General features: G+C 39.1%; 5 protein-coding genes and 1 long non-coding RNA gene across 8 annotated transcripts in view; 2 read left to right on the top strand and 4 right to left on the bottom strand.

Moving 5' to 3' along the window:
- Positions 1–2,515: 2,515 nt before the first annotated feature.
- Positions 2,516–3,591, bottom strand: LOC140946700 (melatonin receptor type 1A-like). The gene has a single exon (XM_073395805.1). The coding sequence runs from the start codon at positions 3,589–3,591 to the stop codon at positions 2,542–2,544; it is 1,050 nt and encodes a 349-aa protein (XP_073251906.1). The 3' UTR covers positions 2,516–2,541.
- Positions 3,592–5,629: 2,038 nt separating this feature from the next.
- On the bottom strand, positions 5,630–24,414 carry LOC140946958 (uncharacterized). The gene is made up of 19 exons (XM_073396044.1): positions 24,300–24,414; positions 23,050–23,160; positions 21,025–21,303; positions 19,809–20,087; positions 18,137–18,466; positions 17,520–17,629; positions 16,411–16,493; positions 15,809–15,951; positions 13,327–13,638; positions 12,669–12,805; positions 11,775–12,000; positions 10,853–10,963; positions 9,809–9,999; positions 9,457–9,579; positions 8,587–8,657; positions 7,993–8,033; positions 7,436–7,532; positions 6,880–6,979; positions 5,630–6,121 (listed from the first exon to the last, which is right to left on the bottom strand). Exons 2-19 carry the CDS (start codon positions 23,135–23,137, stop codon positions 5,912–5,914), a joined length of 2,931 nt encoding a protein of 976 aa, XP_073252145.1. The 5' UTR covers positions 23,138–23,160; positions 24,300–24,414; the 3' UTR covers positions 5,630–5,911.
- Positions 24,415–24,664: 250 nt separating this feature from the next.
- LOC140946964 (UDP-N-acetylglucosamine transporter TMEM241 homolog) lies at positions 24,665–38,991 on the top strand. Its single transcript, XM_073396052.1, has 15 exons — positions 24,665–24,739; positions 24,937–24,983; positions 25,729–25,812; positions 25,999–26,080; positions 26,910–26,987; positions 27,098–27,123; positions 27,264–27,315; positions 27,616–27,664; positions 28,627–28,672; positions 30,824–30,859; positions 31,794–31,828; positions 34,067–34,136; positions 36,932–37,025; positions 37,291–37,355; positions 38,359–38,991. The coding sequence occupies exons 1-15, from the start codon at positions 24,665–24,667 to the stop codon at positions 38,456–38,458; spliced, it is 939 nt and encodes a 312-aa protein (XP_073252153.1). The 3' UTR covers positions 38,459–38,991.
- A 9,012-nt stretch (positions 38,992–48,003) lies between these two features.
- Positions 48,004–51,726, bottom strand: LOC140946981 (uncharacterized). The gene is made up of 3 exons (XR_012166899.1): positions 51,602–51,726; positions 49,280–49,306; positions 48,004–48,076 (listed from the first exon to the last, which is right to left on the bottom strand). It is a non-coding gene; the product is annotated as an uncharacterized lncRNA (long non-coding RNA).
- A 1,601-nt stretch (positions 51,727–53,327) lies between these two features.
- LOC140946963 (proteasome inhibitor PI31 subunit-like) lies at positions 53,328–62,260 on the top strand. 2 transcript variants are annotated; one of them, XM_073396051.1, is made up of 9 exons: positions 53,328–53,491; positions 53,812–53,970; positions 56,074–56,177; positions 56,657–56,782; positions 58,285–58,365; positions 58,832–58,891; positions 58,992–59,078; positions 59,464–59,556; positions 61,984–62,260. In XM_073396051.1, exons 1-9 carry the CDS (start codon positions 53,363–53,365, stop codon positions 62,033–62,035), a joined length of 891 nt encoding a protein of 296 aa, XP_073252152.1. In that variant the 5' UTR covers positions 53,328–53,362; the 3' UTR covers positions 62,036–62,260. The 2 variants fall into 2 exon arrangements, with proteins under 2 accessions (XP_073252152.1, XP_073252151.1); XM_073396050.1 differs by having other exon boundaries at positions 53,329–53,491; positions 58,986–59,078; positions 61,984–62,259.
- A 1,765-nt stretch (positions 62,261–64,025) lies between these two features.
- The window catches only part of LOC140946971 (protein tyrosine phosphatase type IVA 1-like), a 7,550-nt gene continuing 5,589 nt past the window's right edge, over positions 64,026–65,986 (bottom strand). For both annotated transcript variants that reach the window (XM_073396061.1, XM_073396062.1), the window contains exon 6: positions 64,026–65,986. This exon is cut by the window's right edge and continues 1,023 nt beyond it. The gene's annotated coding sequence lies outside the window, so the exon portion shown is untranslated.

The following is a 65,986-nucleotide window of genomic DNA, read 5'->3' as shown; positions in this document are numbered from 1 at the left end:
TAAATGAAGCCAAGTGTTAAAGAATGAGTTAAATTGCCGATGGAGATCAAATTCGATTTTCGTAAGTCCAAATAATGTCACTTTAGGTCCAATTTAACTACACACGACTCACACGTTTCCCCGACTGTCGCCATATTGGTTTCTCTGGGGGAACTGGTCCTCTGGCGCGTGAGTCTCGCGCGCGAGTTTCCACAGAACTCGTCTCGCGTTTCTCGAGTACTCGTAAAACGCGCTGAAGAACTCAGAAAAATAAACTAGTATACCGGTACCAGGTGAGCCATAATCGGAGTGGAGACCGTCAATAGGAAATCTTTTCCAATAATAAGAAATAAAGCATCAAGAATTCCAACTTCCCGGTTGAAACAACGTATATTCAACTTTTCAAACAATATCTCTTGACTGGTCAGACCAGCCTTCTTCAGGCTTATAGATGCTACCAGTAACATTTATTTCAAAAAAAGAAAAGGAATTGCTCTATAGATTATTGTCATTCCTTTGAAATGAGGTCTTGTAATGACCTCTTAATTTAGTTTTACAGCAAAAGGGATGTTGTAAACGATATAAAAGATCAGGCGGATGATGTTGTTGTTTGACGACCGACTGAAATTTATTATTGAAAGTAAATTTTTAATTCCCCTCTACATCAGGCAGACTGCGAGCAGTCTCTTATTTTTCGTTTTGAATTCAGTAGTAGATCACAGTTCGAGAGCACGTGTGACGGGACGGCCGCGAAGCTGCGAGGAACGAGGGCGGAAGCCCGAGAGAAGAAAAAAGAGTCCTTTTTCCCCAGAATTCTGGTAGTTGAAGTATAATTACGTCATCGTGCACTTGTTTTATTGAGGCCCCATGGAAAACCGGCCTTGGCAAAGGCCCTCGTTACTATTATTAATATATAAATTAAGCCAGGGATAAAAGCGAGGCTCTCTTTAATTTTTATAGATTCCTCAAAGAAAATATAAAATCGAGTAATACTAAAGACAAGGTGAAAGCAACGAGAACTTTAAAAAACAACAACAATAGATCTAATTAACAAAAAAAAAAACTTTGCACGTGCAGCACACTTTTTTTATCTAATTAGTTAAAAAACAACTTTGCACGTGCAGCACACTTTCTTCTACATTATGCCGTTGTTTTGCACGACTAAAACGTATAACGTCTTTTAACTTCCTATTTGCACGTTTTATGGAGGAAATGTTTGTGTTCCTGTTCACTCTGTTTTTTCACTGCCGCTCGTTTTCACTTCGGTAGCCACTAGTATTTCTCATTTTCTAACCGCCGTTATATAATTTTCACGTTTTTATTCCAACAAAATTGGTCTCCGTTGTTATTTATTTCTCGCTCTATCTCTCTCCCTGTTATCTAAGTTAATAAAGATATTAAAATTCAGTGGAAAGAAAGACTCGTTTCTTTTTTCTCTAAAAGTCCCGGCGGCCATGTGATTTACCGCCGAAACGAACGAGGTGCTTGAAATGCAAAATTTCACCTCAGCTATAACATAGTCCTCCCCCGACGGGTTGACTCCCGACTCCCTTTCCCCTCCCCCAGCGTCTGTACGGACGGGAGATCGTACGCTGACGTCATAACCAAATTTTATCGGATGGATAGTCGTGCTTAGCGCGCGCGTGGTACTCCGCTCTTATCATCATCATCATCATCATTATTAATAAATTATTATAGATTTTTAGATGAGATAGAGTATACTGTGTTCACACGTCTACACCAGCTCCAAGGTTGCTGGGTAAGCACTTAAACTCATTCCAGCAAATATTAACCTTAAGGGGGAAGGGGGTGGTTGCCACCCCCGCTTGCTGGGGTGACTTTTTTTCCTAGACGATAAAACATCAGCACCTGACGTTTTCAGTAGCTTCTCGTTTATCCTTCGCGCGCGCGCATTTTGAGACAAGTTTAGTGATGGTAAGTGTCTTTGGTTACTCGAGATGACGTCATAAGTAGCAGGTGGTCAAGCCATTTTTGGGGAAAATACATGGTTTTTTTTCAACTTCTTTCAACAAGTAATGTAAATCTTGTGGCTAAAATGATGCAAAGTGCTTATTTATGTGTTATTTTTTATGTCAAGCACAAAAAATACCATTTTCGCGGTTTATACCTGATTTCTAAGTCTTCGTAAAATCCAAGATGGCGGTCAAGATGGCGACCATTGTTGGTGACCTCACAGGCCTCCAGCAGCGCCACTACCCATAGAAGATCAAAGGATTTTCACTAAATGCAAAATCGTTTCGAAATATTGCAACATAACAAAACCTTTAGGGAGGGGTCCTTTCAACCTCCCCGCCCCCGGAACCACGGTGGGGATATGAATTTGCGTGTACGTCCGAGGGTTAAGTATATTGATCTCGGAGTCGTTTTTACCTACTGAGAATACCCCAGTCCTTCCTAAACTCGTATTCGTTCCTTTTGAATTCAACTGGCCTGTAATAGCTATTTGCAGGGCACACAGTATTTTGTAAAACTTTATCGATTTGTTAACTAATACGGTGTTGCTGTTGTTGTTCCCTCTGAGAGAAAAGAAACAAGATGAGTTTATTTTGCATCTAATTGCGGCCTTAATTCCATCAAGCGCCCATGATGTGGCAACGGTGGAGAAACCTTCCTTGAATTTAAATAGTCACGACATGATAAAATGCGTTGAAATTCGGCTTTAAATGAGCTATTCATTCCTGCGTAAATAAACACATTAGTTGAGCTGCTTAAAAATACCAGTCCCGTGTGAAGTAAGTAATACTCATGGGGTAGTGAAGGTATTAAACAGAATCTCTTGATTATAGCAAGGGTCCAGGCTGGAATCCAACACAGGCCAAACCCAAACACAACAACAAAAAGAGATTTGGAAATTTTGATTTCTTGAGAAGTGATTCTCGCCGCGCGAATGCGACTTTGCAAGCCTGGGGCAACTTCAAGGTTGTGTTTTTGAATGGCTGCAAACACTTTGAAATAACAGAAAATGGCAACACCAAAAGGTAACATAAGAAACAAGAACAGTACTATTGAGTAGTGAGCAATCATGCCTGCCTTGGTGTGATGGATTATGTGGCAGCTGGCATAATGAGGAAGGAATCCAATTTCTTGTAAACCAGCAAATTGAGGTACAATGATATAACCAGCAATGAAAACGCACAAGCAAATGAGTATAGTGCGGGACTTCTTCCGGGAGAAGATGTTACTGTAGTTGGTTGTTTTCACAATTCTGACATATCGGTTGAAAGCCGTGAGACCCATGATAGAAGTAGAAACAAAAAGTCCAAAGTTTGCCAAAAACCCATGTATGAAGCAGTAGACAGTTCCGAATGGCCACTTCCGTGTAATTAGAACTCCGGCCGTAAATGGCATAACCAGGGTAGCAGAGAGTAAGTCGGTACCAGCCAGGCTTATTATGTACAAATTGGTGGTTGTACGCAAGCGAGAATTTTTATACACAGCTAAGCACACCAACAGATTTCCAGTGAGTGCTACCGCGTTCATGAGAAGACAGATGCATGCCTCGAAAATCATCACCCCTTTACCATTATCAGGCATCTCTGAATTCACGCTTTCTGAATAACATAATCTTGTTTTTGTAACGTTGAGAGTCATGGCTGTTACGTTTTAGGTCTGTTTGGAATCACTCCACTAGTTCAAAGGAACAAAATGACTGATGCGAAATCTTCCCGGTGAGAAGAGCGGTTTGAATCAACTTGGCTATGAAAATGAAACCAGTCGTGGGCGATCGAAGTAGTCTGGTTAAGCCGTAAGCAAACAGAGGAGGTACGAGCAGTTTTAAATGGATTCCACACCGTGGCTGAAGATTATTTTTCGTTTGATCCGAGTTTAGAAACCTATTAAAAACGAGAAAATCCGTCAACACTGTATTAACATAAACCGCGCACACTTATCTATTCTGTTGCCGGTACCTTTCCACTTTTTGGCGCAAAAAGAATACAATTATATAACTGCAATAGAAATTAAATATGCATTACAACACTTCCTACGCAGCTGCAACTGAAGATTTTTCCGTTTACCCTGACGTAGTGTCCTCTTATGAAATGAAAACGAGGAAACAAGATTGTCAGAGAAAGATGGGCACATCAGATGAAATGAAATGGCATTCAGACATGAAATGGCACTCAGAAAAAGGAACTGATTTAAAGATGGCTCACTTGACTGTATCCCAAATTACGCGTCGGCATACACTGGCAGTCTGCATAGACATGAAGTACAAACCTTTTAAACTGATCGGCATTATGTCAACAGCTGCTTTGACATCGGTTTCATTATAACCGGTCAATAGCTCCTTACTTCTGGAACTTTCCTAAGAAAGGCGTTCCGATCCTCAAAATTATAACAGTTCTTTACGTAGGTCGGCACCTCCGCCAGGTTTGAGCGTCCACTCTCGTTGTTGTTGTCGTTGTTTTGTTTTAATTGGTATTTTTTAATTTAGTTCTCCTAAGCAAAACTGTGTGATTGGGTGCTTTTAAAACAGATGTACAGTAAAATGAGGCATACACGCGAATTAATTAAGTAACTTCAATTCTGTCTCGTTTTGTTTTAATCACACATTTTCAGCCCAACTATATTCCTTACATTGTGTATATTTGACTAAAGTATTTTAGGTCATGCGCTAAATTTCTAGGGAATCACTTCAGGTGCAATATCTTGTTTTCAAGACTACTGCGTCCTTTATTTTTACAGTAATGGACTTGATAGTTTTTAAATAAACAGTCCTTAGGACTGGAGGTTTAATGTGACACGTAAACCAGCCCATCGAAGCCCAAATGAGGCAACAGATGAAGACTAACTTTAACCTAAAGACTTACGTAATTACAAAAATTAATGCACTTTCTTCAATACGATGTATTTTAAAGTCCTGCAAAGAAGTCAATTTAATCATTGAAAGCACATCATATTGTCTTATAATATTCAACTTGAAAGCAATATTAAAAAAAATGGTCGGCGTTATTTTCAGACAAAAGGACCTTCAAAAGATAAGAAAAAATATTAATGGACACGCAAGAAATATAAAGCTAAATCCAAATGAAAGCAAAACAGCCTCCTATCTATTCGCCGCATTGGACAAATGAACAAAAAAGGGTGTATTAAGAACTGGGTCATGTGACCTCGCTACTCACATTTGGTAGAGAATCCAGTGATACAATGTAACTTATTATTAAATGAAAAATGTGGCCAAAAATAACATCTAGCTAGGTAAGTAAAGTTTTTAGGGCAACTTGATATCGTTATACCAATTGCAAAGAAGCAGTCTCCAATGTCGCCCAGTATTGATATTGATCAGCTTCGAATGTAAATGAAATAATTTCAGTATTGCCTCTCTGTTACTATTATCACCAGTCCATCTCTACCAACTCACAACAACCGACTTTTCTAGAAGGAAGCATGCATGATTCATCTTACTCTCTACCTATACTAGCTGGTACTTTCACCAAAAATGTTTTGCTAGTAATAAAGTCAATTGAATACTGGAACGAAGGCCAAGTATCGGGGGCGGATCCAGGATTTTTTTTGGGAGGGGGTGTACTCGTCTCTTGCTCTACTTCAACACCAATAAACCACATAGTTTTTCTTTTTTTTTGCAGAATACCAGTTGTATTAGAAAACCGCAGGTCATCTCGGGGGGGGGGGGGGGGGGTGCGCACCCCCTGCACCCTTCCCCTAGATCCGCCCCTGACTATGACTTCACGGTGCGAATTAAATTAACTTAATTAACAGTCACTTTATAGTGCTGCAGGTGTACGAAGGGACATTTGTCACCATTAGAATGCACACTGCTAAATTAGAAAACCATTCAGAGTACACTACGCGAAGTTCAAAGTTTGTTATAACTACCTAATTAATAATAAAGAATAACCCAAACCTCAGCATAATTAATAAAAACTACTTGTTAAATGACTGATGTAAATTAGAACCCAGTATCCTCTCCTCCTCTCGGAACGTCCTTTTCAAGACTTCGCTGTGCAACCTGGCCTTTGGCTGGTAATGCCTCTGGATCGTGGATGCGCAGTTCTGACGGCCAAAAATAGTCTTCAGGAATTCTATCAAACTGAACTTCATCATAGTGTTGGTCCTCTTCGGTCTCGGTCGGATCTTCGCTTAGTATCTCGAGGTAATCCTAAAAAAGGATAAAAATCAATTGGATGACTAACTGATTGCCAAGACTGTTCAGCTGACTTATCGACTGCTAATTTGATTAGTTGAGCGTCAGAGTGAAGGGCAAGCGTTAGAAACTTTAGCTTCTCCTTTTTCCTACGGCAGCCAATGTACCTTATAAACTCAGTTGATACAACCAAATCTTTTAACTGGCTAAATGCATGACTGACTGACTGATTGGCTTACTGACTAACTGTCTGACTGACTGACTGTGTGACTGGCTGGCTGAACGACTGACTGACTGACTGACTAACTAACTAACTGACTTACTGACTAAATGAATGGCTGACCGACTGGCTTACTGACTAGCTGACTGACTGACTAACTAACTGGCTGACCGCCGACTGACTGACTGACTGACGGATTGACTAAATGAATGACTGACTCAATGACTGACTGACTGACTGACTGACTGACCGACTAAATGAATGAATGACCTACTGACTGGCTTAACGACAGCCTAACTGACTGACTGACTCACTGAGTGGCTGACTCACTCAGTGACTAACTTACTGGCTGACTGACTGATTGACTGACTAGCTGACTTACTGTCTCACTGACTCTCTGACTAACTGACTAGCTTAACGCTTGACAGACTGACTGACTTGCTGGCTGAATGACTGGCTATAGCTGACTAATCGATCGCATGTTCGAGTAGCGGAAGTGCTGAACGGCTAACTGACTTCCTGACTATGAATTCAAGTTATTAAATGCCCTTACGGCCTCGGCAGACAGCAAACTGTCCATTGCACGAGCAAGCTCTTGAAACGTCGGTCTTTCTTTTGGGTTCGGATGCCAGCACTTGACCATCATATCATAGCTGAAACAATTTAAGACAAATTTAATACTGATTAGAGTGCACTAAAAACAACTACAATCCTAAATAAACAACGGCCGTAACCCGAGATGAAGGCTTAGACTTAAGGTACGTATCATCATCGTCAAAGTCGAACTAGATCGGCCTTCCAGATAAGTTTAATTCTGTCTTGTCTTTCAGGTGGTATTATTGTTCTTTGACTTTCTACAACAAACATGCCAGTTCACGTAAATTATCGCTTGTCTGCACATTCCTGGTTTCCCTCTCCCATACGAAAGATACCAAAACAACATCCCGGATGTCAGCCTCTCTTTCTATATATCCTCCTAACCACCACTTCAAAGCTTTCTGCAGGGCAAACGGGTACAGTTAGTACTCCATGATAGAATACAGATTCCACTTTTTGCCGTGGGCTGGAAGAGATAAATCCTCTTTGGATTGTATTCAATGTTTACTTACATTTCGTCACTGCATCCTTCAGGTTTTGGAAGTCGCTCTCCTGTTTTCAATAACTTTACAATCTCCTGCCCTCCAAGGGCAGCGTAAGGAACTTTGCCTGGCAATAAAAAAAGAAAAAGAAGTAGAAATTTCCATGTTATACATGTATCGTTTAGTAATTAGTGTAAATCTTTTCACTATCGCCATTGTTCGTAATACAAATGGTTATGAGGTGGAAAATTGAACATAGGAAGCAAAAACAAAAACACTCAAGATTATGTGTTCAATGTAGCAAGTAGGCTAGGTGGTAATATATGAGCGATTACCGAAAAACAACTCAAGTAAGTCATCATTGAAATCCGGGGATAACTAATCTGACGGCAGGTCCCTTATAAGGTGGGGGAGGACAGGGGGTGGGAGCACGGGAGAATAGGAGACGGGAGGAGTACAGGAGGCGGGAGGTTTGAGCCCCCTGTGCCCACCCCACCGCCACCCCCCACTCCACAGCCTTTTACTCATGGGATTAATCCATGTGATTTTTACCGTTATAGTAAGCAAAGAGAGAAGGCATTTCCTACCTCCAGTTTCTATTTCCCAAAGAACGACGCCAAAGGACCATCTGCAGTGAAATGATAACTAATTAGCGACAGGATTGTTGTAACAATGTGTACAGATGAATAATGGACGTTTCTTATCCCGTTTACAACAGGTGCAGTTCCTACTTTATCACGCTTCAAAGATCTGGTTGCACCTCGGTTTTAGAAACCTCATAAAACACTCCCACTCGTTGGTAAAGAGTTACGAGTAATTAACTATACCGAAACCACCATGACCTCGTAATTGCATCTACTTCCTTTCTGACTAACAAAAGTTGAATGACTTTCTCATTCGACAATCTCGTTATTACGAGCAAATTTCCGTGTCCCAAAGATGGTCGATTGACTCCTTAAGTCCCAATATCCAGATGAAAATTCTCCACAGTGGTCTCCATACATTTCTTTGAAGAATTAGACGAGAGAGAGTTTGATGAGAGATCAAAGCATTTTCTCTTCAATGATCATTTCATTAATTCTCATAAACTTTTCTCTTGATGAAGTGTTTATATTATTAAGAGAATATTGACATTGGCCACTCTTGAGACTTAATGGGGTTTAACCGTAGCTGTCACTTACACGTCACTTTCTGAAGTATAGGAATAATCCTGCAACGACTCCAGCGCCATCCATCTGACGGGCAGTTTTCCCTACAAGGAGGTTATATTTCGATGAATTCAAGAGAGGAGTGTACGAATTTTAGCGGGAGATATAGTTAACAATTATTCCTCGAGCTCGAATAGGCTCTGAGTCAATAGCCCGTGAGGCCGAAGGCCGAATGGGCTATTGACTCAGAGGCCATGAGGACGAGAGGAATAATTGTTTTAGTAAAATCCAACTAGTTGGTCAAAAATATCCAGACAAAACAACTTTAGCTAGCAAAACTCGATTCAGCCGCCATTTTTTCGGTTTTCAAAGCCGGCGCTTTTCGCTACTAGTGGGCTAACATGATAGCCTAGTAGAAGTTGAACCAATTAGAACGCAGCATTGATAATAGACCACTAGTTGGATTTTACTGATTCTATTTATTCTGTCGCTTGTGCGAAAATAGGCTGCGAAACATTCGCTGGATAGAGAATGCCTACAAAGCAAGCGTTATTTTCCCCTCCTTCCCCTCTCCTCCTCCATTTTAAACTCGTGGTCCTCTCCCCTGGAATAATTTTTTTATTCACGCGAACTCTCTGTCAGTTTCAACGTCCAAGATTGCGGGAGAAGATTAGTTCTATTCCTAAGAATAGCATTGTCACTCGTGCTGCAAAATACGCCTTCTTTACAGGCTAGATGGAGAACAACAAGGGACATTTGGGCCCGCGAGAATAAGCCCCTTAAGATTCTGCACCTCCTACTTTGAGCCTGTCACTTGGGGAAAAGCCGCTGTAATTTATCCCCAGGTTTTGCATTTACTTGTAAAAGAAGTAGAAGTTAAAAAAAAATGAAACACAGTCATACCCCAGATGTAGTCTCGTATGCTCCACTTTCGTAAATATCACGAGCAAGTCCAAAGTCCGACACCATAGGAATATAGTTCTTTCCTAATAGGACATTCCGGCAGGCCAAATCACGATGCACACACTGCAAAGAAAAAACAGTAAGTGTATTACAGTAGGAATGCTAGCCTCTCACGCAGACGTTCTTAGGGGTTCGTCGTGTGGCAGGAACGCGTGACGAACCCCTAAGAACGTCTGCGTGGGAGGCTATAGGAATGCAAGCTTCAGCGGACTTCCCCCCTGGCTCCCCGATTCCGACCCTTGGTCACTAAGCAATCATCGGCAAAATGTGCCATACTGTATTACAAACATACCTTGACTTTAGCCAGGTGGGTCATCCCTTTGGCGATGCCATCCGCTAATCGTATTATTTCCAAGTTGGATAGTGCCTTTGACTCAACGGACTCCTCCCCTGTGTTGATATAGTCTGGCTGACTTTGGCGCTTCCGGACGTAGTCTAACAGACAACCGTTTTCAGCGAACTTCACGATGACCCAAAGAGGACCTGTAGTAAGGAAAGAGGACAGAGAATCTGCCCTGGGTACCAGAAGTTTTTTCTCGCGCGCGGCGGGAATTTTCGGTGTTGGCCGAAGGCCGACACATGTTCGGCCGTAGGCCGAAGTTACGAGCGGCGAAGCCGAGAGAAAAAACGCGTGGGACACTATAAAGACTTGACAGAAACCGGAAACCGTGCAAGAAAAGTCTCTGGCACCCAGGGTGCAGAGAATCATAAACGGTCGGAGATTAAGCAACCACAGAAGTGATCGCAACAATGTCAGAAAAATCTATTGGCCTTGTTTTACAAAGATAAATTTTCGTTCCTGTTTCTTACTTGGATCTGGTGTCTAAAATTTATCTCCTGGGCCCAGTTGTTCGAAGGCCATTTAGCGCTAATTTTAATCAGGGTTTCTTTTTCTTTTGTTAAAAAACGTTTTTTTTCGGACAGTTTTCCCTATTCTTTTTGGAGCGCCTATCATCAAATTATAGAAGAAAAGAATTAAACTGACTTTGCTTCAAAATCCGCCCTAACCCTGGGTTGTCTTAACCTGGCCTTAAACAACCCGGCCCAGGTTAAATTGCCTAAACCTAAGCAAGTTGGAAAAGTCGTGATGAATTGTGAAAGAACGCAAATTCACTTTCTCTTTGCTGTTGAGGCCGTGATGGTTGTTGAAATTTTCTGTCTTATTTATTCAGATTTTTGATTTCCACTTCTAAGGTCACAAGTGCTCTTCGACGCCAGTTATGAGTCTGACTTTGATTTTGTCTGTAGCATCAAAAAACGCCTTTGAAGAGTTTAAAACTGAGGTAAGGCGGAAGAAAGTAAAAATCCTTTAATTTACCAAACAATTCGAACTTACCGTCTTCTGAGCATGCTCCAATCAAACTGACAACATTTGGATGGTTGCCGACAGATGCCATTATGTTGAGTTCGTTGTACAAGTCTCTTAACTCAGTAACCGTACCGTGCTCTAGAAAAGGATTAAATGAAGCCAAAAATGTTTCCAGCGAACTCGCACTTCCTAGTATAAGCTATATAGCTATGTGGAGCGCAAATAGGCTCCTTTTTGCTCTGAAATTAGAAAAACGTTTAACAGCTATCGCAGACCAACATCAGAACAAAAATGATATACACAAAATTCACAAAAAAAACTAATTTCACTTTTTGGTGTGAGTTTTTATTCGCCCGATGTAAAGGACTCCGGAACCGGGACATTCTTGTTTGTGGAAACTGGAATCCGGGAAGTTTTAAGTGGATTCCGGAAACCTACAATCGGCGACAAAATGAGTTGAGACACTTCGCCCTAAATGGACTTTTTGATGTTTTCCGGACTTCAAAAGGGGAAAAGATAGCGTTTCCTCCCCCATCCCCTCCATGTAATGTTATGCCACTGTTCGAGCTACCTTTAGAAAACAAGAAACATCCCAACTTTGAATGGAGGGGACAGGGGAGGGGTGTGGATTCTTATGCTTCAGAAGTTACCCTATTTGAGTACAATGTCTCAACAATTTTGTCGCCGATTGTAGGCTTTGGAATCCGGAACACACTTGAGCTCAAGGAATCCGGAATCCCACTAACGATTAAAGTTCCACGGACAAAGAAACTGGATTCCAGTAGCTGGAATCCAAAATTCACGGCGTGGAATCCAGAATCCGAAACTGTCTTGGCTTCCTTTCCATGGAGCGATTTTATCTTACGGAAAGGAAACTCCAGACAAACATGATAATTTGTCTAAGGGTGGTACTAAATATTATAGTCCTAATGATGTATTTTTTACTTACTCTTCAACATCTTGACTGCGCATTCAATGACTTTATTATTGCGCATCAGATATCCTTTCCTCACAACACCAAAGGCACCCGACCCCAACTCGTCCGCGATTTTAAGATACGCACGTGGCACTTCCGGCCATTGCCGCTTAAAATCCGTTTCAGGTAGGGCGACAGCAAGTCGATTTCCGGTGTAATCGTATTGATCATGATTTCTTCTTCTATCCCTTGTTTCTAACTAAAAAAAGGCCGAAAATAGTTCTTTATGATGTTATATTAACATTTCGCTTCAATTAAGCGAACTTGATATTTTTATATTAGCTTATATCGCGGCACTGATATAGTTGACGAGAGAGAGGAGAAATTCCCGAATAAACTATCAGAGCTGGTAGAAATCTTATAGACTTTTGCCATTTTATGTCACAAATATAGTATATGTGTTGCTTCTGATGACATTTATCAAGACGTACTGATACAAGATGAAGGAGGTCGCGCCCTATGCGTCACTGGGCGTTGAGAGGACCAATAATGATGACGATGACTGTAACGAGACCCGAACCTTCCGTCTTCTCATTAGATATCAGCTAATAGCCAGCTAGTAAGTAAAATTAGGGAGCGTGTAGTTCTACGCTTAAGTTCTCCTAAACACAAGTTATACGGCGGGCCCTTAATCCACTCAGAAAAGACCAAGACTCAAGGTTCATAGAGGTCACGTGCCCAGCATGCCTGTAGGATCAGTGATGCCTAAAGCGTACCGTATGATTTTCTCCACTTACGACATGATGTGCGAATCAAATTGAAGTCACTTTAATAATAATAATAATAATAATAATAATAATAATAATAATAATAAAGGTCTTTATTAAACACTCTAAACAATAGACGTGTTTAGTTACAATGATATACCTCGTCCATAGTCAGCCTTCTTTCAGGCGGTTCATGCCTGGGTCTTTTTCTGTACTTGATGAATACAAACACACCAACAATTACTCCAATCACAATCACTGGGACTACAATTCCAAGGACAATGGCGAGAGTGGGATCTGCAGAAACAAAAGGTTAAACGGAGGAAAATAAACGTAAAAAAGGAAACATAAAAAATGGAAAAAGTAGAGAAAAATAAAAATGTAGATAAATACAGTATGGTGTATCATCAGTAGCCCGTCAACCCCGAATGGCCCTAGGAAGTAGCAGAGTTACTACTGGTGATTACCACAGCGCGTTAGACTGAACATCTATTTATAGATTTTTGGAATCGCTGTGTTCACATGCGTCCGCACAACAGCGGGTCTTCTTCATACGGTTTCCTCGAGCAAATTCAGATGTTCCTAAACTCCAAAGCAAAATTTAACAACTTTACATTTGATGAACTTTTTAACTGAGTTTGCCATATACTTCGCTGAGCTCATTCAACATTGCATTCGTTCTGATTGGCTGAGAGTTTCTTTGGCATGATAATCTATAAATAGCCTAAACACACGGCAGGCCCTACATGAGAAATGGACGTCTCGTGATGATGGGCTCTTTGTTGTGGTACTTATATTGTATTTTTCATATCACGCACCTTTTTCCGTTTTAAATTCCTGCGGAGCTGATGCAGCTTCCTTAAGAGCGTTCTTTCGATGAGAAACAACTCGAACCAGGTAAGCTGTATCTGGCTCCAGTCCGGTAAGCTTCCATTCATTAACATCTACTTTAACTGCCTTTTCAGTCACAAAATCCCCACTGTTGTCAAGTACAAGTTTCCTCTGCACGGTGTATTCACTGATCTCATATACGTCTGCGTAAGGCGGTGTTTCCCACTTAACAACAGCACTTGTTGCTCCTATAAGGCTCTCGTCCACTTTGAAGTTCTTAGGGGGTGGAGGTGGAACATCTAGAAAAGTCACCAACAGAAAATGAGGGGCAGCAGTTTGACTGCGGTATTGTTAGGCGTGAACACGCGTGCGCATATAGTGTTCAATTGTTATAGCCCGTGCGTTGTAGACTTGTTCGCGTCCTTCATTTATTTACTGGAGATAAAAACCCATACTTTTTTTCGATTCTCTTAAGTTAAAAGCGAGACCAACAACAGTTTTCTTCTAAAATATCCATATCCGTTTTAAGAGGGTCTCAATGGGGTTAACCGATAGGCGTAAAACGGCCAAAAATTTAGTCGATAGCCGTAAAAATTGAAAAATTTTAACCGTTAGCCGTAAATAGGGTAAGAAAGAGTTAACCGTAAAAGAAATTGTTCCCTAGATTTGTTAGTTTTAAGGAAGGTGCTAAACTCACTTATGGTTGCGTTTTTTATTTCCCGGCTACTTTGACTGCGTACGCACGTTAGGCCAAGCGCCTAGCTTTTAGGTGTTGACCTAGACCTGAGCTCCATTTCCGCCGCCGCTCTCTCGGGACACTAATTTTTTGCATAGCGAAAATCTGGCTTCTTGCTGGGGATTGATATTTGAGATTTTCAGGAGGTCGTGCCCTCCCTCGAAATACTAGCAACACGCAGAGATGTCACTGTTTGTAAAACACGTCGCCGATAATAACTGTGAATTCTATGTCACAATTCCCTGTTTTTCTCTGACGCTACGGCGTCTTCCCACGCAATCTCGGTCAAGGCATTTCGGTGACGTATCTGATAAAAAAAACTCGCTGGGACCACGTGACCCGAAACGCATCAGCCGCACGGAATAATGAGGCCTCCGGACAAGGCAACGGGACAGTCGTTCTTTACAGTCCTTCGCTATCACTGAAAACACTGGACACGGGAATTGTTTTACATTGGCCGTTTTCACACTAGAGCTAGAAATGGATTATCCAACTGAGACTAGCCTGTGTACAGTAACCCCCTCCCCCACAGACACTCCTTCTCCCTTCCTCCTTCTGAAGGGAGGTGGCAGCTGTACACAGGCTATCTGAAATGGTTAATCCATCTTCAATTAAATTGTCCGTCAAAATTGACGGAGAAAGCCAGGAGGATTGTTCTGATTCAAAATTAAAACCATTCCATTTCCAAATAAAGACGTATTACCTATCTGACGCGAATTATCAAACGGATAACCAGTCTCACCCGAATAATCTGCCTCTAGTGTGAAAACGGCCATTTCTGTTTTAAATGAATGTCGTGCCCCGGCCTTGAGTTGAGCGTTTAGGTGTCTGCTTTTTTTTGCTTTTTCACAAAGATTATTTTTAAATTGACTATTGACATTTGTACGTGCGTAAAATAATATTACAAGTGGAATACTTTATAAAGAGTATGACCTATCAAATGTTAAAATTTTTCAAAAGAATGGCTTATTTCATCCCGAGATGATCTTAAGACCTACCTTTATTTTGCTTCAAAGATACAAAAAATACAGGTTAATTAATATTTAACTCCTTGAAACAAAAGAAATTAATTTTTAACTTTGTTGTTAACCGTAATTGGAAAAAATTTAACCGATAGCCGTAAAAGAGCCAAGATTTTAGCCGATAACCGTAAAAGCTACCACCCCATTGAGACCCTCTTTTAATATATATAGCTTTAGCCAAGCCTAAAAGCGAAGCTTCCCTGTATACATGTATGTTACAGGCCAAAATTTAATTCAGGTTAAAAATTTTTAACCTAGGCTGATTCTTACTCTTCTTTTGCTCCTAGCCCTAATTCATGAATAATTAGGGCTAGGAGACAAAGGAAATTGAGAATCAACCTAGGTTAAAAAATTTTAACCTGAATTTGATTTTGCCCTGTAACAGGAGCCCATTACGGGCTCCTGCCTTTAACATATATACTGATAATAAAAGCTATAAACCTTAAGCCAACGAAATACTGACTCAACTTTAGGAGCTCAATATGTACTATAACATATAAAAAAACTTTGAAAATGACTTTGCTTAAGGACGAATGAGAAGCACTGAGTTGGAAATAACTGTAGCCGGTGTAAAGACACCCCCTACCCCGCCCCCCAGGATTTTCCGTGAGGGGAGGGGGATCTGTACACAGGCTAAAATAACTGAAGACTATCACTCCTTGGTAGAAATTAGCAGCTACAGTGTATAAAACATAATGATGCACAACTTACCTTTGATAATTACACTTAATACACTCAGATTACCGATTGTTTTTAAATCTAGCATCTTCAAGATCGCCTCTTGTGTTTTATCAGCAGCGTTCCCCTCTTTTACAGCGGCAGTGAGAGAGAGGTGCAAAAATAAAGTTTTTGCACTAAAAACCAAAAGGAACCAAGTTAACAACAATTAGGCACTATCATAGTCTTGACAAGCCATCTGCTGTCTTTTGCCTCAAAAGGACACGCTTCATAGTGAACGTTCTGGCTAATTTCGCCTAATTTTGTATTACTGACCTTCAAAACGGTACCACGTCTCAGAGATGACATTTTCCCTGATCATTTTGAAAATAGCAAGATGCCTACTCATAGTTTTTGTTCCCAGGCTTTTTTACCCTTTCATCCTTAAAAGGCAGATTTCCGTTAACGTTGTCAGACGTTTTCGCTTTCGAGAGCACTTTCCAAAGCCTCCGCACTTGGTCTCCTCAGTGCGTTTAAAAACCTTAACCCGCAAGGAAAGACGACGCGTGGAGGACCTTTTCTCGCATTTTCCGGTTTCCCGCGCGCTCGCGTATTTTTTCACAAGGAGTTATTTGAAGTCAAATATCGGTTCATACCTCGTATCAACTTTTGCGGTGCCAAGCTCTCCCTCCTGGTTACCAATTTGTTCATCGAGAAGATCACCAAATATTTCTTCATACTTTAAAGACAACATGTATAAAATTAAAAACAGTTATATGTCCAAGATAACATGCAGTAATTATCGTTGTCGTTGTTGTTATATAAAATTAATATATAGATTTGGCCAGGGCTAAAAGCGAAGCTCTGGTTAATTATACTTATAAACAAAAAAAATTAAATCGTGTAATGCTAAACGCAGACGACAATGAAAATGGCTTCAAGACTAATAGATCTAATTAGCAAAAAAACAAATTGCACGTAAAGCACACTTTTTCTTCTAATTAGCAAAAAGCAAATTTGCACGTGCAGCACCCTTTGTTGTCTTTCCCTTGCCGTTGTTTTGCACGACTACAACGCTGTTTTGTACGACTAAAACGTCAAACTTCCTAGTTACACATTATTTTTATGAAGGAATTGTCGTATGACTGTGTTTACCCAATATTTTGTTTCCTGTGTTCATGTTCGCTTTTATTTTTCACTGCCGCTCATTTTCACCTTGCTGGCCGCTCCTTGCTGGGCGCTAGCATTTCTCATTTTCTCACCGCCGCTTTGAATTTCCATGTTTTTCTTCCTACGAAATTCGTCTCCTTTGTTTTCAATAACTCACTCTAGCTCTTCCTCTGTTATCCACGTTAGTGTAAACATAAAAAATAACGCAGAAAAAGACACGACTTTGTTGTTTTTTGTTTCTAAAAGCCCGGGCGGCCATGTGATTTCCTTCCAAATAACACCTTGAGTTGCATTTGGGTTGCCATACCCGTTGATTGAGATATTTTACATTGGTATGCCTGTGGTGCGGACGGACGGTCCCTCGCTCGCTCGGTGTGGGTTGATTACCACATTTCCTTAGCTATGGGGCTCCATGATCCGAGTCCGACTCCGAGTCCTTAGGCCCTTAAATGGTTTGGCACCCTTTTTTGAATCAGCCTAGTTCCTAGTTTTCCCGTGCATCGTTGTCTGCACGACGTTTGGGAAGATTTTGGCGAAAGCACCGTTCTCGGGAAGTGTTATTTTGTCTAAAAAAATGATTTTTTTGTACCCTTACCTTTGAGTTAAGTTGTTGCCCAATAAATAAATCAATTTTTTTTTTGTTTAAGTTTTCTTCGACAACATCCGTATATAGTATTGTCAGGTCGAAATTAACAGTGGCATAATCTACAAGCGAAACATACAAATGAAATATTATAAAACAACAACGTGAACAAGGATACTTACTGACTGCCTGACGAAAAATAAACCTTTGAGCCCACTTTAGTCAGATTTTAAACAGTATAAAAAACATATTTGACATGAAACTCTAATCTGAAAAAACGACTGACTGGCCTAGCTGGTTGACGGTCGTGACGGTCCAACTGACAGACTGTCTGACTGACTACTGACCGAACGACTGACTGACTGGCTGACGGACAGACTGACTCACTGACTGAGACACTGACCGACCAACAGAATAATTGACCAGGTCTTACTGGTTACTGTAGGAGAATGGCTAACTGACAGTTTATTCTCATTGGATGGCTTGCCTAACCAACATCTGATCTCCCTGGTCTAACTGAATGGATGGATGGATAGATGTACGGACGGACGGACGGATGCACCCGTTTCAATTATCCCTAACTAACAAATACCACTAAAAGTACTGAAAAAATTGTTTCACACTCCTACCTCCCACTAACACCAAACTGACGTTCCCGTAAGCCGATCCCAAATGATTTATCGCTGTACACTGAAATCGTCCTGAGCTATCAGCAGCAATTACTTCGGAAATATGAAGAGTCCCATTGTCATAAACTGTGAGCTGCTGTGGAAATGGTTTTCCATCAGCTGGAGTAGCGATTATAAATTTCGAAGTTGTAACATTTTCAGTTAATGTTGCATGAGTTACTGTCCAGTAAAAAGTCGGTGTAGGAAATCCTGAGATGGCGCAGGGTAGAAAGGCGGCTTTTCGAGCCATGACGTAGATCGTCTTCGTCTGAGGCATGATAAATGGTGGAGCTGCGTAAAAAAATGAAAACTCAGTGCAAATTCAATAGAACAAAACAACGACCAAAACATAAAAAGGGAGCTTTAGTAACGACGACGGCGACGGAAACGAGAACATCAAAAAAACAATAGGTTTGATCAGCAAAACAATAACTCTGCACGTGCATCACGCTTTTTTGTACATTTCTTTGCCGTTACTGCACCACTATGACGTGAAATTCCCTAAAGCGACTTTTTGTGAAGGACATGACACAAGACTACAAATTTCTTTTTCTCTCTCTAAACATGGGCGGTGGGGTCACCAAGAAATCAGTTCCAGGAAATTTCACCTACATTTGAGGATTTGATTTAACGCGCGTCGGAATAATCGAAACAAAGTTTGAAAAAAAAAAACGGCAAAGTCCTTTAAATGGTGACGTTAGGGACTCAAAGATCCAACGACACGACAGCAACGAGAATGTCGCTTAAAAAGTGAATTTGCGTTCTTTCAGTCTTTATAGCGGTTATTCCTACCCACGTACTTTGTCAAATGTAGCTGGACCCTCCTGAAGCTGAATTTCAAGCGACCATATCCAAGCTCAAAAAGAGGAATAGGATTTCGTCGTTGCTTCTTAACGTCCTTTATAAAACGAGAAATAAGGCATTTTCACGTCGCAGTCGTGCATAAGCGGGAAAGAAATGTACAAAAAAGGTGTGATGCACGTGCAAAGTTGTTGTTTTGCTTATTAAACCTATTGTTCTTTTGACGTTCTTGTTGCCGTCCGCGTCGTTGGATCTTAAAGTCCCTAATATTTTCACCGCTGCGGTTGACGTCGTCGTTGCTAAAGCTCCCTAACAACAGAAAAGGACGCACTTTAACTGATTGTAACTGACACGGATTCAAAAAACCAGTCAATATAACCGCACCAGCTAATTATCCCACACGTCTTTACCATAATTTTTCAAATAAATAATACACCCTGTAACTCAGCAAGGTGATCTCTCCTTGATAAAGACTTTTGAAATTAACATCAACCATTTAATTATTTTTCCGTCAGTAGAGATCAGCACTTTCATTTTAAGTATTAAGGTATACTTCGCAAGATCTGTAAGTACACTGACACTGTGTACTCAGTGTGAAACATCTGTTACTGTATATCTTCTATTCGTCGTCGCTGTTACTCTCCCATGATCACAAGACATCGATCCCGGATCTAAGAGAAGGTTTCTTCCCGCAACGCTCCCTTTTTCGTCGCCCGTTAAAATTTCTTTCTAAATCTCCGCGTCGTCTCCCGTTAAATTTCACGCCAGCACGCGGAACACGCTAGTACCACAGTAATTTCTTTACTTTCCTTTCCTCTTTCTTAGTACTTACCACAGCGTGTCAAAACCTCAATAGAGCTATAGTTGCCAGGCCCAGCTGTGAAATTAACAGCCACTTTGACGGTGTAGTTAAAACATTGGTTTAGGGAAGGAACTTTCACGGATGGTCTGAGATCATCGGCAAGATAATCCACTCCAACGCGCCTCACTTCCATGTTATCTTTCAGGATCATGACGTCATATCCATGAATGTTATTTTGAGGCGGAAGCGGATCCCAACTTATCCCAAGAGTGCTAGCGTTATCGAATTTGGCTGATAATCCAAAGATGTCTAAAGAAGAGGAAAGAGCATACACTCAGTCAGCCTAGAGAGACCTCTGGATTAGGGCAACTTCATTTAAAGACCGTGGCAAATAATTTTATTTCAGTGTTATTTCATTGCTTTTCATTAGCCCGTCACCAATTCCTCCTTTATTTATAATTTACATTAAACGGTCGTGTGACAGATCACATGACTTACGGAAACGTTTATTATGCTTAATAACAAATAAATAAATAAATAAATAAATAACACTTACACTCCAGAAGTACACTTTCAATATAGTGAACAGCACTATTCACCCCATGTTACCCTGCGAGCAGAGGCCCTTCGACTTATCTATGAAGATCAAAAGGCCTCTGATCGCAGGGTTTATTAATACCCCATGTAAGTAGATCCGGGAAAATTTTGCTTGTGGAATCCGGAATGAAACTCAAGGAATTCGAAATCTCAATAACGAATGGAAGCCAGAATCCAAGTTCCACTGACAAAGACTGGATTCCACTACCTTAAATCCGGAATCCACGGTAAGGAATCCAGATTCCAGGACTGTCTTGAATTCCCTTACATCGGGCGACGATTTGTGGGCTTAATGAAATTAACATCAACCATTTAATTATTTTTCCGTCAGTAGAGATCAGCACTTTCATTTTAAGTATTAAGGTATACTTCGCAAGATCTGTAAGTACACTGACACTGTGTACTCAGTGTGAAACATCTGTTACTGTATATCTTCTATTCGTCGTCGCTGTTACTCTCCCATGATCACAAGACATCGATCCCGGATCTAAGAGAAGGTTTCTTCCCGCAAACGCTCCCTTTTTCGTCGCCCGTTAAAATTTCTTTCTAAATCTCCGCGTCGTCTCCCGTTAAATTTCACGCCAGCACGCGGAGCACGCTAGTACCACAGTAATTTCTTTACTTTCCTTTCCTCTTTCTTAGTACTTACCACAGCGTGTCAAAACCTCAATAGAGCTATAGTTGCCAGGCCCAGCTGTGAAATTAACAGCCACTTTGACGGTGTAGTTAAAACATTGGTTTAGGGAAGGAACTTTCACGGATGGTCTGAGATCATCGGCAAGATAATCCACTCCAACGCGCCTCACTTCCATGTTATCTTTCAGGATCATGACGTCATATCCATGAATGTTATTTTGAGGCGGAAGCGGATCCCAACTTATCCCAAGAGTGCTAGCGTTATCGAATTTGGCTGATAATCCAAAGATGTCTAAAGAAGAGGAAAGAGCATACACTCAGTCAGCCTAGAGAGACCTCTGGATTAGGGCAACTTCATTTAAAGACCGTGGCAAATAATTCTATTTCAGTGTTATTTCACTGTTTTTCATTAGCCCGTCACCAATTCCTCCTTTATTTACAATTTACATTAAACGGTCGTGTGACAGATCACATGACTTACGGAAACGTTTATTAGCTTAATAATAAATAAATAAATAAATAAATAAATAAATAAATAACACTTATACTCCAGAAGTACACTTTCAATATAGTGAACAGCACTATTTACCCCATGTTACCCTGCGAGCAGAGGCCCTTCGACTTATCTATGAAGATCAAAAGGCCTCTGATCGCAGGGTTTCTTAATACCCCACGTAAGCAGATCCGGGAAAAGTTTGCTTGCGGAATCCGGAATGCAACTCAAGGAATTCGAAATCTCAATCACGAATGGAAGCCAGAATCCAAGTTCCACTGACAAAGACCAGAATCCAGTACCTGGAATCCGGAATCCACGGTATGGAATCCAGAATCCAGTACTGTGATGGATTCCCTTAGAAGAAGAAAGAAGAACCTTTATTAATTTATACCGCTCAGGGTAGCTCCTTCAGACGCAAAAAGCTGTCTGTTATGAATGGGAGCCCTGAGCAACAACGCAAAAAAAACACTAGACATATAAACATTACACTAATACAGGTAATAATATAAATAGAAAACTATTTTCAATTAAAAGATTAAAAGATGTAAAACACGAAATATCATTAAGATAATTCGTTAAAAAGAGTGCAACCATAATAATAGAAGGATCTTTTTGCAATTTCAGTTCTCACAGCGGGCGGATGTAAGAGGTTGCTTTGTCTAGTAGCGCGTGCATGGATTGTATTTTACGTTTAAAATATTGTTTAAAATACTGGGGACAATGACCTTGCAGGCATTTCTTAACGAGTTTAAAAACAGATTGACGTCGGCGCTCCTCCAAGGTGGGCCATTTCAGAACGTCCAATGCCTGCTTGCTGCGCACAGTACAAGCCACTATCCTAGCAGCCCGGTTTTGGAGGGCTTCAAGGTCTTGTTTACGACATTCCCCGCAACAGCCCCACACACTTACACAGTATTCTAAAATTGGCCTAATTAGACTACAGTACACTACATTTGCACTCTCTCTAGTGAGGCTTCTGCGAAGCCTGCCGAGCATTCCTACGCGTTTTCCCGCCTTCGAAATTAGGTACTTTATTTGCTCGTTCCAGCTAAGGCGGTCATCAAAAACTATACCTAGATAAGTGAAGTGAAAAACCCGCTTAATTACATTGTTATTTAAAGTAATAGAAAAAGAGTTACATCGGGCGATACATTGAAACACTGAAACAAAAACATCTTTGTTCCAGAAATGATGGAAGATTTGTGGGTTGAAATGGAGTGTAAATCGCGTACATATTTTTCACACAGTTACAAACCTGACGTTTACACAAATATTCCATTTTTCAGATGCGATATCTGACGTTATTTAAAAATTTAGTGAAAAAATAACGTGTTAGCAGATTCTGTCGACTTTTGGAAAATCTAGGTAACAACCAGAGCTACGATCAACCTGGTCTTCTAGTGGTGGCCGTCTTTAGAGTCGTCCGCAACGTTGCGTGACGACACTAAAAGCGGAAACCTACGGGATCACGATTAACCAGCCCCAAATATAAGTTTGAGACGGTACCGGGCGTTGACTCTAGCACTCGGCGTTAAAACTCACCTTGCGCATTTATCATTAGAGAATCAAAACTCAGGGAACATAGGCCGATTACAAGCCAGCAGAGCCCCACAGGATGATGAGCCCTCATGTTTTATCACTTCGTCCTGAAAACTGCAATTGATCAGAAAATTTCCTCGATTATGACGGTTACACGTACCCTGCTGGGTACCAAAGGTTCTCTAGCGTGCGACGGAAATTTTCGGTGTTGACCGAAGGCCGACACATCTTCGGCCGTAGGCCGAAGCCACGAGCGGCGAAGCCGCGAGAAAAACTTTAGCGCGGGTCACTATAAAGACTTGACAGAAACCGGAAACCGCGCTAGAAAAGTCTCTGGCACCCAGGGTAGGTTACACGCGTTCTACGGTTTGCAACAATTGACATGGGTATTGTCCCTCAACCCACTCAGGCAGACATCAGAGGGCCGTGGGAACACAAAACGAATAGAGGAACGGGGACGAGGAACGAGGAAGGGCAAGCTCTTAAAACATAATAAGTCCCAGTTCACAAATCCTCCCCCCCCCGCCCCCTCCCCCGACCCGCCAAGGTCCTTGAGTGTTCGACTACTCGCGTATGTGTACGCAAATCAACCCAAAGACCAATGCAATCTGGAAAATTCTTTTCTTTTGATTACCATTGTGCTCATTGACGAAAACATACATGGCATTCTTACACACTTAGTTACGCATCCTGTTCAATGGAATCCTTTGAAAAGAATGAAAACTATTAGCCAATTATCATATATTAAATTGAATCGTAGTCTATTAGAGTTTACATTCAAGGGCCGAAAATGTTTCTATGATCGAAGTAATTGAGGATAAGTATATTCGATATCTTTTGCATTACTGCAGATTGACAGAGAAGCAGTCGATTATCTCTTTTTGACGTCTACGTGACAATGTCTCAGCTGATGCAAATACGGACACTGACGGTGTAGTATTGAAGCATTACGAATAAATACAGTACTTGATAATCTGCAGAAACAAGAGACAGGGGACAGAAAACAGTTATGAAAGCAAGATACAGTATAACATGAAAATCGTTTAAAATCGTGGATTTCACATTAAATGATAGTTTTAACGCTCGACAAACGCCAGCTATAGCCTGAGTTTGATTGTGACTGTCTGTCTCTCAACAAATGCTTTGGTATACGACGTTTATGATCGAGTATTGTCTTAGGGAATCCTGGCTCAAGATCTCACCCATATTTCAAAAAAGTGCCTTAATCTCTTAACATAGAAAAAAATACTTACCAACTAGCAGAGAATACATTTTCCGGTTCGTGTATTTATCATTTTAGCTCTGTGGGTTATAAATATAGAACACACAACTGATCGCTCATTTGCTTCCTGTTGATTTCGCTGATGCGGTCACGTCAGGATCATTGCTGCTGTCACAGAACATCTGTCACGCAGCCTATAACGCTCAGTGCAATGGAATTTTTATTTATAAATCCATAATATATTTGTTTTTTTTTTTACTTTCGTTTATTTCTTCAGTAGTTCTTCAATCAATACGCTGATGAGTTTGGATTATTCTCCTCGAGTTTCTGTAAAAAGAATATGTAGAACCTGAGAATAACACGGTTGTTTGTGGACAGCGGATGCTCATTTGAATAATGGCAACATGGCGGACGAGGTTTGTTCTTGCGCTGTTCTGTTGTCTTGCTATTGCAACAACCTTCGTAAACAAGGTGCTTACTTCTTCGTCGATATTTTGAATTCTGCTGTTCATTTTCGTATTTTTTATTTTGTAATCTTTATGTTAAGCTTCAATAAGGCTAGATTTTGGTCTAATACCTATACCAGGTTACTGAAATGTTCTAAAGGTTTTAGTTAATTAATTTGAATAGTCTGTCTGTTTGTATTTTTTTTATTTTTTGAATTGTAGCACGTTCTGTCGAATTTGAAATTTACCTATCCCACGGTATTTCAAAGGTATTGCAGTCACCTTATTTTAATATGAATCTGAATATATAGGGGACAATTGAATTATAGTTAGGGCTGTCACTAAGATTTCAAGTTGCCAGGTATATATAATTAGAAGGCAGGAAATTGAGTAGCCAGGAAGGCTTTTATTTTCTATTTTCCTCCATTATTTCCTCTTAAAGGAGCCGGGGGTCATGTTCATAGTAGCCAGGGAAATCCCCAGCCTCTGCCTCTTAGTGACGGCCCTGATAATAATTATTACAAGGTGTTCATTAGGCATTGGCAATCAGAGAATTCACTGCTTGCTATCCAGAATTCGCTGGCTAAATGTCAATAGCCTATGACTCTTTTTATTCAGATGTGGAGCGTCTTGAAAAATATTCTCCTGCAACGTTTAACCTTTCTCCTGCTACTATAGTTCTTAATGAAAACCCTGTAATTATTGAATAAATTCCGTTTGTTTGCACCCCCTCCCCCACCCCCAAAAAGACACAACCCTTGATGACTTGTCAACAACAAGACAAGTCCACTGTCACTTAATGCAGATGACAAGAAAAGATTTAATGTAAGACACCTCCTTAAAATGGGACATCTAGTCTCCAATTACTTTTTGTAAGTCTATAAAGCTAAGACTTTTCTCAGACAGTTTTGATTTAACTGTCACATTCCTTTTGTAGCCTTAATGTAACATTATCACATGCAACAAAGGTGTACCATGTTAATTGACCAGTATATTTTGTGTTTTGTTGTTTAGTTGGCAGACTGGAACAGCTGCTGTAGTGTTGCTCTCAATGAGTGCTTTAGGATATATAGATCTCAACATTGTACCAGTTAACAGGTAAGGCTTTACTCAAGTTAATTCATTACATTGTTTATGAGATTCATGCCCCTAAAAGAGGGAAAAAGATGATCATTAAGCCTGTATGAGTTAATGAACAGTATTTTGCACTTCAAATGATGAAAATGTTTGCTGTCATTTCGTTTTGAATCTTGTTTTCACTTTTTATTTTTTTACTTGCTTTAGAAGTGTACTTCTCCCTTGGCTTCCAGCTGCCATGCTTTTCTCAGGGATAATTTATTCAGGATCAGTGGCCCTTTCTCGATTGGTGAGTTACATGTTAGACAAGGGCGCATCCACAAAATTCAGTTAAGGGGGGAAACTTAGAAGCTACACAGATACTACTAATTTAACGGAGAATTCATTGAAAATAATACAAAATTCCATAGAAAGAAGGGGGCACTGTTCCCTAACACTATCCCTAAATCCACCCATTTTAGAGAATGGTATACAGCATTTCAAGAGAAAAAAGTGGTTGCTGCTTGAAGTGTGATGATCCTAAAAACAAAACAAGTCCATAAAGCTGAAAGGTGAAATTTGAAATCTCCTTCGTGGGGAGCCCATGGTGTTTTCGTAGCCCCTTCACCTAGCATGAGAGACTGTTGGCATATTTTCCTCAAGGGGGGTGGGGGGAGGGCATGAAGGCAGAATTACCCTGTATAAATGTATGACTAGATAGGTATGTGCCTCTTGTTGGGGTATGGTTTTAATACTTAAGTAGGGTATCACCTTTCCTTTGTTGGTAGTGTTCTCAGTGTGATCCACAAATGGGGTACACCTAAATTGTATCAGCTAAAAGTCAAGTGTGTAAATGCCCAGCTACATGAAAAAAAAATCACTGTTAAAACCGAATTATCCCTTTGAGTATTAGGAAAGCATTAAGAAAGGTTTGCATGTTGCCATTAAAATTCTTTGTTTTGTTTCTCCCTGGAATAGGTTGTCATTTTTGTGGGGTGGGTCCATAGGATAACCCTAGGATGGATCCTGAACCAGCATAAAACTGATTTTTGTCCACTCCCCTTATATTCTGGCCCTAATTCCTTTTTTCCAACATATTATTTATTTCACTTCGAATTATTTTCTATTCCTTGAAACAGCCAGTTCCTGTTTTCTATGCAATCCACAACATAACTACAATAATTCAGACACTGCTGGAGTCAGTCCTCCTGAAGAAGGTAGATGGTGTGCATGTCAATCATATTGCATTACAAGATGTTAATATTTTATACCACTACAATATTGTTTTATAAACATTGTTTTAGTGCGTTTCTTTTGTTTTGTTCAGGATCCTTCATTAAGTTCACAGTTCTGGTAAGAATCTGTTATCCATAAAATGTATATTCATTTGTTTTTGTTATTGCTGCTAGTGTTTTGAATCAATGCTACCTTAATCTCCTCATCTTAATTGAAAAGCAGCTGATTTTTATAAATATTTTTAACTTTCCTGGCAGTTTAATTTTTCTGGCATTTTCAGTGGTCTTGGTGGCAGCCAGTGATCCTGAGGTTTGTGATTATTTCCTAAGCTCATTTTGCAAAAATGTGTAACAATTTTTTTGGGACACTGCATTTTTTAAAATTATATTCTTAAATATTTTCTCTGAATTATAATCTGTAGTTCCAGAAAGTATCCATACCCACACCCCACAGAAGTGTTTTGTTCTATGGACCCCCTCCCCGGTGAAATTTCTTATTTATCTTTATTTGTATCACTTTAAATCAGTGAGTCTTGTGGGTTTTTAAGGGATCCCTTCCCCTCAAGAATTTCAACCTGTTGATGAAGAAAGTAATATTTTTTGTTTTCAGTTTGATCAAATGGGCTATAAATGGATGATGGTCCATTGTGTGCTTTCAGGTAATTTTGTAAGTTTCTTCTCTCTCTGAATGTAAGCCCCATCCCTTTTATCATATTCTTCAACTAAAAAGTTCTCTTTATAAAGGTTGTATTTGAATAATAAATTTGAATAGTTTTTCAGGTACAACAGTGTGCACTGACAGTCTCATTTTGATGTATGGTTTACACAAGAAAACCTTTTATGACATAAACAAAGAGCATACCTAGAGGTATGCAGTTGAGGCTGAGAAAAAATTATGGGAATCCTGTGCTCTGAACCTGAGAAATCCAGGGTGCCCAGCATATGATTTGTACAAAAAAACTAAGATTTTATAGTCACCCAAAATAATTATGATCCCAATCAGGATCATTATACGTTTCTGGGAAACTGCCCTCCTACCTCTCCCCTAAGCCAATATTTTGACCTTAGTGGGAGGTAAGCATTAATGTGGGCTTAAGGAGGATTTCCAGTGGTGCGTTTTTGGCTATGCTTGTTAATGCACATAAATTTTAATCACGTAAATAAAATAGAGGCAAGATATAAAGTGTTGAGAATAAACATGAAGTTGTGCGAGGTTCTACTTTTAAGCTTACGTGCGACCTTTCATACAGAGCCTCTAGTTTATTTGCAAACATAACTTTTACGCACGTAACCACGTAAAAATTACATGACACTGGAAATCAACCCTCAGGGGAGGGGTAGGTGGGCTTTTTCCCAGAAACGTATGATGATCCAATCAAGATTGTTATATCAAACTTACAGTAAGGTGCCTGGGGTTACTGCGCACTGCTAAAGCACAGCCCTCTCAGTGAAGCTTGATAAATGTCATTTTTTCTGGCAGATTAGCCAGAGATTCAGACTGTAAAATCGCACTGTAAAATCACCTGCATTTGTGAACTGTTTGATGGTATTTTAAAATTGTTTTTAATCATTTAGACAGTAACTACCTTTTTATTGCACGTAATTGTCTTCTTAATTGTAGCTCTTTATGTGACCTATGGGAGATCAAGAAACAAGAATTCCATCAGGTAGGTAAAATGTTTGAGCTACAATCTGTGGCTCCTGTTGAAGTTCTTGAGAATTTTTAGAAATATTTTTCGCATTTTTCTGTATATTTTAGTGGGGATAATTCCGTAATCTTTTAACTTTTAAATTTAAACTTTTTATAAATTTTAGATTTTAGAGAATTATGAATTTACCTGATGATACCATGTATAACATGATATTAATTTGAGGAGGACTCGGAAAAAAAATCCGAGTCCCAGATGGGATTTGAACCCACGACCCTCCGTGATCTAGTCGGATGCTCTAACCACTTGAGCTACTGGAGACTCTATGGTGAGCAAGGGCCAATTTGTGGGTCTCGACTGGAACCGCATCACGCGGCTACACAGCCAAGTAATGATAGGCACACAAGAAGTGAAGAACTCACTAACAGCATCGCGCTGTCACCTTAAAGCATATCAAAGATGCGGCCAACCAACCTCCAAAGTGAGTATATTAAAGATGAAACAACAACAACATGATATTAATTTGAGGAGGACTCGGAAAAAAAATCCGAGTCCCAGATGGGATTTGAACCCACGACCCTCCGTGATCTAGTCGGATGCTCTAACCACTTGAGCTACTGGAGACTCTATGGTGAGCAAGGGCCAATTTGTGGGTCTCGACTGGAACCGCATCACGCGGCTACACAGCCAAGTAATGATAGGCACACAAGAAGTGACTTCTTGTGTGCCTATCATTACTTGGCTGTGTAGCCGCGTGATGCGGTTCCAGTCGAGACCCACAAATTGGCCCTTGCTCACCATAGAGTCTCCAGTAGCTCAAGTGGTTAGAGCATCCGACTAGATCACGGAGGGTCGTGGGTTCAAATCCCATCTGGGACTCGGATTTTTTTTCCGAGTCCTCCTCAAATTAATATCATGTTGTTGTTGTTTCATCTTTAAGATACCATGTATAAATTCATTTTCTAATTTTTTTCCTATTATTTTAGTGTCCCCAATTAGATTTTATAAGCTAAACACATAGACACTTAAATAAAGTTGTTATGTCATGTTATGTTATGTTAACAGCACTGGTGCTGTCAAACTTCATTGCAATTATTCCAACAAGCTCAGTTTAAGGACCGTGTCTAAGTTGGAGAGGATAGTCCGTCTTCGTAAATTCTCGTCCTCCATGAAACATTTCCTCGCGAAATTTCGCATCGTAACTCACTAAGTTCCGTTTACTCGTTTACTTTGCATATCTATCCGGGACCGGTCAGGACTAAAAGGAAGCTTGTATATACAATTGTGCCCTTCGTCACACCCCAGGGTTTCACTGTACACGATTTGGGGAAGAGCTGATATATAGATTTAGCCAGGGCTAAAAGCGAAGCTCGGGTTAATAATACTTGTAAACAAAAAAAATTAAATCGTCTAATGCTAAACAGGCAAGGCAATGAAAATGGCTTCAAGACTAATGGATCTAATTAGCATAAAAACAAATTGCACGTGCAGCACTCGTTTTCTTCTAATTAGCAAAAACCAAATTGCACGTGCAGCACGCTTTTTTGTTTTTCCCTTGCCGTTGTTTTGCACGACTACAACCCCGTTTTGGACGACTAAAACGTCAAAGTTCCTAGTTACACATTATTTTTATGGAGGAATTGTCATATGTGCTTACCCAATATTTTGTTTCCTGCGTTCATGTTCCCCTTTAGTTTTTACTACCGCTCATTTTCACCTTGCTGGCCTCTCCTTGCTGGCCGCTAGCATTTCTCATTTTCTCACCGCCGCTTTGAATTTCCGTGTTTTTCTTCCTACGAAATTCGTCTCCTTTGTTTTCAATAACTCACTCTAGTTCTTTCTCTGTTGTCCATGTTTGTGTAAACATAAAAAATAACGCCGAAAAAGACACGACTTTGTTGTGGTTTTTTCTTTCTAACAGTCCGGGCGGTCGTGTGATTTCCTTCCAATTAAAACCTCGAGTTGCATCCGGGTTGCCATACCTGTTGATTGAGTTATTTTACATTGGTATACCTGTGGTGCAGACGGACGGTGTACGGTCACGTGATTAACCAAATTTTCTCGGATTGGTAGATTACCACATTTCCTTGGCTGTGGGGTTCCGCTGTTAAGTAATTAAAGGTGAATGCTGTTCATAGTCCATGGAAATATACATTTTGTTTCTTGCAGTGACCTCGAGAAAATGTTCTACAATGCAGTTATCAGGTTTGCGTCTATCATGCATTTTGTAATAATTAAGGTTGTCAGGCGCCCATGGGTTGTAGCGTTGTTTACACCAACGGGCAAAATGTAATAGACTCTTCCACGGTTTTTTTTTTTTTTTCAACTTTTGACATGGACAAGTTAGGGAAAATCCATCGTCCATACTGGAAAGAGCGACTTTAAATTAGTAGAATTGCCAACTAACGACGATACCGCTCCTCATAGTCGCGAAATTTTGAGGACGTTTGTATGGTGGGTAGTCTGCTGTTCGCAGGCTATATGGTGGGGGGCACGAAATTGCTTTCCCCCCCCCCCCCCCCCCATCATACAATCGTCTGTAAAATTTCGCAACTTTGCGAACCTTTACTCGCTTAAGACGTATCACTTTCAAACTTAGCCTGTTTACTAATTTTAATGCGCCCTTCTCAGTGGTGTCAGTGTTTTCCCTTTCAAAAGTTTAAAAAAACCGTGGAAGGGTTTATTGGTTACCCAGGGATAAGCGCCCATCCTAAAGGCAGAAAAAGTGATTTAAAAAAAACGCCCAGCCTCGAATAAGCGCCCACCCCCCCCCCCCCTCCTCCTCCCAATCAAACTCAAATAAGCGCTCACCCCCACCACACCCACTTAAGTGAATAAATTCTAATAAGAGACTTCCCCGAGGACAGAGTTTTCTTCAGAGTATTTTACAGAAACCTTGCTTTGTTACTTCTTTGCGTTTTCTTTTTAGCATTTATTGTTTTGTTGCAAAATAAACATACTTCAATTGCTGAAAATGGTAAAAAATTTAATAAGCGCCCAGCCTCGAATAAGGGCCCACTCTCAAGGTCCAAAAATTTAATAAGCGCCCACGGCGGTTAATCAAATGAATACGATAATCTATCTAGATTAGGGTGCATCGTCGACTGATGTTTAACACTAATGTCTTTTCCCGTTGTAGTGTTTTTATTCTCTTGGGCATTGGTGTATCAACAGGTAAAAGGCTGAGTGGATTTTTTTCGACTTTTTGTATCAGATGATGCTGTCGTAGTTTTATTCTCTTTACTCCAGTCATAAAAATAACTTTTCGAAATTAATTTAGCGTCGTTCCTTGCTCTTTTGCGAGGGGTGCGTTGTTTCTTTGGGAGGTTGCAGTTTATTCCGCTGTACGCGGGGCGCTTTCTATTTACCAAGTAATTCAGGAAGTTCTGATGGGATGTAATTGGTACATAAGTTTCGGGCGTTCCACTGAAAAATCCCGGGAACATTATTTTGGAACTTTGAAAAAGTAGTTCTGTTTTCCCGTTAGAAACTTTTCTAGTGGAACTGCGTGTTCAGTTTCAAGTTTTCACAAGTATTAAATCCATTCCAAGCTATTCACGGCGATGTCTGCGCCGTTGGCAAGAGAAGGCCGGAAGGGGGGATTTGGGCGCGCGAGGGAGAAAGGAAAGGAACCCTCCTCCCTCCTCCCTCGCGCGCGGTCTCGCTCCCTAATTCCCTTCCCCTTCCCTTTTGAACGCCTGCCACGCAGGCTAGGGAAGGTTTATCGCCCATGATACGCTTTGCATTATCAGCCTTCCCATAAAGCACTGCTCTCTCTGTTTCCTGCAATCAGGGGCGAGCACCTGGTAATGACGCGGCAGCTCAGTAATCTCGAGCTGTTTAAGTCCCAAACTCTTAGCACACAAATGGCGACTTCGGGAAAATATTAGTATTGTGAAAAGGTTATCTAAAAACAGCCAACTTGTTAAAGAACTCCTGGTAGTAATCGGTCCAGTTTAACACTGCCTTATCGAGGAGACATACAACTGGTTAGTCTGCGAAAACACCCGTTTCTTCTCGCTCTTCACCGCTGGGGACGTTTCGCGCGGAGGAACGTCTGCGACTCAGCCGCAGAAATTCCATACTGATGACGCAAATCAATGTTTACATAATAAATCCAGTAGTCATAGGGTTCCAAATATAAATTTGTCCAATTTTACGGGTATTCTGGTCGATTTTGGTAAAGTGTTGTGTTCATCTGCCAACGAGCTCTAGCAAAACTCAAATGCTTCCTCTAGAGAAGACTATATTCCACAAATATTGACTGTTTTGTTAGCGATTCTTCGCGCTTTCTTCTTTGTGGCCTTTTGTCTGGTGTCTGTCATTCGTAAACAATACTTAAAACAATGTACCTACACCGTCGACCAATCAGCGCTTCTGACCGGATTCCGGAAGTAGGGAAAGCGATGAAAAGTAGAAGGGGACTGAACGCCTGGAACTGGCTAAGAGCAAGGAGAAACGAATGTTTTCGCAGGCTAACAACTGGTACGTGTGAAGAACATTTAAATAAGATTTAACGGTGAATAAGTTTGTAGCGGAGCCCCATAGCTAAGAAAATTTGATAATCTATCCATCCGAGAAAATTTGGTTGTGACGTCAGTGTACGACCGAACGCTGACCCTACAGACTCTGGGGGAGGGGAAGGGGAGTCAGGAGTCAGCCCGCTGGGAGAGGAGTATGTTATAGCTTGGGTGAAATTTTTGCATTTCAAGCATCCCGCTCATTTCGGCGGTAAATCACATGGTCGCCCGGACTCAGAGTAAAAAAAGTCTTTCTTTCCACTAAATTCTAATGTCTACATTAACTTGGATAGCAGGGAAAGAGCTAGAGCGAGAAGTAGATAACAACGAAGACCAATTTCTTTGGAAGAAAAACATGAAAATTGTATATGAAAGTTGTTTTTTGCTAATAAGAAACAAAAGTGTGATGCACGTGCAAAGTTTTTTTGCTAATTAGAAAAAAACTGTGCTGCACGTGCTAAGTTTGTTTTTTGCTAATTAGATCTGTTGTTGTTTTTTACCGTTTTCGTTGTTTTCACCCTGTCTTTAGTATTACTCGATTTTATATTTTCTTTGAGGAAACTATAAATATTAAAGAGAGCTTCGCTTTTAGTCCTGGCTAAATCTATATATTAAAGTACTTTAACCAATTAGGTGATTGTGCGACCCCCTCCCTCCGGAATGTTCATTTTCTATTTCATCTATAGGCCATTTGCACGATGACGTCTTTTTACTACTGAGACCGGAATTCATTTTTTCCCTTTCATATTTAAGTTTGGTAATCCCTGTGAGGTCTAAATAAAAAACGCCTTAATTTGCACAAGAAAGCAATTCTCTGAAGGATTCTGATCGTAGTAGGAAAATGACGCCATCGTGCAAATGGCCTTGTTGACCTTTATTTCCTCTCTCGCAGGTGAAGTGTACAGATTACTGGAATTTCCATTTTTGTACTCTTCCCAGTTTCATGTGGGATGTATGGCAAGGTAAATTTTTCTCTACTAACGGTCCTCTTTTGATTATTCGAGAATAATTCTTTTATCGTTCATTCAAAATATTTCCAAACTAAAAAAACATGCTTACTTCTATGTAAGGTCCTCATCTTCAAAACATTTGACGTTCCTCGGCAATTTCATTAAGTTGTTTATGATATCCCAGGAGTTTTTCTTCGTGTAGCAGTTGGACATCCGTCGCGTTGTATTCGTCTGTTCTTACTGTGCTTTTGAGGCAGCAGTTGCCGCATTTCATCCTCGTATAACGTGTGAAATATTCCTCTCTTTCACCAATTCTGTTCTGCCAACACAGCTGAGTTACCTCGCCAGTTCTTTGTGTGACACTAAATTTGCGATCTGCGCGCGTCATCGTCACTGTAATCGCGTTGTCTGTCCAATACCAGAAACCCATAAGGGGTTGAACAACCCCTTATGAGTTTCTGCCAATACCAAATACTGTAGAACCCCGATTTAACGCAATACCGAGGGACTGGGAATTGTGATCATGTTACTTGGGGGTCGTACCCGTGCAATTACGGTAACAGAGGTGAAGAATGTCATTCAGGCCGGGCGCTGGCCCCCGGGGGTGGTACTGCCATATATGGGCTATATAGGTATGTGCCACTGTGAAGGGTATGGTTTTCAAGCAGTTTACTCTAGGATAGGGTATATAAATCAGACCGTTTGGCTCTAGAATAGGGTATCATTTTTCAGGAAACTGATCAGTTGGTTGAAGATTTTATCTAGACTAGGTACACAGCTACTCTAGGATAGGGGGATTTGAGGAGTTTACTCTAGTATAGGGTAGCAAAATTCAGCTGAACTAGCTCTGGTAAAGGTTAAGGGTTCCAGGCTCCCAGCGGCACATCCCCACCCAGAAATTCCTAAAGTGCCCCCCCCGGGCGCTGGCCTTATAGCAGTGCGTTGTACATACATTTACTAAACTGGGTTGAGGAATGTCAGTTGTTGTAACGGGGCTTCGTTATATGGGGTATCATCTCATGTTATAATTATTTTCTGTAACTGGGATGAGGAACATCATTCGCATCGTGATGTTCGTTATATGGGGGTTATATTTTGTAATTGTGTTGAAGAACACCATTCCTTATACGATTAGCCTGCGTAGCATGGCGGTTTTGTCGAGCCGGGCGCAAGAGCGGCGTAGTCGCGAAATTCGCGCGCGAATCGCGCGAGAACGAGCGGCGAAGCCGCGAGAAAAATAAAAACCGCCTGCCCGGATTCGTGGCCTTTTTAACTGCCGCCCCCTTCAACTCATTTTGACATCCTGTTGACAACTTGTTTGGTTTCAGTTTTCCCAGCCAATCAGAAATAAAGTGCTGACAGCCTAAACACGACACAAAAGCTCGTAATATAGTGTAAAACGTGACCTTGGCCGGAATTGGAGTTTGCTTGAACAAACACATGTTTTTTCTTTGTGGCTATCTCGCGCATAGGTGACTACACAACGTTCTAAACTTGACTGAGTAGATCTTACTTTTGCTGCACTAAGTCTTACATTTATTTAGAGGTCATGAAGTTGGTATGTTTAATCCGTATTGAGTAATTATTTCCTGTGGTTAATGTTATTTTCGGTAATTAGAATTTGTTGATCTCAGATGCAGTTGTAAAGTACTAATTTCTTTGACCACTCTTAAAGCCTAAAGCTTTTTATTACGGCTAAATAAATATTTTAGTTTCTTTGGTCTTTTCCGACTAAAATGCCTGGATCTGGACAACTACAAACCAAGGAGCCTTGGTTTGTAGTTTCTTTGTCACTGCTTTGTCCGTGAATGTTTTGACGCTGGACCCGGCTTTTTAAGTGTTGTTTGCAGGATGTTGTATTTTTACGTATAGCGCGACCTTCAGATTTGAGTTGTAGCTTAAACTTAAGCTACACCAAGCAAAAAAGTATGGAGAATTACGCTATGCGTCTTTCTTCTACTGTATGCGATTCATCGACCACAATCGCAGACACCGTTCGATGTATTGCGCTGGAGTGAGTTATTCTCTAACACCGAGTAATAGAGAAAATTGAGGTGAACTTTCTCGAAGCACTGAAATTTACTGTCTCTGTCATAAGGTCCATTGCTTTACAGCTCAGCGACAAAATTTCAGATATCTGGTCGTCGATAGTACTTTTTAGAGGGAAAATTGTGATCATACAGGTTTTCGATGAGGATATTTCTTCTTTGGCCATAGCAAAGACAGTAAAGATCATGCTCTTGCCAAATCTTGTTGACAAAATTTCCATGACACCTCTCCTTTAAAGAAGACTGTAAATGGCCATTTCCTGTTTAGGCTTCAATACAATTGCCCTGTTTTCCCGTCAAATATTCAAGATCGACGACGCTCCGGTCAACGCTTCTTTGATATTTTGATTTTGTTTTGCGGAGATGACTTGTTCAGTCCCTCGAAACTCTCCCATGGGAGATTGCCAAAATATTTGATTGACAGGCGAACATTCCGAACCAATCGGAACGATCCGTACGCTGGCGTACGGACCGACTCAAAAAAGCCCCCCGTCCGTGCAGGCGGTTTTTCAATTTGCTTCCGCCCCAATCTCCTCGCGGTTTCTCTGCCCTCGCCCGCCCAACCAAAACCGCCATGCTACGCAGGCTATTATACGATTATACCCGGGTTTTTGTTATCCTGGGGTGTTAGATATCCTGGGGTGTTCTTTTCATTGTATCGGTGATTTCACTGTACTATAGTTCATTTGCCAACACCAAACAAAGTCATTGGCGCAAAGAAAAAGTACTCTGACACACTTTCCATTTAACGTTTTCTAGTGGTATTTTTGGTGCAGCACTAGGCTTCTGTCATGTTTTCCTGCAGAAGACAGAGTTTTCTTTTTCAATGGGGATTATACATAGTCTTAATAAGGTAATCAGGGATTTTTTTCTCTTAATATTCAAACTTTGTGGTCTGTGCAAAATCCTGGAAGCTGATTGGTTAATTAAGGTCTTGTATTCGGCTTCCGCATGATCTGAAAAATTATTGCTAATATTATAATTATTATTTATTGCTAGTGGTAGTTGTAAGTGTTTGTGCAATGATTTCATCACTTTGATTTGTCGTTACCTTTGAGAGGACGGACACACGACTTTGCAATTCTCGTAACTGATGTCGTGTTTTTATTGTTTCACAGATTCTCATATCTTTTCTCTCGCTGTTCATCTTTAATATATCTCTAAGCATCAACATGGCGATTAGGTAAGCAAGTCATTTTAACGATTCCTGTTTTATATTCTTAAAACCTTTTAGACCAAGTAACAGCACACAGAGAGACTTTCCAATTGTATAAAACTGTCGATTAAACAGGGAATACTGTGGATCCTCCTTCGTACATCGGTGAGGAAGTTCAGACACTTTCCACTTCTGTAGAGGGAAAATTCTGTTCCGTTGGTTTCTTGAAAAAAGTATTTGCTCCATGATACCGTCTCTCAAATCCATTTAGGGTTTAACGCCATTCACGTAGGATCGCTGCTATGTGTCTACTTATCCATTAATCCTGCTTCTTGAATTTAAATGAAAGGGTGATTTTTTGACAATAGACTCATTTGAAGGGAAAACTAAAACATGAAACTTGGACGGTTCGAATTGTGCTTGAAAATACAGAACTGTTTTTCCTTTGTAAAAAGTGATCGATTTATTATGCTGAGCTACCATGATATAATACTCACTTAAAAATTTTTGGGGAGTCATATGCATTTCCTTATTCCCTCGTATTTCGATAAAACGCAGACTCGCAATCTGGGTCTGTTGGCCATCGCGCGTTGGACTGAGTTGGTGTTGTGTCGAAGTGCATTATGGGACTCTTTTGAGGACGCTATAACAACTCATATTAGCTATTACAAAGTTGCGCAAGAAGCTGGCTCAAAATTCGTCCCTCAAAACATTCCTATAGCACAATTCGACCCCACACCTAACCAATCTCAGGAGTAACGCGCAGTTGTTCTCTTGTAAACCGCTAACAGTTCCCGTGATCACGTGATGAATGTCGTGAGGGCGAACATGTTACGCGCCAGCAAATGAGGCAACGCTTGTTAGTGTCCTCGAAGGCCAGAAACGTTATCACTTTTTTTCTCCCCAACCCAAAAAGGAGCTTAAAACGAAACAGAGTAGAGTGGGTCTCGGCCTAGACCCTGCGGAGGCTTTGTCAGCGTTACTTTCGACAGCCTATTCCCTTATATATTTTTCAATTTTTATTTTTCAGCTTGATCATGGCTCTTTGTTTTGGAGTACTCTATTCGTTCTCTGTTATCGTTCAAAAGGAAAGCGATCAGCGTGCTGTTCTTCCTGTTCACGATAGTTGACATACGTAATCTTTTCATTTAGGAGTGGAATGAAGTATGACAAATAATAGATTGTACGTGCTTATACTTGGTTTAAGAAGGTCAAAGGATTGGAGCGTTGCAGACTTCTTGATTTATGACTGTAAATACCCTATTGAGTTCAAAGGGGTTATTTAAAGAGGCTATCTGATGAAGACCTGCCTGAAAGGTGGAATTTATTCCTTCCTGAATTTGAGCATCTAAAAAGGGACAATTGGAAGCTCTGACAAAGACAACTCTTTTAAAATTCATATGTTCGCGATAAAGTCCAGCGATCTGTGAAAGACCATATGGAAAACATCGTTCAAATAGAACTGAAGTCTATTTTAGCGATCGGCGTCCCCGCGAACTGGGATCGCGGTGATCCCAACAATCGCATTGATCCTCAGGAAACAAAGCTTTATATAAGAAAACTTGTTTTTTACACCTTAATGTAAAGGATTTTGCTCGTCTAATCGGGAAAGTTCAATGAGTAATAAAAAGAGAGTAGTTCAGTGTATAATACCATAAAAAATTTGTGCTTGTTATATTTTCCTCGCGAAGAGAGGTTTATATTCTCGACGCGCGCGTGGACCGCACGTGGATCCTGCAAACTTCGGATGGCTCAGATATGTATTTCTGTATATCTCTTGGTATCCGCATTGAAGCCATTAAGCGATAAACTTGGTCCCTTGTTTTGACTTTTTTGCGATCAAGAAATGCTTTTGGTGATAAATTTCCCAGTAGTTACGGGATGATTTCAATAGTTTCATCAAACAACAGACAATAAAACTTTAACTTTTTTTCCATAACTGGACTGCACAGAGTTGGTGTGTTTTTACATTTTTTGGCTGCACTTTGGCTAGCCGGAGATGAAACCTAGCAACGTTTCGTTAAATGGCGCTCTTGGACCATATGAAAGGTGGTCTTGCAATTAATTTTAGTGACCCGCTCAGAAGCCCACACTCACGTGGAATGAGTTGTGCATCGGTGCCCGTAGGGCAGGTTTCTTCGCCCCTCCTCCGCCAAGAAGAAGCAGCAATTATGTTTATGAAACTTTGAAGGTATGTGTGTAAGGTGAAACTACTGAAGCTATTTTCCAACGTATTTTATTTCCATAGCTGCCACTAAAGTAGTTTTATCTACAAGAAGTGAGTAGATTCATTTTTAGTTACAGGATAAAAGATGGAGGATGGAGCTGCATCAGAGCAGTAAAACTGGAAACACTTCATTCGTTTACTGCTTTACTTTTGTTTTACTAGTAAGAGGTCTTAAGTAGCCTGGAAACGGGCATGAGTATTGAACAATTGTAAGTCACTTAGTCACTTAGTCACTATGCTTCAGCACACTGCCAACATTTCAGCAAATTTAGGTGTTCTCATAAAAATATTATTTCATATACCTTCAAAAAGACCTTACGAGTAAAAATCTGAAGATCACACAAATATATTTTATTTGAACTAAAAGAAGACCAGTTGATGTTTTGTCTACGTCTTTTACTTTGTCCATTTAATATTTTTAAAAGTTATTCATTCGATTTGTCTTTTCAAAGTTCCAGACAGGGAGAACGTTTCATGGAAAGGATTTTATGAAACAACGAATGTTGTTTCTCAAGTTTTTCTGACTATTTATTAACCAAGTCTAGTATCAAAAATATACTTCACACAAGTTGAATAACTTAACTGTTTAGTACAAAGATTTGGTCTACGCAACTAAACTCAACAGAGTCTTCCGTCTTTAGACTACTGGGTATTTTCGTTTTCGGTTTGTTCTCAGTCGATCACTTCTTAACAAATTTTGTATTCGGCTTATACGTTGACTTACATCCTGATCAATTTTTTCATCCTCTTCATCATCGGAAAACGTTATTTGAAAATCGTCTTTCTTTATTTCTTTTTTCCTACCTGCTGGCAGTTTTTCTACTTCTTCCTTCGATGCTGTGTTATTAGTCTCCTCTAATTCAAACGTGACTTTCTTTACAAACTGGTTTTCATTGTCGTTCACGGCTATTTTAGATGCATTTGTCTCCTTAACACTTTGGTTGTTCTGTGAAAGTATTGCCCCCTTAAGATTTTTTTCAGCGTGCGCAGTACCTTCCTCGAACGTTTCTTGAGGTATTTGCAAAGTAGCTCCATTTTCATTTACCATTCCAATGTCCACATTCTTTGAAGTATCTCTGTTCTTGGTTTCGCCTTCGTCTATGTATGCGGCCCTTGCCTCAACTTGTTCCCCCAAACTATTGTCTTTGGGCAATGACGTCGCTGGTGTGGACTTACTCTCGAGATCAGTAACGATTGTTGCGCTTAGTGCTACACTGCCCTCGGAAACGTTCTTTCTAATGGTATTGTTGAGTTCTTCTTCAGCATCAACTCTCTGTGTTTTTTCCGGCTGGTGGCTTTGTTGCACCAACTGATGCTCCTCAATCTGGGAAACGTTTTCAGTAACTTTTGTAACAAGCGTGGACGGCTTTGTCATCCCTTTTGTTAGGGAAAGGTCCATTTTTGTCATTTCCTTTTCTTCCACGACATGAATACGACCGCTCTCCTCAGCTTCCGCTTTGCTCGTTCTAAGACCTAATATCCCCAAAAAGGGAAATGTGCAGTTTTATTGATAGTGACCCAAAAAAACCCTTGCCAATAAAAGAACTTACCTTTGTTGATCTCCAATGAGTTATAGTCATTTCCATTCGTAGGCTCTTGTTCTTTAACACACACCTGAAGTAATAAACATGATTGGCAATAAGTCAATTCAATTTGAATGGCCTGTCTGCAGTAAGGGCAATCAACCCTTTGTTCACCAAAGAAAGTCTCGGGGTACCGGGGAATACGATAAAAAAACAAAGGATCTTCCTGTTTACATTAGTTTACACCATAAGAAACTAAGCCTGATATTTAAAAGAATAAGATAATTGCTACTAAAAAGTAATAAAAAAAGAATTTCGTTCCCAATAAAAAAAAAGCTTCCACTCATGTTTACCGATGTTTTGGCGACTTTGAATAACGCCGCGAGATAGAATTGTCTAAGCTTGAGTGAGCTAAACTGTACAAGTGCCAGAGAAGGAAAATAAAACCGGATCTCTCTGAACTGCACTTGTTTTCCAGGAGCCGATCTAGGGGGAGGGTGCAGGGCGTGCGCACCCCCCCCCCCCCCCCCCCCGAGATGACCTGCGGTTTTCTAATACAACTGGTATTCTGCAAAAAAAACAACATCAACAAAAAAAACTATGTGGTTTATTGGTGTTGAAGTAGAGCAAGAGACGAGTGCACCCCCTCCTAAAAAAAATCCTGGATCCGCCCCTGTTTTCTTAACTATACTTTCAGCATTCTCTTTTTCTGTCAACTTCTGCATGCGGTTGTGGACTTTTTCATTAAGCAAAGCGCACTGTGTTTGCAGGTGATTGGCTTGTTTCGTTTGGGTTTCACAACTCTCCATTGATTTTAGTAACTGCTCACTCGAAGACGAATCCATCGGCAAAATAATAAGAATAAATGAATAGAAAGGCCTATAGTAGTACGAACGAACGAAAGAACGAATGAAGACCTTTCTCGAATCAATAAGTCTCCAATACATAGCCCTCTGGCGTTTAAAAATTGGATGAATATTTGAAATTCCCTGCAACATAATTGCACCATTTATACCTACCCTAAAAAACATTCCAGGTCGTTTTGAAAGTCGATTTCAGAATATGACATATCAGTTCATACTTGACAAATTACCATGTTAACTCTGAGCGATTGCTTACCTCAGATATGGTGTCGTCCGTTTGACATGAAGTATCTGTGATTTCTTTACATCGAACAGCTTGTTCTTTTTCTGTCCTGGTTATGTCATACTCCAGCTCGTCGACCCTCTTTTTTAAAATATTACATTCATTTTGTAAAGATTCTGCTCGCTTCGTTTGGATTTCACCGTCTTGCTTAGACTTTAGAAGAGTTTCTTTTAGGGAGGAAATCTACAAATTAAGAGCGTGTACAAAACACTTTTCATTGTTTGTTCTTTTATGTTTTGTACAGTAGAGGATAGATGTTTTACGCTGTTTGCATCGGGCAGGAATATCGTTAGCGAGAGAAGTATTCGGATCGCCATAAGATTCTGGTAAACTCTCCACCTTCCCCTCCCTCCTTTAGAAAGCATATTCCCTGAGAGTGAGAGTTTAGTTTTAAAGTTGATTTAGGGAAGGGGTAGGTAGGCATCCACCTATAGTCAAAATAGAGCGAGAACTGCCACCACTTGTATACCGGTATGTGATTTAAACTGCTCTAAACTCGGTGAATCATTTTAATGGCCAAAAATACCACACCTCAGGCAGTGTTGGCAACTTTTGTGCTCGATCGACTCCAAAACGACCAAGATATACATCAAACGTTATCATTCTTTTCTTTCAGGGATCCTTTGTTTCAATATCGAACTTTATACTGAACGGAATGGAGGTTTCTTTTACTAAACGGTAATGTCACATTGCAGAGGAGATTTCATGTGGACTATCCACAAAATCCTTTTCAAGTCCTACCTGTAAGGCCTTAGCCTACAAAAATCTCGTACCCAGATCTCTTGTCGACGAAGCCGTATGCGGCTTCGACGAAAAGAGATCTGGATACGAGATTAATGCACACTGTTAGTCAATAAACCTTTTTTTTAATACCTCCATTTCAGTAGTCTCTTTTAGTTTCCGGTTCATTTCTTTCTGTGATAGCTCCCTTTCCTCCTTTTGAGTCAAGCTATTCCTTAGCTCATCTGTTTCTTTCAGCAATGTTGCTATTCTAGTTTGCTGCTCCATGTTCTTCTCTGACCAGTTACTGTTAAGTTGTTCCAGAGAATTGTGTGCCTCTGACAATGAATCAAACTCATTTTGTAGATCTATTAGGCGATTTTCCAGAGTCTTTTTCTATCAGAAAGAAAGACAGTAAAATAAAAGTTATTCACCTTGTTCGACACCGAAAACAGTAATGCAAGATTTTGTAGTTAGAGCGGTTTTCATTTGAGTGTCGAAAAGTAATTGGTTTTGCACTTTCTACACGATACGATTGGCTTAAAAGATTCGCGCCACCTTTTCATCCAATCAGAAGTAAAACCAAAGCCAATTGTGACGCGCTCGCATGCATTTTCCCGCGCTTTGCGTCAGCCACATGTAATTACTTCGAGTTTTGATTGGTTCAATGTATTGTCCGTGTCCTATGTTATTGGCCAGAGTAATTACTTTGGTTTTGGTTTTACGACACTCAAACGAAAACCACTCTAACCTTCTTAATCCCTACCGACAAATATAAAAAAGATGCAAACCATTGACCAAAACTGAGACACAATGTTATTAAGGAGGTTTATTGACATGCAAATGTTCCCATAATAAGTTTTGAAGACTTACAGGGTTCACACGGTGTAGGGTTTTGGAATCGAAGTAAAACTGATACTTATATGAGATCAGTACATGAGTAGGACGATTTCATATACCAAGTAAGCTCATCTCACTACCTACAAATATTTGATCTTTTCTAGTGCTTTACATCTAGAAAGGAAGCCATTTTGCTACAGAGTTAACCCCTTATGCACCAAGATCAATATACAAATTCTCCAGACTAGCCGCCATGAGCATTTTGGGGGGAAATTAGTTGGGGGAATTTGTTAAAAGAGCAAAGCATTTTTCCTGTAGTGATCATTTTATAAATTCTTCTTAACTTTCTACTTGATTATATATAGATATTGTTAGAAGAAAATTGATGTAGATCACACTCTTGGTACCTGTGTTTCCCACTCCGTCTCGTTATTTTTCAACGTCTCCTCTATACCCCTTTTCACTTCTTTTTCTTTGTTTAAAGTTTCTTTTAGCGCATGACATTCTGTTTTTATTTCGTCCAGCTCAAGATGGGCGATAGTCTCCAGTTCGCTGTGTTTATTTATGGACTGAACATGGCGATCAAGCAACATGTGGGCTTCTTTTAATGATTCCGTTAATTTCTGAGAAAAGTAAAACATTAGTATACAATAAAACGGAAATGATCCATAAAAAAAGCATCTCGACCCGGGCATTTCAATTGGGTGCAAAGGTGGACGAACCGTTTAATTAATAATTTAAACAGCAGGAGAATGCGACTACTGTAAAGTAGGAGCAAGGGTGTAACAGTTGGTTAATGCGCTCGGTGCGCTCGATCCACGGTGAAATCACATCCTTGTTTCAACTTTTCTCCTTTCTGCGTACCTTTGACTAGCTCTAAATACCCTTAAAACGGAGCATTGATGGAGAGAGGGGGGTACAATGAGCGCACGGTCGACTTAGGTTTATCAGTTATTACTTTTACGAGTTATTGACGTAAAATATGGTTGCTTTACCTTTACCGTTACCTTTTAGTATTGGCACACCGGCCACCTGATCGGTTCAAAACCTATTCTCGTTGTGAATTAACATCGTTAAAACGGGGTATTTTCCGCTCGACTCCCACAATAGAGATGGTATTCCCAATTTACTTGATGTACGCTTTTATGTTGATTTTTAAAATAAGTTCTATGTAATATATTTTTTTTAGCAAGTGTACTGGTGGAATTATTTCCAATTATACAACTGTCTTGGTATGAAAATCCGACCAGGTACGATGAGATATGACATGTTTGTCAAAAAAAGACAAATTGAGCTTCACCTCATTTTCTTTTCTTGAAGCATCCATTTGACTCTGCAGTTGCTGACACGCCTCATTTTTCTGCAACAAGAAATTCACTTAGTTAAGCAGAGAAACCATGAATTAAAATACAATCACAGTTAACAAGTGAGTGAATGTTCACCAACGTTGCAATAACGATACTTTTCGCAGTATTCAGTCTTTACATAATCAAGTCTTTGATACCAATTGAAACATACCATTCGAATTTCCCTCTGTAAAGTATTCAAACGGTTACTCTCTTCTGCAGAGTTGCACATGAATGAATCTTTCGTCTGTGCAATATTTGCTTTCAAGGCCACAAGCTCAAACTTTTTCGATTCCATTTCTCTCCTATACGATTCCAACAGACATTTCTGATGTTCGTTGGTGTACATCAGTTTTTTGTGAAGGCGAGAAGCTGCGGAGACTTAACAAACAAAAGAAAAGAATTAACTGATCTATCATATCAATTTCTATTTAAATTTAGCTATAAATTTTGCTGGGTCCATTGGAAAGAACTTCTTACCGTTTGATTCTGTTTTCTCCACGAGGTCGGCCAATAGGGAGCACTGATCAAACGCTTTTTTACTGCGTTGTTCTAAAGTAGACATTTGAGACTCATGACTGTCCCTGGTGGAGTTCTGTAATTGGATAATTCGCTCCTATAAAAAAAGTAAAGCATAGTAGAGACAACACCGTTAGGAAAGGCACATCTAATCAACAGTAGAACAGAGGGGTTGTTTTTCTTCTTTAAAGGGGAAGAAACTTATTAGTGAAGACCAATCGTTGACGTCAAAAGCTCATTTTATTCACGAGGTAAAGCAGCTCAAACGTAATCGATGCAAATGTATCCTTGCCTCGAAAAGGAATGAAGCAATCCTACTATAATACTTATACAAATCAACACTGTTTTTTTACTTGAATTTTTTGGCTTGCCTTTTTTTATTAGGTGATGACTGAAATAACGTAACTTGAATTGATAATGTTTATACCTGCTCCTTGATCTTCTTTTCGAGGCTGTACTTTACAAGCTTAAACAAAAAGCAACTACCAGTTAGACAAAAGAAGACTTGGGCGATGACAACGTTTTCATGAAAACAAGAGAGATGAAAACCAGAATTTGACACAGCAGCAAGAGTCTATTGTATAAAACTTACGTGAAGAGCTCTAACTTCGTCCTTTAAAACTTTGAGCTCCTTCTCCATGCATTCCGCGGCCAAAGTTTGTTTTGCCTGAAGTGTATCACAGAGAAAGTTTACTATAGCAAATAGCTTTCCTGAATTGAATAGAATGCCCTAACTTGCCTGTACAAAATTTCAGTTTCGAATTTACTTTCTGTTGAACTAAAGTAGGAAGAAGGAATTTCATTGACTTGATCACACAATGTGCACTGAAGTGTAGAACAACTTTTGATAGCTAAGAATCGGTTGGAGCGTGCAGTAAGACTACTTATTACCTCGAGTAACAGCGTTCGAAAGGTTTAAGAGAGTAAGGTAACTTAAGGAGAGTGAAGAGGAATCTTCTTGCAGATCATATTCCTTACCTTCTCCTCTTCGAACTGTAACAGGCGATCCTCTTGCTGGAGAGAACATACCTTACGGTTAACTCACAACTATTTTTCTACAAGTAACTGTTTGAATAGATGGTCATGCTGGCCCCTTGTATATTAACTTGCCCACAGTACATAGACTTTACATAAATATACACAAACTAATTTTATAGAATCTCATCGCATTTTTAGTTCAGGCTCTGCGATACTGGTGCAGAGCTCTAAAACATTGAGCTAGAAAGCCAACTAGAAGCTGGTCATCAAATTGGTTCGTATTCATCATTTATATACAAACTCATTATTCTTCTTTACTTGCTATACTGAAGCACCTTTAATTTCCCATCGCACTTCTCCCCAGTTCTGCCCAGTTAGTGCGTTCGCTCAGTATTACAGCGCCTTGCTTGTTCCTTAATTCGTTCGCGCTTGTAAAAAGGACTGCTTGGATCGGTGAACTTCGTAAAGCACGGCTACTTTCGTAAATGTTTTGTGGTTGCTTTTTTATCCTCTTCTCTGTGTTACTCATTGTATTCATGAAGCATTGCACGCGTGCAGCTTTCTTATGCTTAGTATCCTCAACTGATTTGGTATCTTGTGTTTGTAGGACTATAATGTTGTTCTTATTTTACTTTTAACCTCGTTACAGGAGTTGAGAAATAAGTCTGCAAAGGTAGTAACTTTACTAAAAGAGGAGCGTAAGATTCCAGAAAACTGTCCACCTCTCCGATACCTTGACATAATAGAGATGTAGGGATGGCCGCATGATCGCAGGCTACCTACCCCTCGCATAACCCAAAGTTAACAATTACTTCTTAGTTCTCGGGCAAAATGTTGGTTTAAGGGAGGGTAGGTGGGTTCCTTACCTGTTTCTTTGTATCTATTTCTTGCTGTTCGTGTTGCTCAATTAAAGTGTTGTATTTGGTGATTTCTTCTTCCTTAAATACATAATGAAAAGAATGTTCTTAAGAAAACGTTTTAAACATACGATGCCAATTGTTCAACACGTGAATTTTGCACCGAGGGTTTATAGCGGAGGTTGATAATATTATAATTACCTTGATCAGTCAGTATTTTTTAACGTAGGTAAAACCGGTTCAGTCGGAGATGTGTTGGTCAACAGTTGTGTTAACTTGCTCCATTACTATCGTAGTATCACCATTTGGGTTAGAAGGGGGAAGATTGTGGGAACCAAAATCCAGCTCCCTCCTTGCAGGGTAAAAACTACGTGAATATGTTGTAGAGTATTGCAACCATCATCACTCTATATAGTCATTTATTTTCCTGTTGTAGCTTCTTCCAGTGTACAATCCCATCGTTACTGAATTCAGTTTGAGACGGAAAACATGAGTTCGTGCTTTGTGAACGTAAGTATACCTTTCTTCGCTCCAGTTCATGCTTTTCGGTCATCAGGCACTTGATTCGCTCTTCATTTTCTAAGTCCAGAGTCTACTTTTACAGAATCAAAGAATAAAAATAATAATCATCATTGTAATAAAGGTAGAAAGAACACCACATAACTCCATCCGCACTAACTTTGGAAGTGATAAAGTTAAACTACTCATGTGCGGGTGTATATTGCGGCTTACAGTCAAACCTCTCCTTACGGGACACCTCTATAATATGGACACCACTCTATTACGGACAGTTCGTTTGGTCCCAGAAATGCCAAAAATGCTACATTCCCTACCTCTATATTACGGAACGAAACCTCTGTAAAGCGGACACTTAGTTCTGTCGATCCCTTTGGTGTCCTTATTAAAATATTAAATATGTTATATCAAAGAGGTTTGACTGTATTACAAAGTTCTTTAACAAAGTGCAATGGCGTGCGTTCCACTAATTTCTAGGCGGCGCTCAGTTTATTGCTCCAGTTTAATTTGCAATCACAAGCGCCGGGGAGGGAAAGAAAATCCGATTTCGGTAATGACTGCGGCATTTCCTTCATAAAAGACCAAGAGCCTCACCAAAGGCGTTTGTGAGCCACAAACGTCAACCGGATATTCTTTGAAGCTACCAAAGTTGTCTTGTTTAATAGACCTTATCACGGTTTTCGACGCCATTTTGACGAGTAGGCAAACGCGTGAAAAATTACAGTGTTTGTATGAGAATCTAATGTCGAATAATTTCCGTAAAACGGCTGTTCGGAAAAAAATATCAATTGTAAACTAATTCTACAAAGCAAAGGATTGTCCTAAAAAATTTAGGGGAAGTACCTGTGCTTAAATTTCTCCAGAGGCTTGCTTTATATTTTCTATATATTTTTCTGTAATTTTCCCGGGACTTTCTTACAGACAAATGTATAGAAAATTTTAAAAAGTGGTTCTAGGTCTTCTAGTGCATGTAACGCCCCGACATTTTTTCAGGAGAATCCTTAGGAGTGATGCTTTAGTTTACAAATCATATTTTTTTCAGAAGAGCCGTTCTACGGAAATTATTCGACATTAGATTCCCATACAAACACTGTAATTTCTCATGCGTTCGCCTACTCGTCAAGATGGCGTCGAAAACCGTGACAAGGTCTATATGTGTTTTCTCTTTATAGATGATTTCTCCAAAAAAGCTGGTAGAAACATTACCCACGATAATTGAGGTGTGTCACTCAAAAACGTCGTCTTGGCTTAAGCTTGCTTATCAATTTTACCTACGTACCCTCTGGATCCTTAACTCTTCTATCACCTACAAATATTGAAGGCATTTAATTAGTGAGTTTTCAAATCATTTTTTATAAACTCCTGTTGTGTTCTCATTGATTCTTTTGAGATGTACTGGAGTTTCTATAAAGCTAACACGCATTAAAGTTTAGAGGCGCAAATACTTGTAACTGAAACGAGTGTAGACGATCGGGCGTGAACCACTGTTAGTCTACTGTTAATATTAGCAGGAAAATTAGAGTACAAGGACTTTTCTCATGATCTTGTGTTCCACACAATACAGTTCTAGTTTAGGGGGTGTTTCAGTCGAAATGGCTATCCAAACTTTTTGATAGGTAAAAGATAAAAAATCGCAAGTTTTATGTCTTTGTATCATGTGCTTGTGACGATCGAAAATGAATCTTGTCCCCGAGAAATTCTTCATTTGTAAAATTTTCTCTTTTTTACAGACGCTTTTGAAAGTTTTCCCTAAAGATTAAGACTTTTTTCCCAAAAGCCTTCTTCAGAGTAGCTATAATTAATTCGCTTAAGGCAAAAATATGATTGACAGTCTATACTGTATCTAAATTGGTATTCTCTAACTGCCCAGGGTCTGCCCTAAAAGAGGGTCTGAATGGGGGGTCCACTTGTCGGTTGTCGGTTAAAATTCAGTAATTTTGTCGGTAGACGGTTAAAATTTTCGATCTTTGTCGGTAGTCGGTTAAACTTTTCGATTTTCGTCGGTTGTCGGAAAATCTCAGTTAATAAGTAAAAACGCTTGTTAATTATTAATATTTTTTATGTATTTCACCCACTTTTCAAGACTTTGATCCCTAAGGAAATAGTAAAACTTGTAACAATGTATCATTTGATTGCACCTAAACCGTTCATTAACTCTTGTTTGTTTATGCAACATGATGTTTGCCAAATGAATATAGTACTGATAAAATCACCAAAGCTTTTACTGTAAATGCGAACTTGGTTTCCCTGTCGACTACAGGGCACAGTAAAAAGTAATTAATTAATTAATTAATGGACTCTAGCCTTTTGGATACTTAAATTATATTTAGTGAAAAACTGCAAGGGGTGACAGGCTGCACATCTATCCCTCTTATGTTTTGGCTCTAACAAGTATGTCCTTTGCCAAAAATGTTCCTTTCTCAAAGAAATAGCACTTTATGTGGTTCTTTTAAATTTTGGCAAGGTAGTGGTTGGTTTTGTATGAGATTCCACTTTTTCTTTAAAGCCTCTTTTATAATAGACACTAAGGGCTGGTATTGTGCCACGGAAGGCAATATTTCTTTTTCTTCCTTGTTGTTTTGCTTCAGGAGAGCTGCCTTCCTTTCTGTGAGTTTTACTTCTAATTATAGCAATTTTGCTTTCAAAATTTTGTGTGGCTACCCTCTGTCCATCAAGCGCTTTTGAAATCTGAAATACTTCCTCAGAGGAGTTTGTTCGTAGGATTTTCAAGGCTTCTCGTTTGTCAAACAGGCGCTTTAACAACTGGTGGATGATAAGAGGTGAAAATGTATATACTGTAAGATTTCCGTTTGAAATGCGTCTTTACGTCAAGGATAGCTTTTTCTCATTTTTCGCTGAATGTTGTGCCTTGGTGTACATCCGTTTCTAAAAAGAATGTCTCATTTTCAGATATTTCGGCCGTGAATTTCATAGTAGGGTGATGTAAGTTTACTTGTTCCGCGAAGAAAGCTACGATGTCTGGTTTACTTATGTCCCATAGGGTACAAATGTCATCTACGTAGCGTTTTCAAACAGTTGGTTTAAAGACGGTTTTGCTTAAACTTTGTGTTTCAATATATGCCATGAAAAAGTTGGAAAGGAAACTGCTGTCTTTCTGCTCATCGCGGTACCGTGGGTTTGTACGTAATGATAGTGCTTTCCATTAAACGGGAAAAAATTTTCTTTGAGGATTAATCTAAGCATTTCTAGGGCCGAAACAAGAAACCTTCGGTTTTTTCGCCTTTGACTTTTCAATAAAATTTATAAAGTCGGTAAAGTCGGTCTTTAAGGTCTGACTTTGTGATTTTGATATTGGCTGTGGCAATGTACCTGTATTAACAAAAAAAAAGGAAATTCTTTCCCTTAGGCCATCTGATGAGTCATAAATTTAAAGAGGTTACTTCCTAACGGCTAGAAAACAAATGCAAAATGCTCTTTTTTCTGGAAACAAATATTGATAATATCAGCCCACGTCGGTAGTCGGTTAATATTTTTCCTGTCGGTAGTTGGTAATATTTTACTCATTTTGTCGGTAGTCAGTAATATTTTTTGCCCTTTGTCGCTAGTCGGTTAACCCCATTCACACCCTCCTAAAATTTACCTCAAAGAAGTTGTTTCTGAACTTTACAAGGGTTGACTCATCAATAGTAACCACTGATTCATCGTCACTGCCCGATTTTTTCATGGACTTCTTTTCATTTTTGCAAGCTTGATGTATCTCAATGATACTATTATCTTCTCCAAGACCAGCAAATTCGTTCTGGGAGGTGTCTCTTATGCCTTGACTAATTTGCTCTTCATTTTTTTCTTCTTTGCTTGATACGAGGTTAGTAGTACCTCCGGTCTTCCCGAGGTTGTTCTGACAAAAATCTACGTCATGATCTTCTCCAACAGATATCTTATCCCCCTTGTTGTTAGAACAAATCTCACTTTTATTTACCTGAAAGGAAACAAACGAGAACATTACACAATGGGCGACGGGTAACGAAACTTTAACCACTATTTTTTTCGTGTATCATTCATAGCCCTACTGAACTCTTTTTGTTCTTATTAAGAACTCCATTCGAAAAAAACCGAAAAGACTATTAGAGACTAAAATCTTCGGTCGACTAGAGGGGAATATTCTTGGCGATGGCTCGGAACTTTTCTCTCGCCGTTTTAAATAAACTTTATTCAAACAGAGCACAATTCTTGAGCAAAATAAAAATTAATGTAATGTGCGGTTTTAAAGATGACAGTGCAATATGCACTATCTGTTTTACCACTGTTTAAAAAAAAAAAACGCTGATAAAGCCATCAAACTTAGTTTCTTTTCTTAGCTGTATCGTTGAGTAATTTATAACTAAGCTTACTTTTTCAAAAGACACATCTCCTTCAATATCCTTTGCTTTCTCCTTTGGAAATTCCATATTCGTGTCTTCTAAATACGCTGACAAATATTTTTTGAATGAAACAGTCAATCAATGGTGGTTTCAAAAACCTTAAATTTGTTGTTAAGTTTTCTGCGTGGCCCAAAAAACATAAAATGGAGGTTACAGCAAGCAATGACAACAAAATACAATAACAAACACTCCAAGAAAATATGCATTCTACAAAAACTGAATAGTCAATTTTATGATCAGTTAAAAGATTATCTATCAAGAACTGTTGACCTTCCCAAGGAAAAAAAACTTGAACTTACCGCATGCACTGTTTATTTTCATCGCTGTGATTTCTACAGAGCTGCTACCTTTTATAGCGTGCTGTCAAAATTAAACAAGAAAAAAATACTAGAAGTAAGAAATAAGAACAAGCTTAATGGATTGTTCATCATATTATGTCCCATTATTCCTTCTCGATAATTTTCGTTATTTCATTCACCCTAAAAAACTCGAAAACTTTCGATATTCCTTATTCATTTTTTTCTTTTCAACCCCCAAGCTCTTCATTATTGGCCACCGTTATATCGGACAGCTACGGGTTGGTAATTTACAAATTTTTTTGCCCAGTATTTCGACTAGACAAAACTAGTCTTCATCAGAGGCTAGAAAAACTAAGTGATTTGATGACGGCTCCGTCAACTATTCGCCACTTCAACATCATAATAAAAGACTTTAGCTTTAGCTTTTACCTTACCTCGGCTTTTTCCAAACTGGCATTCATCCTATGATTCCCACAAACCCAGTTAACGTGTATGTAATATTAAAACAGAGCAGAAGGAATTCTTAAAAACAGGAAAATTCTTAATGTGATAATTTGTTACAAAATGACAAAAAAAGTTAGAATTCAACAGGATTTTCCCGCGCTTTTTACGCGGCGCGCCATCTGTGTCTCGTGCGACCGCTCAGGACCCTGGGAAAGAGTAAGACAAAACGAAAACAAAATGGCGGAAGTGAAGCTGAAAAATCTTCTTCGCTTGTACAAGCTTAGAGATAAGTTTGATGCCGTAATTCTTGCTCTTCACGCTTGTCTTGTTGAGCGTGGATTCCGTTGCATAAATTCTGGAGAGGAGGTGAGTACACATCTTGCTGAATATGCTCTGCAAACGAATGAATTCCTGTAAAATAACCGTTAATACCAAAAACCTGCAAACATGCATTGCTTGCACTGCCACTTTGACTTTAAAATATTGTAAATTATAATCAAGTCCCTTTAAAAAAGCAAAGACCCGTGTAATAGCCAATCGACAGACGCTTTTTGCGCGCTCGGAGATATTAGCATGTTTTGTGCTATCTTTAAATGCGAAGTTAAAAAAAGTCATTGATTGATTGTTTCTTTGAAAAAACTTTTTCTTTCCCCTTTGATATTTAAATCTTGTGGTTATATTCACAGAGAAATCCTCAGCAGGAGTGTGACTTTGGGGAAACTCTTCCTCCAGACTGGAATAGCCTTGATGATGTCTATGCACTCCAGTATCAAAGAGAGAACTTGCCCGCGGTGTTTATTTTTAAGGCACTCAGGCTGGGCGATAAAGTTATGGTGTATCTCATGGTATGCGTAAGCTTCTACCGTGCTGTTCTATTTATAATTCTCTTGCATGCTTGCTTTTTTTGTTTAAAATGATATTTAACTTCGACTGGTAACAATCATTATTATAATGACACAGTTGGTTACAGAGGAACCCCTCCTTACGGCCACCCCATTTATACAACCACTTTGTGAATACAGAAGAACCCTGGTAACTCGAACTCTGAAGGGAAACGAAAAACAGTTCAAGTTAGCAGGAAATTCGAGATCGGGGTAAAATTCGGTGATATTTTGATCAAGGAAAGGAAATTTAGTTTGAGTTAGTGGGGAATTCCAGTTATCTGAGTTCTACTTATCGAGTTTCTACTGTACCTACATCTTGGCTAAATTAGCAAGACAAGTAGATCTGACACTCTTATTCATTCAGGATAAACTGGTCAGCTAAAGTGGTTGCAGACTTGCCAAGTCTCACAACTTTTTCTCAAATCTTGAAAACTCAAACTCCAAAAAAATTTTTGAGCTGTAGGGTTGGTTTCCAAGTTACATGAAGATATCATAGATAGCCAGCTCCATCCAAAGAAAACCTTTAGCGGTTGAGTTTGATTACATTCTTTTAGCCTACCGTGACTTGCCGCTGCCACCAAATGCGCAGACTCACTGTTTCTCATGTTTCAAGATAGCCACCAACAAATAATAGAAATTACAAAACCTAAATCATAAAATTGATTGTGATGGTTACAGTTCCATCTTTAAAGACATAGTGATATGTGACTTGCAAAACCAATAATCCCGACTGGAAGTCCTTCCTCTTGGAAATTTAGGACACCTCACTACTTTTTACCCATTTCTTACTACTTTTCCCAGCTCTAGTTTCAGATTCTCGCATTTAATTTTTCCTTTTGGGGATTGTTTGCAAGTCTATGTTAGAGAAGTGGTAAGCCTGGTTTCAATTTCTGGGCAGCCCAACACTCGGGATCTTCAAATAACTGGGTAGAATGTGCTGCCATTGTGCCACATCTGTAAATAGTTAGACATTAATTTCAGTCTTTGGGGATAATGGTGGAATACATGGCTTGTAGACTCTGTCTCTGATCTGACTCTTGTGCTGGGGAGGTAAAAGAGCCATTAGTCATTCAGTTAGTCAGTTTCAGCCATCGAATGTCAACCCATTGGACATAGGCCTTCCCCACTTACCTCTACTGGACCATGTTTTGTGCCACACAGGGCTAGTGTTTTACCAAAACTATCTAAGTCATCCCTCAGTCTCATCCTTGGTCTTCCTGCCATGCATTGTGGAAATGATAAAGGAGGGAAGGGCCCCTGGTGTGGGAGCTTTGAATCCTGTTCTTTTCCATTTCCATTGGGTAGGTCTATGCGTAGTAAGGTTGGCTGGCCTGATTAAAATAAAGATGCGCTCTTAAATATGGACACCAAAGGGCTATAAGCCTAGTGGGGCTGTATTTTTTTCAAAAATATCATGTAATAGAATCTACATGTTCAAAGTTGCATAGGGAGTTGAGTAATAACCTTGAGATAAAGAAAAATGCTCCACAATAAAGATTTTTTTCAGTAGGGTTCTACTATACCTTAAAATCATTTTATATAATTTTATTAGCAGGGTTGTCAAAAGTAGCCGGCTGCCAGGGAAAATTGCACCTACTTTGTTAGTATTGGCCAGGTACTATGCTTGGCATTTCTTACAGATGGCATTTTTTAAACAAAATATAACTGGACTGAGGCCTCTTACTTTGACAACTCAGCCATCTATTTCAGAACTTTCTGACAACTGTGATATTAGGTAATACTTCAGATTTCTTCAATTTTTCAGGGTTGTCATTAAGAGCCGGGGGCCGGGGATTTTCCCCGGCTACTTTTATTGGAAAATAGAAGAAAAATAGAACCAAAAGAAATCCCTAGCCGTTTGATTCCCCGCCTACTTGTTGTGTTTACCCGGCAACTTGAAATCTTAGTGACAACCCTGATTTTTTGCTCACGGCATTGTTTAAATAAATACTTTTAGTAGCTGAAAATCATACTTCAGTTCTTTAATATTGATAACATACATGTAATAAACACTGTAGTAGTAACTTCTAATAGAAATGTTTGATGACAAATTCTTATTAATAGGAGGAAGATGAATCCAAAATGTATGATACAAATCTTGATGTTGATCACTACACTTGTGGATCAGTTGATTACAACAATGTTAAAGGCACCCAGCAGATGGACAGGTTAGCTTAAAGTTGAAGGTAAACATTAGGTATCGAGCAAAAGAGAATGACTGAAGAAGAGCACAGACTAATGCTAGGTGTGTTCAAGGTGTAGAGTTGACTGTATAATTTGTTTATAATATTATTTATCACCTGCTGTGCGTTTGATCACAGGCATCCACCAATCCTCTCTCTCTTTTTTGTTAAGCCATAGTGTCTGTCCTGTGTGTTTAGTTGTTAGCATGAATCACTTGCCAAGTTCTAAACTAAAGGCAAGGTTTAAGCCAGAAGGGTGAAGGGTGTCCAGCAGTCCTATGGACGCCCATGTTTGGAAGAAATTCAAGGAAAATTCACTTAATCTCTTTAACATAATTTTATGGGAAAACATGCCTTCTGGATGGCCAGTTTTCAATGTCTGGCTAAAAGCCTGACTAAAGGAAAACTTTTTTTAGCAATAACCTACATTACGTTGTTCTCTGTTTGATCTCCACTTAATATAGCATCTTCAGACACCTTGATCAGTTAAAATCCAAGGTGTTCAAAGATATAGTGGACAAATTTGGCTCTAGATCAAGTAGAACAGACTCTCAGCAGGGGAGACAGGAAACCAGAGGAGAAAATCAAAGGTAAAAGTAAACAATTCATAACTGGGATATATAACTACTTCTTTTCAGTTCAGCTACTTTGAAACAACCTGTAATATTAAATATTTTGTTATAACTGGTGTGTGCAACGTACAGAACTGGGAACTATGTTCACTGTTTAGGCAATAATGAAACAATTTTACAGACAAAAAAATTGATGTCTATAAGAGGCAGGGAGAGTGGAAAAAAATCTGTGTTCCAGTTTGCTAATAGAGCATAGCCCAAAATACTTTCACTAGCATGATTACAGTCAATAAAACTATTATACACCTCCTCCCCAATAAAAAGTGGTATTAACCTATTATTTTGCCAATGTGAACTTGCATTACTGTCAACTTTCTCTAAAGGCTGATGTAGAAGGTACAATTTTTGCTTACGACTATCGTGTGCGACTAGCATATGTCATGACTTTTGACCATCCACACGCGCACAATTTTCAGTTACGACATCCATGTGTCGAACGAATGTTGTGGGTCTTATTCACACAAAAAAATCTGTCGTGAAGTCATGACGAATACTGGTCGTGCACGATAGTCCTAAGCAAAAATCGTACCATCTAAATTGGCCATAAGATGGACACCTTTGGGACAGGCACCAAGTGAGAGAGATGTCCATCTTATAGAGAGTCAAATAAAGGGAGTAAAGAAAAGCAGGGACCAACTCTAGGTGTCCGTTTTACAGAGAACACCCGTTCAATTTAATTGGGACTTGTTCAATATAATTGGGACTAATTGCTGTTAGCTGTTATTGCCTGTTATCAGCCATTAGAGCCAATCAGGATCAAGATTATCTTTGGCTAAGAGCTAGTCTAATGTTATCAGATAACAAACCCATTAGGTCCAATGGCAAGCTTGTTAGTGAATAACGGGATAACAGTTAATAACAGCTAATAATACTTCACCCAATACACCCAATCACAAGCGGGGTAATATGCTACTTTCCACAAGTGTGAATTTGACCTGTGAGGTGAAAATCTATTTCATGACAAGTCAGTGCATCATTCTCTAGTACATACTGGAAGGTTGCATGCATGTATGCACATTTTATCCATTAGCTGCCATGAACTCATCTAAAACTCTCTTTGGTTTATTTATCATGACTGTTTTTGTAAAACATCAAGATTTTAGCCGTTTTCAAATAACCGATAGGCTTGTTAACATAGGTGTCTGTCTTATAGCTGTGTCCGTTAAGAGAGAGTCAACTGTATACTTTGTGAATTATCTTCCACCTTTGTCACTTCTTACTTTATTATCATTCACATGATCAATGAATTGACCTTCCAACCATCTCTTGCTGTTAATATTATAATAATTATTTATGTGCCAGTGGTATTTAGATCTTCTTGGTGGGTAATGTATATCACTGGTCTAAAGTTCAAATGTTGATGTGTTGTACTCTTAGTGACATTCAAAGTAATATTCATTCTTTTATCTCAGGAGACTTAACATGTAAATTAAATTTATAGTTGAAATTTTCTCATTTAGTAGGGAACAGTCAAGCAGGCTGATAGATGATGATCCTTTGAGAATTCCTCCTCGAAGACCCCCTGATTTTCATGGCGAGTGGTAAGATAATTAATATTTTTTATACAAGAAAGTGTTTGTCATGTTCATGTAGAGATCATTAGTAGAGTTTTAGTTGAAAAATTAATATGCTTGTCGACTCTAAAGCTTATACACTCAAGATACTATCTGTTAAAACTTTGAATATTTGGTATAGTCACACCGATGTGCATACTAGAAAAGCCCACGTTTAGCATGTGCAGATTTAGAGAACCCTGAAATTTAAAAGAATTTTCAGTAAAATCCTTTTAAGTCTATTTTCTAGAGCTGTAATTTCTTGACACAGGTGATGCTATCAGAGTTCTTTAACCAATAAATAAATAGTAGTATATTGCTGGCAAGTGCACTTTTCAGGGGTAGGGTGCAGCTACTTTAAACCTATAAAAGGATAAAGGATATTATTATTATTTTTTGATCAGTGATACAATAATCTGGAATTATTGAGTTTGAGTGATATTGGTCTCCCTAGGGCACCCCCAGTTGGACCATTTGGATATGGAGATGGTGACAGGTTCCCTGGTCACCCTGGGTAAGTTTACTTTTGCAGCCATTTCCCTGATTATTTGCACCTTCATCATAGTAACATAGTATGTACATTTTTAAAAATTATACCTGTTTTTCAGTACCAGTGGTGGGATGTTAATGGATCCATTTCGTGCAGGAGGCATGGGCTCCACTGGTGTTGGACCTCCACCCCGCCCTGGACAGTTACCAAGGTTATTGATCTTTAGTCTATAATATAATACTCATAATTTATAGACTTCCACAATAATGGTGCACTTCTATGACATGTAAGTTAACATTGATGTACTCAAGACCTGTTGGATTTCATTTGCCCGTAATGTTGCCATTGAATAGCCAAAAATGGTATTTTCAAAATGGTAGTAGTGTTTTACAGTTACAGATAATAATGACTATATAATAATAATAATTGCATTACTGTCCCCAGGACCTTTGTTCGGATTAAAAAGTTTGTTTGGGAAGAAAAACATGTGCACGTTGCCTGCATGTGGAATGCACTGGCCTATGCAGTTTTTGAGTTTCTACATCTAGCCTGCAACTCAACATGTTTTAAACCAAAATATACGTTGATTGTCACAGGGGCGCTGTTCCACCCGGGGCAAGGTTTGACCCATTTGGTCCAGTACCTCCCGGAGGATCTCGTGCAGATTCCAGATCAGGCAGATTTGCTGGGTATGTAGTTGTGCTTTTAATATTCTTATAAAAACTTTGTATATTGTTTGCAAACTATGGTGTGTGTGTTTGTGTCTGGGATCAGGGTTTTAGCCAACATTGTTTTTCCTCAGTGATTCATAATTAAGTCCTTAGTTAAATCATGCCACCATATTATTACATGTAATAACATCAGTGTGCAAAGAAAGTTGTGTCTGATAGCCTGTGGTTAGTTGATTTTGTGACTGGGCAAGTGAATTCTGTTCATAACTCGCACAGTAGGAAAGTGAAATTTTTTGGGAAAACATAAATTTCAGAAGTAATGTAGCCTGCGTAGCAAGCATTTCCAATCGAGTTATTGCGCGGAAGTTAGAGCAGAAGCAAAAAAAAAGGTTGAAGGAGGAGGGGGAGGGGAGAAGAGGAAACGCTTGCCCGCAAACCCCACGATTCTGGAAAACTCCCCTTGATATTTCACGGTTCGGTTCATTTGTAAATTGACGGCTCGTCAAAATAGAAACATAACAAACAGATTACCCCTGGATTACCAGATTTGTAAAATTACTTTGTTCTAACACGTTGCAGGCGATTGCAAGGACTGTAATAAAATAGGTTTATGATAAAAGAAAGTTAAAACTATGAGCGATTGCTGCGGAATTTCTTGTTTTTTATTGTGTGGCTTTATCCCGTCTGAAACCTTGTCCACATGTCAAAAATGATTTGTCCGGAACAATTCACTCCACCGGGTATAAGTTTTGCAGAGGGGCTGCTCTTCAGCCTGTGTTGAAACGTTCTCTACAATAGATGCCGCTAAATTTCCAATAAACAAAACTAATCTTTTCATTTCAAAAAGCTGACAAATGCTTGTCCATGCCGGCTTTAGCTAGTGCCGAGTACCGATGTTCTGATTTATGTTGATGTTATCTCCAACAAACAGTTCATTTTTTCCAGTCAGATCCGCACGCCGTCATTCTCAATAAATTGACCTTCCCTAGTCTCCACTGCTCGATCTCCAATTATACTTTGAAGACTCTAATCTCATAAACCTTTGCACAAACACGATTCCAATAAATATCAGTCCAAAGCATTTGTAATCTGCGACCACAAATCAGATGAGACCAGATCTGTGACGCATGAAAACAAAGAATACCTGGTTTGATTGATGTTTCGAATGCTAAGTAATCAACACTACTTGCACCGCGCCAATCAGAAGCTGCATTCGTGGGCAAACACAGTTTTTCAAAATCGTGGGGTTTGTGAGCAAGCGGTTCCTTCTTTCCCCTCCCCCTCCCCCGTCATTCACTTTTTTTTTTGCTCTTGACCCAGCTTTCTAGACGAACGTCGCGAGGAAACGCTTGCTATGCAGGCTAGAAGTAATGTGAGACAAGAGTTTAAATTCCTAATAAATTTTGTGGATTGCAAGCTGTTTTTCAAGCTGATCTGATGAAGTGTAATTATTACACTAAATTATTACACTGAACTAATATGCAAGTAATTTGATAACTAATGATGTAATAATAATAATAAATGTTACACCATTAGTTAATTATTAATTGATGAAGTCAACTATTGCGTGGTGGACACCCTCCAATAGTGGATACCCCGATAATATGGACAGCAGCTAAGTCCCTGGTAAAAATAAACTACAGATGTTTGGCTGAATTAAAGTGCTACTATTACAGACTCTCGTTAATGAGGACACTAAGTCAAGGTCCCTACAGTGTCTGCTATAAAGGGAGTTGACTGTATTAATAAATCAATAATAATTATTTATTTATTTATTAATTAATCACAGTGAAACCTCTATTAAGCAGACCCCCAATTAAGTGGACACCCTCTATTAAGCGGACATTAAGCCGGGTCCCGAAATGAACGTCTAATATTTCTCTTTATAATGAACCCCTATTCAGCGGACACCTCTATTAAGCAGACATGGACAATAAAATAAATTGTATTTGGCTAATTTCTATTGTTAAAATCCTCTATTAAGGGGACGCCAGACTGAATTGACAATAGTAGTATTGGATTACATCCTTGAAATATGTACTGAAGTCAGTTAATGTTTTTGCATTTACAAACAGATTAAGGTTGGTAGTGAAAGGTAATGAACTTGAACTCTGGATAGCTTCTTTAACAACATGCCACTTTATCACAGAACAGAGTAATCGTTGAATGTGATTGTTAACAAACGTTGTGCAATTTTTCCATCCTCGATTAAGCGGACACCCTCTTTTAAGCAGACACTTGGGAAGGTCCTGAAGGTGTCCGCTTAATAGAGGTTTCACTATATTAATCTTGCTCATCCAAAATTTTTTCAGGCTAGTGAAAATGAGTTTCAGATTAGTAGATGCTTGCCAAAGTTTGCCCAAAAGGAAAGCTGTAAAACTGACCTTCTTTGCACTCTGTAGTGTGCATAATGATCATAATATAAATTGTTTTATTATGTTTCAGACCAGATCCAGACCACTTGCCTCCCCCTGGGTATGATGATATGTTCATGTAAATTTAAAGTAAATTGCTGGCTGCATCTGCTTGTATTTTATGTGAGTTTTGGTTGTACAATAACACAATTCAAACAAGTATTAATTAAAGACCAAAACAAAGTTAAAGTAAAGGCAGACTGACTTTGTCTCTCAAATTTCTGTCTTGTACGTTTGACAGGACACAAAGGCATTGTATTGCAACACTCTTCTCACAAATTAATATCTTTTCCCTTTTTTCGATGACTGCAAAACAGTTTGCAAAAACAGGTTTGCATCATGTAGTATTTAAATGTCCGTTGACTGTATGTTTTACAAATGCATGAAACAGTAATAAAAAAATTAACTTTGTCATCTTTTTGTCGAATCGCGGACTTTTTCCGCAAAAGATATATTATTGATAGTTAAAAGCTGGATGTAAAGGAGGCAGTGGGAATGGGGGGCGTTTAATGCCAAATGCCAACTCTACCCTTGCCTTGTTCGTTATAACATTGATTAAATTGAACTTATTTTTCCAGCTCATTTTCACCCATTGGTATAATGCATTTCGATTGTTCGACGTACTGTACCTTGTACATCTTAAGCTCTGTAAAGAGTCTTTTGTGTGCGAGAATTCATTCAGAAAAGTGAGCATAGGAATAAAACTAATAGGCCTTTTGCATTAGTTGATCATGTGATCAACTTTTGGTAAACACGAAGACAGTTCGCTTTTGAAAAATTTTGTTAGTACGAGCTGAAAGAGCATATTAAAATTAGGTAACCTGTAAATTTTCAGCCGTACTGTATATCTAAAAAGTACTGATTGCAGTGGCCGCTGAAAATTAGAAAGATTTGTATGATAAAAACAACTCTTGCCACCCAGTCATACTTGTTAATTCTGAAATTTTTTAACTGTCGATAAATCTTTTCGTTATTTATTTAAGGGCCCAAAGTGTCTGTTAAGAATCAAAAGGGATTTGAGCCTCGCAATGCTTAAGAAAATATTTCACAGTAGTTTGAAAATTTCGATATTTACAAGGATTTGTATCGCAAACCATTCAAGCTTGACTGGGTGGCAAAAGTTGTTTTTCTCACACAAATCCTTCTAATTTTCGGCAGCCATTGCAATCACTACTTTTGAGATATACGGCTGAAAATGTACTGGTTACCTAATTTTAATATGCTCTTTCAGCTTGTGCTAACAAAATTTTTCAAAAGCGAACTGTCTTCATGTTTATCGAAAGTTGATCATGTGATCAACTAATGCAAAAGGTCTATTAGTTTTATTCCTATGCTCACTTTTCTGAATGAATTCTCGCACACAAAAGACAAGAAAAGAAACAAGAACATAAAAATTGATGTAATGTGTAAGGAATTTGTCTTATTATTTTTCTAGTACAATAATTAAGCAGGATTTTCATAACAAAATCAGATGTTAGACTCTCTCTCTCTCTCTCTTCCTATTGGTTTAAATAGTTGATTGAGTCCCTTAATTTTGCTGATTTTCAATCATCTGCTGGTATTTAACTTAAAAACGCTTTTAAAAATTGGAATACCGTATTTATTCGATTAACTGCCCTGGGTGCTTATAAAATTTTTGGACCTTGAGAGTGGGCGCTTGTTCGAGGTGGGCACTTATTCGAGGATGGGTGCTTATTAAATTTTCACCACTTTCAGCAAGTGAAGTATGTTTATTTTGCAACAAAACAATAAATGGTAATAACAAAACGAGAAGAAGTAACAAAGCAAGGTTTCTGTAAAATACTCTGAAGAAAACTCCGTCCTCAGGGAAGTCTCTTATTAGAATTTATTCACTCAAGTGGGTGGGGTGGGGGTGAGTGCTTATTTGAGTTTGATTGGGAGAAGGAGGGGGTAGGCGTTTTTTTCGAGGCTGGACGCTTATTAACTTTTTCTGCCTTTAGGATGGGCGTTTATTCAAGGTGGGTGCTAATTCCAGGTTGGGCGCTTATGCGAATAAATACAGTAATGATAAATTATTGTATTCTCAAAACATAAGAATGAATAACAACAGGACATAGTTGACAAGTCTTTATTCTCGCTAACTTTTGTGCACTTTAATAAGAGGAATAAATTTAATATGCTGCCTTTTAATAGAAAAATACAAACTACAAATTAAGCAATAATTTATCTGTGATGGTGGTTGCCATAGAAACTTACACTAACCATTCTTAACCCTTTAAACCCTAAGATCAAAATTGGAATTCTCATTTTTTGCCCCTATTCATTTTCTACAGAAGTAGTGGGGAGAAGTTGATAAAATATCAAGCAAATTCATCTTGTGTGATCATGTCCGTACTTCTCATGACCACTCTGTTTTACAAAACAGTGATATTACAAGGAGAAATTTGATGCTGACTACTCTTAGGGCTTAAATGGTTAAAGAAGATGTGCAATATTATCCCTTTGTGAAACTTGCCCTAGGTGAATGTGCGCGAGTAAACTATGTGTATGCAATGTATGAAAGAACTAATACCTGTTAGAGACAGAAACTCTGCAGAGTTGAGAACTTATTGTGCAGAGAAAACAAGCACTGCAACAATCTACGATAATTTGTTTCAGAACTATGGTATTTCCATTTTTTGAGATGACTCCTGGGTTCAAACCTTTCACAGTTTTATGGTATTTCCATTGTAGGAAAAATTGCATCACTGCTTCCAGCTACATTGACAGTTTAGAATATCTTACTTTTTTTGTTCTTTAAGTCCTTTGTTGGTTATCAATGATTAGAAATGGCTTTAACATTGTTAGGCATTAGTTTGGACCAGAAAGACTCAAAGGCCTATCTACCCCTTAAATTAATTTTAGATACTACGATAGAGTATTGTATAATTGTCCTATTTTGGGCCTGAATGTTTCAAGACAGCTAAAATCTGCTTTGACAAGTTACTTATCTTTGGTCTTCCAACCTTGTCACTAAGTTGTGAGATTGCAGAAAAACACCTCACACTTATTTGCATTTGATCAACTGACAAACCTGAAGAATAACAAAACATCCACTTTGTTCTTTGACGCTTTAAATCAATTTTCTGCAATCCCACAACTCATTGTTAGACTCTTGAAAATCACACTTACTTTATAACCCCTGAGAAACAGATGAGCAGGAGATAAGTAGTGTTATATAGGTATCAATAATAGTAACTTTTTCCAGACTTGTACTTTTTTCCTTTGTTAAGGACATCTGCTCATAGTCTATTTGTCAAATAATATAACAGAAGATAAGACCTTGATACCATAAAATTTCACTGGCAGCCCACATTAACTCCCTAGGACATGTACTTTTAAATATCTGTTCACTTTGCAATAATTATAATAAGGTTAATTATATTGTGATTCACATTCACTGGTAACATTTCACCTCCCGTTACATGAAGAAAATACTTTATTATCATACTCTTCAAATTATTATTGAGTAACTTATAATATTATGACTGTCCTACTAAAATTTCACTTCATTCGTTTGTTTGATGAACCAGCTGATCTTAATGCTGAGTTCAGTACTGCAAATTTTGCTTTTCTAAAGTACTATATCAACTAGAAAAACTGACATGAAGTATAAGGAAAGAATAGAAATGTTTACTGCTTACTTTTAAAATCAAACAAATCATTCACAAGACTTACACATGCAGCAAAAAATCTTTCATCTCTTACAAAAAATCTTTTTCAACCAAATAAACTATCACATGCGTTATAAGGTATTCATACTTTAAATTTTTGTGCCAGCACAAAAGCAAAATAAAAATCCTTTGAGTAATATTAATCATAAAGTCATGTACATTGTACCATAATCACAAGGAAGATGGAAACAAAAGCATACAAGTGCTCTGCATTTTTCATTTAATACAATAAGCTGCTTAAAAATAAGTCTTTTTTTTCACAGAAAAGGGAAATAATTATTTGAGTGAAGTTAATTTAATAAAATTAGGGTTAAAATTTAATAGGATACAAGGTTACTGGAACTAGACCGACTTCAAGTT

The sequence above is a fragment of the Porites lutea genome, chromosome 8 (assembly GCF_958299795.1).
Source record: "Porites lutea chromosome 8, jaPorLute2.1, whole genome shotgun sequence".
Taxonomy (NCBI): Eukaryota; Metazoa; Cnidaria; class Anthozoa; order Scleractinia; family Poritidae; genus Porites; species Porites lutea.
This window is presented reverse-complemented; position numbering and strand designations above follow the sequence as displayed.

What these genes read in the sequence shown, in the direction of transcription:
- LOC140946964 (XM_073396052.1), top strand. Translation starts at nt 24,665, where the DNA reads ATGGCAACATGGCGGACGAGGTTTGTTCTTGCGCTGTTCTGTTGTCTT. An exon ending in TATCCCACGGTATTTCAAAG is followed by an intron (nt 24,984 to 25,728) that starts GTATTGCAGTCA and finishes TTTGTTGTTTAG; the next exon opens with TTGGCAGACTGGAACAGCTG. An exon ending in AACATTGTACCAGTTAACAG is followed by an intron (nt 25,813 to 25,998) that starts GTAAGGCTTTAC and finishes TACTTGCTTTAG; the next exon opens with AAGTGTACTTCTCCCTTGGC.
- LOC140946963 (XM_073396050.1), top strand. Translation starts at nt 53,363, where the DNA reads ATGGCGGAAGTGAAGCTGAAAAATCTTCTTCGCTTGTACAAGCTTAGA. An exon ending in GGCACCCAGCAGATGGACAG is followed by an intron (nt 56,178 to 56,656) that starts GTTAGCTTAAAG and finishes CACTTAATATAG; the next exon opens with CATCTTCAGACACCTTGATC. An exon ending in CCTGATTTTCATGGCGAGTG is followed by an intron (nt 58,366 to 58,831) that starts GTAAGATAATTA and finishes TGGTCTCCCTAG; the next exon opens with GGCACCCCCAGTTGGACCAT.
- LOC140946958 (XM_073396044.1), bottom strand. Translation starts at nt 23,137, where the DNA reads ATGAGGGCTCATCATCCTGTGGGGCTCTGCTGGCTTGTAATCGGCCTA. An exon ending in GAAGGCTGACTATGGACGAG is followed by an intron (nt 12,001 to 12,668) that starts GTATATCATTGT and finishes GCCTTTTTTTAG; the next exon opens with TTAGAAACAAGGGATAGAAG. An exon ending in TTGGGAAATAGAAACTGGAG is followed by an intron (nt 7,533 to 7,992) that starts GTAGGAAATGCC and finishes TTTTATTGCCAG; the next exon opens with GCAAAGTTCCTTACGCTGCC.
- LOC140946700 (XM_073395805.1), bottom strand. Translation starts at nt 3,591, where the DNA reads ATGACTCTCAACGTTACAAAAACAAGATTATGTTATTCAGAAAGCGTG.